Here is a 67,500-nt window from a genome sequence, read left to right as displayed (position 1 = left end):
CTGCCCATCTTTAAAATCCATTCTCTCACCTCTTATTAGCTTTATTAACAGGATCACTGGCCCCTCCCTTTAAAGTAGCGCTGACCATCTTTAAAACCCATTTTCTCACCTCTTATTAGCTTTATTAACAGGATCACTGACCCCTCCCTTTAAAGGAGCGCTGACCATCTTTAAAATCCATTCTCTCACCTCTTATTAGCTTTATTAACAGGTATCTGAATTGTTCACACTTATAAAGAAACGTTGCTGGCAATCTACCTGTGTGTGAAAATTAATCACATCGGGACAAACTGTTTCCAAGATATAGCCTTCAACAGATCCGCCAACGATAGACTCTGTAGACAAGGTACATCCTGTAGAGGGGGGGGAAAGTGTCACACTTATGTAGAAACTGTTGCGAGTGATGCGGGTGCGTGGTATATAATTATATTATTATTATTATTATTATTATTATTATTATTCTTATTATAAGTGAATTGAGTAGACAATTGAAGAATGTCCGCAGTTTTGTAGTATCCGCTGTAGATGTTGGTGGTGTGGTTTTTAGGGGGCATGTTGATTTGTCTGATCGTTTGGTGCAGGTGAGGGTGGGGGGGGGGGGGTGGGGCGTCACTCCCCCCCCCTGTGGCGCGTGGTCAGACTGTCCTAGGGACGGGGGCGTGTTTCGCTCCGGCTCGGGCCAATGAGGCGTTTCCAAGGAGCTTGCGATTGACGGGCACGCCTGCCAGCCTCGCCACGTGGCAGCGGGGGGGTGCTTCAAGAAACAGTCGCGCTGCATTTAGTGCAGAACAATTCAATTATTATTATAATTATTATAAGTATCGTTATTATTATTATTGTTATTCTATCGTTCTCATCGTTATTGCAGAGGGGTGCTCCGCACAGGCAGAGCCCAGCAGCGACCCGCACTCTCAGGTAAGAGCCCGGTTTGTGTTGCTTTGCAATACGAGACAGGGGTGCGTGTGGCAGATTAGGGATTGCAGCTCCTCGGAAACCGGCAGCGCTGTGGTATTCTGCAGTAAAATGACAGCGCGGTGCAGTAAAGCGCAGAGAGGGTGAGAGGGGAAGGGTGAATCGAAACTGCGGTGACTTTGAAAGTAAGCTGTGAGTCGAGTCACGTGTGTGTGAGAGAGAGAGACAGAGTATAAGGGCTCCTAACTGAAGACACAGCGTCACCAGTCGTTAGGTAGGTTTGCTCCTGAGCGCTGTGGTTCCTCTATGCTTTACCAGACCTCTCTGTGCTTTACAATGCTTCCCTGTGCTTTACCAGACCTGCTCTGCTTCCCTGTGCTTGCTTTACAATGCTTCCCTGTGCTTTACCAGACCTCTCTGTGCTTTACAATGCTTCCCTATGCTTTACCAGACCTCTCTGTGCTTTACAATGCTTCCCTGTGCTTTACCAGACCTCTCTGTGCTTTACAATGCTTCCCTATGCTTTACCAGACCTCTCTGTGCTTTACAATGCTTCCCTGTGCTTTACCAGACCTCTCTGTGCTTTACAATGCTTCCCTGTGCTTTACCAGACCTCTCTGTGCTTTACAATGCTTCCCTGTGCTTTACCAGACCTCTCTGTGCTTTACAATGCTTCCCTGTGCTTTACCAGACCTCTCTGTGCTTTACAATGCTTCCCTATGCTTTACCAGACCTCTCTGCTTTACAATGCTTCCCTGTGCTTTATACATGCTTCCCTGTGCTTTACCAGACCTCTCTGTGCTTTACAATGCTTCCCTATGCTTTACCAGACCTCTCTGTGCTTTACAATGCTTCCCTATGCTTTACCAGACCTCTCTGTGCTTTACAATGCTTCCCTGTGCTTTACCAGACCTCTCTGTGCTTTACAATGCTTCCCTATGCTTTACCAGACCTCTCTGTGCTTTACAATGCTTCCCTGTGCTTTACCAGACCTCTCTGTGCTTTACAATGCTTCCCTATGCTTTACCAGACCTCTCTGTGCTTTACAATGCTTCCCTGTGCTTTACCAGACCTCTCTGTGCTTTTACAATGCTTCCCTATGCTTTACCAGACCTCTCTGTGCTTTACAATGCTTCCCTATGCTTTACCAGACCTCTCTGTGCTTTACAATGCTTCCCTATGCTTTACCAGACCTCTCTGTGCTTTACAATGCTTCCCTGTGCTTTAGCGGAGCTCGGACGGGCGCTGCTCTAGATAGGTGTGAGAATGTGACGGACAGACTGACAGACAGACAGACTCTGTAGGGAGATGTTAGTAGAGGTTGAGAGGAGGGGGGTGTGTTCAGATCGCAGCGTTGTGATTGGCTGTTGCTAGGCAGCGGCTGGCAGCCTCTGTGTGTGTGAATCAGATTCTAGCATGGGAACTTCTCCAAGAATCTCCGACTGGACAGGATTGTGTGTGTGAGTGTGTGTGTGTGTGTGTGTGTTAGTGTGTGTGTGTGTGTGTTAGCGTGTGTGTGTGGTTGTGTGTGTGTGTGTGTGGGGTCTGAATTTTTTCGATATTCGCTGTTTTGCCTCAGTAAAGTACCAGTCGTTTCAGTTTGTAAAGTACACAGCGTTTCAGTTTGTAGATTAGATTAACACCAAAGTCAATCTAAAGGACATATTGTTGACATTTTCTTCTCTCTCTCTCTCTTCTCTCTCTCTCTCTCTCTCTCTCTCTCTCTCTCTCTCTCTCTCTCTCTCTCTCTCTCTCCCCTGTCAGCCTCCCCTCTCTCATGGAGAAACCCCCTCTTGATGAATGACGTTTGGAAGACGTGGACGGGCTCCTGTCCCCCCCCCAATACCCCCCCACGTTGCCCCCCCTGCCCGGCAGACTTAACAGAGCCGGTTTTGGGCTCAGAAAAGCCCCCTCAAGAAATATCCTGGCGTCAGTTCGCTTCTCGTGGAACATGAAAAGAATAGCGACAGTCTTAGCTTGACATCAGAACTGCATGTGAGTAGAGAGAGAGAGAGAGAGAGAGAGAGAGAGGAGAGAGAGAAGAGAGATGAGATGAGAGGAGGGAGAGATAATGAGAGAGATGGGAGATAACGGATACAGATAGATAGGATGAGAGGAGAATAGACAAGACCAATAAGCGAGAAGAAGGAGGGGAGAGAGAGAGAGAGAGGAAAGAGAAAGAGAGAGGGGAGAGAGAGGAGAGAGAAAGAGAGAAAAGGAGAAAGAGAGATAAGGAGATAGAGAGAGAGGAAAGAAAATACTAGGAAAGGAATTTTAAACAAGGAGAGAAAAAACAAGAAAAGGACCTGGTACGCTGGGAGATTCTTCTTCCTGAGCTGAACCGAGACCGAGGACAACAACGACAACAACAATAATAAGAGAAATAAAGAGAAGCCAGAGACGAAGCGAGACGAGCGAGACGAACTGTAGCTCTAGGGTATTCTCGACGCTAGAGTGATGAGAGACTCTCGGAGACGAAGTGAGTCTCATGTCGCATCTGTACCCCTTCCACACCGCCTGTCACCCCTTGGTGCTCGCTCTCTCGCTCCTGCTTCCTCTCGATCTCTCCTCTCCTCAAGTGCGTGTCTTCTTCTCTTCTCTTCGCTATTTTCTTTTCTTTTCGCCTGACTCTATGATCCTGATGCATTTCCCGCGTGTTCACACACCGCTTGTTTAGGGGGAGTGAGAGTATCGTCAATATGTTGGCACAAGGGACATTAGTCATCAGCTTTCACTGGAAGCTATCGGAGCTCTGGAAACACATCCACCCCCGACTCACTGGAATCGGATATGCCAGCAAGTGAACATTGGTGAGCAGCTTTCAGAGGACTCTATGAAGCTGTATCAGGAGATTCTAGATAGAGAGGAGAGAGGAGAATATGAGAAAGAGAGAACAGAGAAAGAGCAGAAATCACTAGACTCTAAGAAGCTGAATCAGAGCCTAGATGCGAGATAGAGTGTATGATAGAACGTATAGATGATCGAGAGCGTAGATGGTGTGCACAGTGATTTGCAGAATCAGCAGAGAGAGAGGATTAGAGATTTTGTAGTAGAATAGCTTGGTGTGGGTATGGCGCCGAGAGGTGGAGAGTCGGCATTCCATCGCTACCAACGATCAAGGACTTCGTTAGGCAACTCAGAGCAAAGTAGAAAATACGTCTGACTCGGAGTGGACTGTAGGACAACAAAAGTAGGCGAGATGATATACGAGGTTCCGACTCATCGTGAACTTTCCTTCTCCACACTATTGACGAAAATGGTACTAGATCTCTAATCAATCAAAAAATCGAACAAAGCGCCTCCTTTGCTCTTCTGTTCTGATTCTGTTGAAGTAAGGCTCCCGTCCTTTGGTGGACATTGTCAACCTGTTTCAGAACACGCATCAGTTTTCCCAAGATCAGAGCTCAGACAAGAACTCTCTGGAATCTTGCGTAAACAGTGCATGCTTGCCAAACCTTACACTACAAGCGCTGTTGATTAAAGGATGTGTTATTCATACTTCGCGCAAAACTACTCTAATCCCTCCCTTAACGAGGTTGGCTGCATATAGTACAGCCCTCCATCCGGGGCCTCTCTCGTGTCAGACCCTCGCTGGTGCTTGGTTCCTCCGTCCCTTATTTCATAGTGGCGTTCTGTCTGATCTCTCGTCGGCCGCGCGCCTCCGTCTCGCTTCACATTTCTCTAAAGCGCCTCTCCTTCCTCTCTCTTCCTCATCTCTCTCTCTCTCGTCATGCTCTCAGCTCTCTCTCTCTCTGTGCGCTCCGCGACCGTGCGTGGTCCCGCTACACCTCAGTCTCCTCTCCTCTCTCGTTCTCCGCTGGGTGTCCTCTAGCTGGGCATCCTCTCTCGCCCTTTCTCCTCTCCTCTCTCTCTCTCGCCATCTCCTAGGAACTCTAGGAAGGCTGAGAGGAGGATCAGCCAAATTACAAAATATAATAGGGGGTTTTCTTCGTCGCAATTCATCTACTAACAAGCTGTGTATCAAGCGCCTTGAGGTCTTTCTCTATCTAGGAGCTTTCTTCCAGTACCCCCCTGCAGATGTGGGATGTGTTTTGCCTGGCCCACAACCAGAGCACTGCAGGTGAGCAGGGGGAGAGGGAATCACAATGGGAACTACAGCTCCCAGCATGCCTCTGCGCCGGCAGTGACGGGAGGGATGATAGGCCTGGCCATGCTGTTGATGCTGAATCTCTCTGTCTCTCTCCTCTCTCCTCTCTCTCTCCTCTCTCTTTCTCTTTCTCAGTTCTCGAGTGTTCTCTCTCTTCTCCCACGACGTATTTTTGGTATCGTAAGGCTCTTGACATCACAGACTCCATCGAGGACCCCGTGACCTTTAACCCCATGATGACAGGGTGTCTGCTGGCTGCCTGGACCATAGTGTGCCTGGCCATGATCAAGGGGATCCAGTCTTCAGGGAAGGTGTGTGTGTGTGTCAGTGCGTGCGTGTGTGCGTGTGTATGTGTCTGTCTATCGATGTGTGTGTGTGTGTCATGCTGTGCGTGTTTGCGTGTACTACTCACGCCTCCTCTCTCTCTCTCTCTCTTCTCTCCTTTCTGTCTATCGATGGTGTGTGTGTGGATCTCTCTCCCTGAAGATCTCCTCTCTCCTCTCTCTTTCTCTCTCCCCTCTCTCTCTCTCTCTCTCTCTCTCTGTCCTCTCTCTCTCTCTCCTCTCTCTCCTCTCTCTCTCTCTCTCTCCTCTCCTCTCCTCTCCTCTCCTCTCTCTCTCCTCTCTCCTCTCTCTCTCCTCTCCTCTCTCTCTCTCCTTCCTCTCCTCTCTCTCTCTCTCTCTCTCTCTCTCTCTCTCTCTCCTCTCTCTCTCTCTCTCTCTCTCTCTCTCTCCTCTCTCTCTCCTCTCTCTCTCTCTCTCTCCTCCCTCTCTCTCTCTCTCTCCTCCTCTCTCTCCTCTCTCTCTCTCTCTCTCTCCTCTCTCTCTCTCAGGTGATGTATTTTTCCTCTCTCTTCCCCTACATCGTGCTCCTCTGTTTTCTCATCAGAGGGTTGATGTTGGAAGGAGCCGCTGACGGAATCGAATACATGTTCTACCGGAGCATGTTCTTCCTCGAGTCGACCCTATTATTATTATTATTATTATTATTATTATTATTATTATTATTGATTCTTGATTGTTGATTCTTGATTGTTGATTGTTGATTGTTGATTGTTGATTGTTGATTCTTGATTGTTGATTGTTGATTCTTGATTGTTGATCGTTGATTCTTGATTGTTGATCGTTGATTCTTGATCAGTGATTCTTGATTGTTGATTCTTGATTGTTGATCGTTGATTCTTGATTGTTGATCGTTGATCGTTGATTCTTGATCAGTGATTCTTGATTGTTGATTCTTGATTGTTGATCGTTGATCGTTGATTCTTGATCAGTGATTGTTGATTGTTGATTGTTGATTGCCAGTGGATCCTCTCAGTTACAGATCTGGCTCGACGTGCAGGTGTGGCGCCAGGCTCTCACGCAGGTCTTCTTCGCTCTGGGACTCGGGTTCGGGAGCCTCATCGCGTACTCCAGCTACAACCCGCGCGGGAACAACTGCCACCGCGACGCCATCCTCGTCTCCAGCGTCAACTTCCTCACCTCGCTGCTGGCATCGCTCGTTGTGTTCGCTGTGCTGGGGTTCCGCGCCCACGCCCTCGCCCAGAACTGCGTGCAGCGGTGAGGCACAGAGAGGCACAGCAAGGCACAGAGAGGAACAGAAAGGCACAGAGAGGAACAGAAAGGCACAGAGAGGCACAGAGAGGAACAGAAAGGCACAGAGAGGAACAGAAAGGCACAGAGAGGAACAGAAAGGCACAGAGAGGAACAGAGAGGCACAGAGAGGAACAAAGGCACAGAGAGGAACAGAGAGGCACAGAGAGGAACAGCGAGGCACAGAGAGGAACAGAGAGGCACAGAGAGGAACAGCGAGGCACAGAGAGGAACAGAGAGGCACAGAGAGGCACAGAGAGGCACAGCGAGGAACAGCGAGGCACAGAGAGGAACACAGAGAGGCACAGAGAGGAACAGAGAGGCACAGAGAGGAACAGCGAGGCACAGAGAGGGGCACAGAGAGGCACAGCGAGGCACAGAGAGGAACACAGAGAGGAACAGAGAGGCACAGCGAGGCACAGAGAGGAACAGAGAGGCACAGAGAGGCACAGCGAGGCACAGCGAGGAACACAGCGAGTCAGGGGCGGTCTTGTCGGCTCTAGAGGGCTGTAGGGGCGCACAGGGGGCTGGGGCAGCGATAGAGTCACAGTGGGGTCAGTTTAATCAAAAGATAACTTGTAAATGACCCTCATCCCTCCCTCTCTCCCTTCCTCCCTCTCTCCCTACCCTCCCTACACTCCCTACCCCTCTTCCTCCCTCTCCCTCCCTCTCTTCCTCACTCCCTCTCTCTCCCTTCTTCTCTCTCAGGAACGTGCTACAGTTGTCCCAGTTGCTGTTGAATGGCTCATTGTCCCAGGAGCTGGCTCCCCAGTTCAATGTCACTGGAGGAGAGGTGTCAGTGAGCCAGTACAGGCACTGGTTTGAGCAGCAGGGGGCGCTGCTGCAGGCAGGGTTGCTGGAGCCCTGCGACCTGCAGGAGGAGATGAGCAAGGTGAGTCCCTCTCTCTCTCCTCTCTTCATCCCTGTCTCTCTCTCCTCTCTCCCTCTCTCCTTTCTCCTCTCCTCTCTCCTCTCTCCTCCTCTCTCCCCTCCTCCTCCTCTCTCTCCTTTCTCTCCTCTCTCCTCTCTCTCCCCTCTCCTCTCTCTCCTTTCTCTCGTCTCTCCTCTCCTCTCTTCCTCTCTCTCTCTCCTTCTCTCTCCTCTCTCCCCTCTCTCTCCCCTCTCTCCTCTCTCCTCTCTCTCTTCCCTCTCTCCTCCCTCTCCTCTCTCTCTCCTCTCTCTCTCTCCCCTCTCTCCTCTCTCTCTCTCTCTCTCTCCTCTCCTCTCTCTCTTCTCCTCATCCCTCTCTCCTCTCCTCCCTCTCAGGGTGTGGAAGGCACCGGTCTCGCGTTCATTACCTTCACTGAGGCGATGGCTCTCTTCCCAGCCTCTCCGTTCTGGTCCTTCCTGTTTTTCCTGATGCTGTTGAATCTGGGATTGAGCACGATGTTCGGAACGATGCAGGGAATCCTCACCCCGCTGATCGACCACTTCTCTGCTCTGAGGAAGAGACGCAGCCTCTTCACAGGTGAGGAGGAGGGGGGGTCTCTGTGTGGGGGGGTGTGTGTGGGGTGCTGTGTGCTCTGTGCTCCGGTGGTTATTTTGTCTCTGTGTTTGATGATTCCTGTGTGTGTTGTTGCAGTGTGTTCCTGTGTGCTGGGGGTCCTGTTAGGGATGGCGTTTGTTCTTCGCTCCGGTGGTTATTTTGTCTCTGTGTTTGATGATTCCTGTGTGTGTTGTTGCAGTGTGTTCCTGTGTGCTGGGGGTCCTGTTAGGGGTGGCGTTTGTTCTTCGCTCCGGTGGTTATTTTGTCTCTGTGTTTGATGATTCCTGTGTGTGTTGTTGCAGTGTGTTCCTGTGTGCTGGGGGTCCTGTTAGGGATGGCGTTTGTTCTTCGCTCCGGTGGTTATTTTGTCTCTGTGTTTGATGATTCCTGTGTGTGTTGTTGCAGTGTGTTCCTGTGTGCTGGGGGTCCTGTTAGGGATGGCGTTTGTTCTTCGCTCCGGTGGTTATTTTGTCTCTGTGTTTGATGATTCCTGTGTGTGTTGTTGCAGTGTGTTCCTGTGTGCCGGGGGTCCTGTTAGGGATGGCGTTTGTTCTTCGCTCCGGTAGTTATTTTGTCTCTGTGTTTGATGATTCCTGTGTGTGTTGTTGCAGTGTGTTCCTGTGTGCTGGGGGTCCTGTTAGGGATGGCGTTTGTTCTTCGCTCCGGTGGTTATTTTGTCTCTGTGTTTGATGATTCCTGTGTGTGTTGTTGCAGTGTGTTCCTGTGTGCTGGGGTTCCTGTTAGGGATGACGTTTGTTCTTCGCTCCGGTAGTTATTTTGTCTCGATGTTTGATGATTACTCTGCGACCCTGCCTCTGGTCATCGTCGTTCTGTTTGAGACAGTCGGGGTGTGCTGGGTCTACGGGACAGAGCGGTGAGCAAAACTATCCAGAAATAAAAAATATTTTAGATAGTATTAAATTATATAAATAACAATACTTAATACGATATAATTATAATATAAACATCATCATACCTCTCTCCTCTCCTCTCCCCTCTCTCTCCTCTTTCCTCCTCTCCTCTCTCTCTCTCCTCTCTCCTCTCTCTCTCTCCTCTCTCTCTCTCTCTCTCTCCTCTCTCCTCTCTCTCTCCTCTCTCTCTCTCCTCTCCTCTCTCTCTCTCCTCTCTCCTCTCTCCTCTCTCTCCTCTCTCAGGTTTATGAATGATATTGAAGGCATGCTTGGTTGGAGACCCCCTATTCTCTATAAGTTTCTCTGGCAGTTTGTTTGTGTCGCTTCGCTGGTGGTGCTTCTGCTGGCCAGCCTGATCCAGATGTGTGTGCATTCTCCGACCTACCGGGCCTGGGACCAGGAGAAGGTACCGCTGCACCCCGACACACTGCACCCCGACACACTGCACCCTGACACACTGCACCCCACTGCACCCCAACACACTGCACCCTGAACACACTGCACCCCAACACACTGCACCCTGAACACACTGCACCCCAACACACTGCACCCTGAACACACTGCACCCTGAACACATACCCTGCACCCCTAAAAACACACACACTGCACCCTATCCCTCTAGGAGAAAGTAACCCCAACCCCCTGCAATCTCTCCTCTCTCTCTCTCTCTCCTCTCCTCTCTCCTCTCTCCAGGCTGTGGAGGTGTCCCGGGACTATCCTGGCTGGGGTTTAGGAATGCTGGTTGGCCTCATCCTGCTGGCCAGTCTCCCGATCCCGGTCCTGTTTCTCCAGGAGTTGATCCGCGAGAGAGGGGACCCCGAGCAGCCAGCCTCCCTGAGGTGCCCGCCCCCCGAAACACACAGCAACAGCGGTCCGGAGCCCCACGTAGCCCAGCTATTGGAGCAAAGCCGTCGGGGGGCCGGTGCCCGGCACAATGACTTCCTCTCATTGGAGGAGGAGGAGGAGTACAGGCTCCTCCCACGGGAAGAGGAGGGGCTTGAGGAGTACAGGCTCCTCCCACGGGAAGAGGAGGGGCTTGAGGAGTACAGGCTCCTCCCACGGGAAGAGGAGGGGCTTGTAGAGTACAGGCTCCTCCCACAGGAAGAGGAGGGCCTTGAGGTGGAAGGGAGCTTTCAGAGGACGGCCACTACAGGATTATAGACACACCCAGAGAGGGGGAAAAAAAGGGAAATGTGTTTATTTGCCAATAATATATTTCTATATATATATTTTTGTATTTATAAATCTCCTTGACGCTGAAAGAACTACAAACATGGAGCCTGGCAGCTTGGGTTTTCTGTCCGTGCCACCATATTGATTGTAGTTTTTATTACAGCTGTTGTGCTGTGTTGGGTTTGTAGCCAACTGGACATTCAAACAGTAAGAACTACAAACATGGTGGCCAGATATATAAGGGCTTCTGTTAGTGCCGCCATGTTTGTAGTTTCTAACTGCCTTGGACTGTTGTTTAGCTCAGCAGGACTACAAACTTGGCATCCGTCTGCTGTGTTTTCAGTGGGTGCAGCCATCTTGAGTGTAGTTTATTATTGTATTTACTAAACTCTGCCCTCTAGTAGATTAGAGTCCAGAAGAGACTGAGAGAGAAAGTCAAGTTAGCAGAGAAACATTTCAACGCCTTCGTCATCCAGAACTGCACTGGATCAGAAACTCCAAACCAGAAGAGACTGAGAGAGAAAGTCAAGTTAGCAGAGAAACGTTTTAATGCCTTCGTCACCCAGAACTGCACTGGATCAGAAACTCCAAACCAGAAGAGACTGAGAGAGAAAGTCAAGTTAGCAGAGAAACGTTTTAATGCCTTCGTCACCCAGAACTGCACTGGATCAGAAACTCCAAACCAGAAGAGACTGAGAGAGAAAGTCAAGTTAGCAGAGAAACGTTTTAATGCCTTCGTCACCCAGAACTGCACTGTGTGTCTTTTCTGTGTGATTTTGAATTATTGAATCGTCTCTCTAATTGCACGCCCAGTACATTAGAATAATTATGAATGATAGATTCTTATTTTTAAATCTTCTAATACTTTTTTACAATAATTCTGTTGCTGGGAGCTGTAGCCCTATAGCCAGGGCTGCCCTGATTCACTGTGTCTCAATGCTTTCTTTACAGGATGTAATAGAGGTGATACGAGACGAGCAGCACAAAGAACTACAGCTCCCAGCATCCCTCGCCATGGCCCGCGGGTGCAGAGGCATGCTGGGAGCTGTAGTCCTATAGCCAGGGCTGCCCTGATTCACTGTGTCTCGATGCTTTCTTTACAGGATGTAATAGAGGTGATACGAGACGAGCAGCACAAAGAACTACAGCTCCCAGCATCCCTCGCCATGGCCGCGGGTGCAGAGGCATGCTGGGAGCTGTAGTCCTATAGCCAGGGGCTGCCCTGATTCACTGTGTCTCGATGCTTTCTTTACAGGATGTAATAGAGGTGATACGAGACGAGCAGCACAAAGAACTACAGCTCCCAGCATCCCTCGCCATGGCCCGCGGGTGCAGAGGCATGCTGGGAGCTGTAGTCCTATAGCCAGGGGCTGCCCTGATTCACTGTGTCTCAATGCTTTCTTTACAGGATGTAATAGAGGTGATACGAGACGAGCAGCACAAAGAACTACAGCTCCCAGCATCCCTCGCCATGGCCCGCGGGTGCAGAGGCATGCTGGGAGCTGTAGTCCTATAGCCAGGGGCTGCCCTGATTCACTGTGTCTCGATGCTTTCTTTACAGGATGTAATAGAGGTGATACGAGACGAGCAGCACAAAGAACTACAGCTCCCAGCATCCCTCGCCATGTCCCTCGCCGGGACCGCAGGGTGCAGAGGCACAGCCAGCCCTGACTTCACTGTGTCTCGATGCTTTTCTTTACAGGGATGTAATAGGTGATTAACGAGTACGACAGCATCACAAAGAACCTACAGCTCCCGCATCCCTCGCCATGGCCCCGCGGGTGGCAGAGGCATGCTGGGAGCTGTAGTCCTATAGCCAGGGCTGCCCTGATTCACTGTGTCTCGATGCTTTTCTTTACAGGTGTACTAGAGAGTGATACAGACTAGCAGCCGTAATAGAGGTCTGTATCGAGACCTGCAGTGTAAAGAACTACAGCTCCCAGCATGCCTCGCCATGGCCCGCGGGGGCAGAGGCGTGCTGGGAGCTGTAGTCCTATAGCCAGGTGCTGCCCTGATTCACTGTGTCTCGATGCTTTCTTTACAGGATGTAATAGAGGTGATACGAGACCAGCAGCACAAAGAACTACAGCTCCCAGCATCCCTCGCCATTGCCGCGGGTGCAGAGGCATGCTGGGAGCTGTAGTCCTATAGCCAGGGGCTGCCCTGATTCACTGTGTCTCGATGCTTTCTTTACAGGATGTAATAGAGGTGATACGAGACGAGCAGCACAAAGAACTACAGCTCCCAGCATCCCTCGCCATGGCCCGCGGGAGCAGAGGCATGCTGGGAGCTGTAGTCCTATAGCCAGGTGCTGCCCTGATTCACTGTGTCTCGATGCTTTCTTTACAGGATGTAATAGAGCTGATACGAGACGAGCAGCACAAAGAACTACAGCTCCCAGCATCCCTCGCCATGCTTTCCCGCGGGTGCAGAGGCATGCTGGGAGCTGTAGTCCTATAGCCAGGGCTGCCCTGATTCACTGTGTCTCGAGGAGGTGATACGAGACGAGCAGCACAAAGAACTACAGCTCCCAGCATGCCTCGCCATGGCCGCGGGTGCAGAGGCGTGCTGGGAGCTGTAGTCCTATAGCCAGGTGCTGCCCTGATTCACTGTGTCTCGATGCTTTCTTTACAGGATGTAATAGAGGTGATACGAGACGAGCAGCACAAAGAACTACAGCTCCCAGCACCCTCGCCATTGCCGCGGGTGCCATGCTGGGAGCTGTAGTCCTTATAAATCGGTCCACTGTGTCTCGAGCTACGAATCATAATGTAATACAGTGATAATAGACTAGCAGCACAAAACGAGCTCGTCGTCATCCCTTGACCGCCCGGTAGGTGCGTCCATGCTGCCCCCTGTACCCTCACCCTGACCCTGATTCACGTTTCTCAATGCTTTGTCCCACGAGGTACTAGAGGTTGACCCAGAGTTACACAAGAAATGTCCTAGCACATTATGGGCGCCAGTATGCTCTGCTTCGTCGTGTTTCTTGATGTCGAGGGTCGTAGGGAGCGGTACCCGGCGCCACGGTCTCCGTACTACCCCCTCGACATCAAGTTATCGGTCCCGAAACTAAGTCTGTTTGAGTTACGCTCAGAAATGTCCTACACTGGGTCTATCTCCACTTGCCGCTCTCGTGTGTACTTGATTTCACACAGGGTAAACAGCTCCCAGCAGCCCTCGCCACGTCCACTGGGTGCAGAGGCATGCTGGGAGCTGTAGTCCTATAGCCAGGGGCTGCCCTGATTCACTGTGTCTCGATGCTTTCTTTACAGGATGTAATAGAGGTGATACGAGACGAGCAGCACAAAGAACTACAGCTCCCAGCATCCCCCACCACTGCCGCAGGAGCAGAGGCATGCTGGGAGCCGTAGTCCATTCCAGGTTTTCCCTGGGTGCAGAGGCGTGCTGGGAGCTGTAGTCCTATAGCCAGGGCTGCCCTGAGTGATACGAGACGAGCAGCACAAAGAACTACAGCTCCCAGCATCCCCCACCACTGCCGCAGGAGCAGAGGCATGCTGGGAGCTGTAGTCCTATAGCCAGGGGCTGCCCTGATTCACTGTGACTCGCAGTCAAGAACATAAAGAACTACAGCTCCCAGCATGCTGGGAGCTGTAGTCTATAGCCATGGCCCCGCGGGTGCAGAGGCATGCTGGGAGCTGTAGTCCTATAGCCAGGGGCTGTCCCAATTCACAATACCTACAGCAGAGCAGCTGGAGCTGAACTCAACAGTCAAAGCAACACGGACTCAAACCATTACAAAAAAACTCTGTTTGAGAAGCTGCAATAAATATAGGAGACATTAGTGGCCCTTAAATGAATTACGAGTGGTGCTGTAATACAGCATTTGGCCACTTGGCCACTAGAGGGATCTCAGTGTTTCCACTCCTGGCTCAGTTAGAACATAAGAAAGTTTACAAACGAGAGGAGGCCATTCAGCCTATCTTGCTCGTTTGGTTGTTAGTAGCTTATTGATCCCAGAATCTCATCAAGCAGCTTCTTGAAGGATCCCAGGGTGTCGTTTCAACAGCATTACTGGGGAGCTGATTCCAGACCCTCACGATTCTCTGTGTAAAAAAAGTGCCTCCTATTTTCTGTTCTGAATGCCCCTTTGTCTAAACTCCATTTGTGACCCCTGGTCCTTGTGTCTTTTTTCAGGCTGAGAAAGTCCCTTGGGTCGACACTGTCAATACCTTTTAGAATTTTGAATGCTTGAATTAGGTCGCCACGTAGTCTTCTTTGTTCAAGACTGAACAGATTCAATTCTTTTAGCCTGTCTGCATATGACATGCCTTTTAAACCCGAAATAATTCTGGTCGCTCTTCTTTGCACTCTTTCTAGAGCAGCAATATCTTTTTTATAGCGAGGTGACCAGAACTGCACACAATATTCAAGATGAGGTCTTACTAGTGCATTGTACAGTTTTAACATTACTTCCCTTGATTTAAATTCAACACTTTTCACAATGTATCCGAGCATCTTGTTGGCCTTTTTTATAGCTTCCCCACATTGTCTAGATGAAGACATTTCTGAGCCAACAAAAACTCCTAGGTCTTTTTCATAGATTCCTTCTCCAATTTCAGTATCTCCCATATGATATTTATAATGTACATTTTTATTTCCTGCGTGCAGTACCTTACACTTTTCTCTATTAAATGTCGTTTGCCGTGTGTCTGCCCAGTTCTGAATCTTGTCCAGATCATTTTGAATGACCTTTGCTGCTGCAACAGTGTTTGCCACTCCTCCTACTTTTGTGTCGTCTGCGAATTTAACAAATTTGCTTACTATACCAGAATCTAAATCATTAATGTAGATTAGGAATAGCAGAGGACCTAATACTGATCCCTGTGGTACTCCACTGGTTACCACACTCCATTCTGAGGTTTCTCCTCTAATCAACACTGTGTTTTCTACTTGTTGTCCACTCCCTAATCCACGTGCCTGCGTTTCCTTGAATCCCTCCTGCGCTCAGTAAGTTTTCTTGAGTTACAGTTTCTAACGATGCAGTTTTTTTTTTAAGGAATGCGGACATTCGCTCGACGGTAGTTTAGGGTTTTTTTTTTGTTCTCAGTAAATTAAGTTTGATTTGGGTTCCCTCAGAATAGTAATGATGATGTTGAGTCAATTCAAGGTAGTTTTTTTTTTTTTTTCAAAGGTTTTGTTTTTAGTGATTTCTATTAATAAACTCGTTTTTCATTAACTCTAATCGCTGTGTTTTTGAGTGTTTTTTTTCCTGTTGGTTAAAAATTAAAAAGTACAAACCCTACCGACTGCTGTGAGTTAGTGTGTGCTGTGCAGGATCGGTGTCTTTTATAAGAGATCTCTCTCTCCTCTCCTCTCTCTCTCCTCTTTCTCCCCTCTCTCCTATTCTCCCAGGTACCCTTATAAAGGCACAGCACAGTGTAATAAAGCACAGGGAAGCATTGTAAAGCACAGAGAGGTCTGGTAAAGCACAGGGAAGCATTGTAAAGCACAGAGAGGTCTGGTAAAGCACAGGGAAGCATTGTAAAGCACAGAGAGGTCTGGTAAAGCATAGGGAAGCATTGTAAAGCACAGAGAGGTCTGGTAAAGCATAGGGAAGCATTGTAAAGCACAGAGAGGTCTGGTAAAGCACAGGGAAGCATTGTAAAGCACAGAGAGGTCTGGTAAAGCACAGGGAAGCATTGTAAAGCACAGAGAGGTCTGGTAAAGCATAGGGAAGCATTGTAAAGCACAGAGAGGTCTGGTAAAGCACAGGGAAGCATTGAATACAAAATAAAAGTATAGACAATTAAACAGTACAGGGTTTGCAACCCTGGGGAGATTCACAATAAATATTTAGGTGTGATTTCAATTTAAGAGGTATCGTGCAGAGTCTGTTTTTATGTTTGAGAGCCACGACTTCTGCAGCTAAACCAACCGGACTGCGAACAAAGCGTGCGTCCCCCGATCACGTTTACAACTCCAAACAGAACACTCCGGCTGTCAACAAACAGAACTTTATTTAAACAGGAGCAGAGGACAGGCGTGGTCTTTGTTTGCCGAGGGGGGTTAACTGCTGACGTCACAGAGGCGGAAGGGGGGGCGGTTGGGGGGTCGCTGCGCCGCTACGGCGACTCGCTATGGCTCCAGTCACTAGGCGTTGTCATTCCGTGATCCTGATTGGACGAGCGGATAAATCCCCCCTCCTCTGTCCAAGCACTAGGGGGTGGGGGAGGGGATGGAGGTGGCATCGTGTGCATCCGCTTCCGGGGGTGGGTGGGATGTGGTTTCGGGGTTTAATCGTAATGCATCCGCTTCCAGGTCGTGCGTGGGATGTGGTTTATTTTCATTGCATAGGAAACCAGAATAATATTATTACTAATAATAATCTTAATAATAATAATAATAATCTTAATAATAATTTAGATCGATAGCTGAGCAATCGCAGGGCGCTCAGGAGCAGCGATAAGGAGCAGAGCGGGGTGAGCGAGGGGCGCGGAGGCTGCAGAGCGGGGTGAGCGAGGGGCGCGGAGGCTGCAGAGCGGGGTGAGCGAGGGGCGCGGAGGCTGCAGAGCGGGGAGCGGGGTGAGCGAGGGGCGCGGAGGCTGCAGAGCGGGGTGAGCGAGGGGCGCGGAGGCTGCAGAGCGGGGGTGAGCGAGGGGCGCGGAGGCTGCAGAGCGGGGTGAGCGAGGGGCGCGGAGGCTGCAGAGCGGGGTGAGCGAGGGGCGCGGAGGCTGCAGCGAGCGGGGCTGCAGAGCGGGGTGAGCGAGGGGCGCGGAGGCTGCAGAGCGGGGTGAGGAGGGGCGCGGAGGCTGCAGAGCGGGGAGCGGGGTGAGCGAGGGGCGCGGAGGCTGCGGGGAGCGGGGTGAGCGAGGGGCGCGGAGGCTGCAGAGCGGGGTGAGCGAGGGGCGCGGAGGCTGCAGAGCGGGGTGAGCGAGGGGCGCGGAGGCTGCAGAGCGGGGAGAGCGAGGGGCGCGGAGGCTGCAGAGCGGGGTGAGCGAGGGGCGCGGAGGCTGCAGAGCGGGGAGAGCGAGGGGCGCGGAGGCTGAGCGAGGGGCGCGGAGGCTGCAGAGCGGGGAGCGGGGTGAGCGAGGGGCGCGGAGGCTGCAGAGCGGGGTGAGCGAGGGGCGCGGAGGCTGCAGAGCGGGGTGAGCGAGGGGCGCGGAGGCTGCAGAGCGGGGTGAGCGAGGGGCGCGGAGGCTGCAGAGCGGGGTGAGCGAGGGGCGCGGAGGCTGCAGAGCGGGGTGAGCGAGGGGCGCGGAGGCTGCAGAGCGGGGAGAGCGAGGGGCGCGGAGGCTGCAGAGCGGGGTGAGCGAGGGGCGCGGAGGCTGCAGAGCGGGGTGAGCGAGGGGCGCGGAGGCTGCAGAGCGGGGTGAGCGAGGGGCGCGGAGGCTGCAGAGCGGGGAGAGCGAGGGGCGCGGAGGCTGCAGAGCGGGGTGAGCGAGGGGCGCGGAGGCTGCAGAGCGGGGTGAGCGAGGGGCGCGGAGGCTGCAGAGCGGGGTGAGCGAGGGGCGCGGAGGCTGCAGAGCGGGGTGAGCGAGGGGCGCGGAGGCTGCAGAGCGGGGTGAGCGAGGGGCGCGGAGGCTGCAGGCGCGGAGGCTGCAGAGCGGGGTGAGCGAGGGGCGCGGAGGCTGCAGAGCGGGGAGCGGGGTGAGCGAGGGGCGCGGAGGCTGCAGAGCGGGGTGAGCGAGGGGCGCGGAGGCTGCAGAGCGGGGTGAGCGAGGGGCGCGGAGGCTGGAGCGGGGTGAGCGAGGGGCGCGGAGGCTGCAGAGCGGGGGAGCGAGGGGCGAGGAGGCTGGAGCGGGGAGAGCGAGGGGCGCGGAGGCTGCAGAGCGGGGGGAGCGAGGGGCGCGGAGGCTGCAGAGCGGGGTGAGCGAGGGGCGCGGAGGCTGCAGAGCGGGGTGAGCGAGGGGCGCGGAGGCTGCAGAGCGGGGTGAGCGAGGGGCGCGGAGGCTGCAGAGCGGGGTGAGCGAGGGGCGCGGAGGCTGCAGAGCGGGGAGCGGGGTGAGCGAGGGGCGCGGAGGCTGCAGAGCGGGGTGAGCGAGGGGCGCGGAGGCTGCAGAGCGGGGTGAGCGAGGGGCGCGGAGGCTGCAGAGCGGGGTGAGCGAGGGGCGCGGAGGCTGCAGAGCGGGGTGAGCGAGGGGCGCGGAGGCTGCAGAGCGGGGAGGGGGGCCCGGTCAGCGTAGGCTGTCTCCTAGCACGCCACTCCCCGCGAGTCTGGGCGCGGAGGGCTGCATCGCGGGGCTGGCCCGAGATCCCCGACGGCGCGGAGCGCTGCCGAGCGTGAGCCGCCTCCGCGAGGGGCTGCGAGGCCCTCGCCTCGCCGGGTCGCGGATGCTGCAAGAGCGGGGTGAGTCGAGGGACGCTCCTCGGCCCCCGCGCGGAGGCCCGCGAGTCGACTCGGGTGAGCGAGGGGCGCGGAGGCTGCGAGCGGGTCCGAGGGGCGCGGAGGGGCAGGAGCGGGGTGACACTCGCCCGCGGTGATTGAGGTCGCGGAGGCTGCAGAGTCGCGGTGCACTGACTCCCCCGCGCTGCCGAACTGCTCGCCAGCGGTCATGCGAGGTGCGGCGCGTGAGCTGGGTGAGGCCTGCAGAGCGGGGTGAGCGGCTCTCGCCTCGCACTTCTCGAGGCTGCCGAGCCGGTGAGCGCCCCACTCACTTCGCGCGACGTCTCGCCCGCGCGGAGCGCCTCCGACGATTCCGACGTCCGTGGCGCACTCGCTGGCAGACTGCACTCCGCGCGCCCTCCACGAGGCTCCCCGCGCCTCCGACGTCTGCAGGCTCATAGCGGTGGATCCTCGCGGCGCCTGCGAGTGAGCCCCCTCGGGAGGCCTGCAGAGCGTCCGCCCCACTCAGCGGGGCGAGTGCAGAGCTCCCCCACGAGGGGCTCCCGGAGGCTGCAGACGCTCGCCCCTCCTCGCACCACTGAGGGGCGCGGAGGCTGCAGAGCGGGGTGAGCGAGGGGCGCGGAGGCTGCAGAGCGGGGTGAGTGAGGGGCGCGGAGGCTGCAGAGCGGGGTGAGCGAGCGGAGGCTGCAGAGGGGTGAGCGAGGGGCGCGGAGGCTGCAGAGCGGGGTGAGTGAGGGGCGCGGAGGCTGCAGAGCGGGGAGCTGCAGAGGGGTGAGCGAGGGGCGCGGAGGCTGCAGAGCGGGGTGAGCGAGGGGCGCGGAGGCTGCAGAGCGGGGGAGCGAGGGGCGCGGAGCGAGCGAGGGGCGCGGAGGCTGCAGAGCGGGGTGAGCGAGGGGCGCGGAGGCTGCAGAGCGGGGTGAGCGAGGGGCGCGGAGGCTGCAGAGGGGGGTGAGCGAGGGGCGCGGAGGCTGCAGAGCGGGGTGAGCGAGGGGCGCGGAGGCTGCAGAGCGGGGTGAGCGAGGGGCGCGGAGGCTGCAGAGCGGGGTGAGCGAGGGGCGCGGAGGCTGCAGAGCGGGGAGCGCGAGGGGCGCGGAGGCTGCAGAGCGGGGAGAGCGAGGGGCGCGGAGGCTGCAGAGCGGGGAGAGCGAGGGGCGCGGAGGCTGCAGAGCGGGGTGAGGAGGGGCGCGGAGGCTGCAGAGCGGGGTGAGCGAGGGGCGCGGAGGCTGCAGAGCGGGGTGAGCGAGGGGCGCGGAGGCTGCAGAGCAGAGGGGCGCGGAGGGCAGAGCGGGGTGAGCGAGGGGCGCGGAGGCTGCAGGGAGCGGGGTGAGTGAGGGGCGCGGAGGCTGCAGAGCGGGGTGAGCGAGGGGCGCGGAGGCTGCAGAGCGGGGAGCGGGGTGAGCGAGGGGCGCGGAGGCTGCAGAGCGGGGTGAGCGAGGGGCGCGGAGGCTGCAGAGGGGGGTGAGCGAGGGGCGCGGAGGCTGCAGAGCGGGGTGAGCGAGGGGCGCGGAGGCTGCAGAGCGGGGTGAGCGAGGGGCGCGGAGGCTGCAGAGGCGGGGTGAGCGAGGGGCGCGGAGGCTGCAGAGCGGGGTGAGCGAGGGGCGCGGAGGCTGCAGAGCGGGGGGAGCGAGGGGCGCGGAGGCTGCAGAGCGGGGTGAGCGAGGGGCGCGGAGGCTGCAGAGCGGGGAGCGGGGTGAGCGAGGGGCGCGGAGGGAGAGCGAGGGGCGCGGAGGCTGCAGAGCGGGGTGAGCGAGGGGCGCGGAGGCTGCAGAGAGAGCGGGGTGAGCGAGGGGCGCGGAGGCTGCAGAGCGGGGTGAGCGAGGGGCGCGGAGGCTGCGGAGAGAGCGGGGTGAGCGAGGGGCGCGGAGGCTGCAGAGCGGGGGAGAGAGGGGCGCGGAGCGGAGGCTGCAGAGCGGGGTGAGCGAGGGGCGCGGAGGCTGCAGAGCGGGGTGAGCGAGGGGCGCGGAGGCTGAGAGCTGCAGAGCGGGGTGAGCGAGGGGCGCGGAGGCTGCAGAGCGGGGTGAGCGAGGGGCGCGGAGGCTGCAGAGCGGGGAGCGGGGGGCGGGAGCGAGGGGCGCGGAGGCTGCAGAGCGGGGTGAGCGAGGGGCGCGGAGGCTGCAGAGCGGGGTGAGCGAGGGGCGCGGAGGCTGCAGAGCGGGGTGAGCGAGGGGCGCGGAGGCTGCAGAGCGGGGGGGGGAGCGAGGGGCGCGGAGGCTGCAGAGCGGGGTGAGCGAGGGGCGCGGAGGCTGCAGAGCGGGGAGCGGGGGGAGCGAGGGGCGCGGAGGCTGCAGAGCGGGGTGAGCGAGGGGCGCGGAGGCTGCAGAGCGGGGTGAGCGAGGGGCGCGGAGGCTGCAGAGCGGGGTGAGCGAGGGGCGCGGAGGCTGCAGAGCGGGGTGAGCGAGGGGCGCGGAGGCTGCAGAGCGGGGAGCGGGGTGAGCGAGGGGCGCGGAGGCTGCAGAGCGGGGTGAGCGAGGGGCGCGGAGGCTGCAGAGCGGGGGAGCGAGGGGCGCGGAGGCTGCAGAGCGGGGAGAGCGAGGGGCGCGGAGGCTGCAGAGCGGGGTGAGCGAGGGGCGCGGAGGCTGCAGAGCGGGGAGAGCGAGGGGCGCGGAGGCTGCAGAGCGGGGAGAGCGAGGGGCGCGGAGGCTGCAGAGCGGGGAGAGCGAGGGGCGCGGAGGCTGCAGAGCGGGGAGCGGGGTGAGCGAGGGGCGCGGAGGCTGCAGAGCGGGGTGAGCGAGGGGCGCGGAGGGCAGAGCTGAGCGAGGGGCGCGGAGGCTGAGCGGGGAGGTGAGCGAGGGGCGCGGAGGCTGCAGAGCGGGGTGAGCGAGGGGCGCGGAGGCTGCAGAGCGGGGTGAGCGAGGGGCGCGGAGGCTGCAGAGCGGGGTGAGCGAGGGGCGCGGAGGCTGCAGAGCGGGGTGAGCGAGGGGCGCGGAGGCTGCAGAGCGGGGTGAGCGAGGGGCGCGGAGGCTGCAGAGCGGGGAGCGGGGTGAGCGAGGGGCGCGGAGGCTGCAGAGCGGGGGGAGCGAGGGGCGCGGAGGCTGCAGAGCGGGGTGAGCGAGGGGCGCGGAGGCTGCAGAGAGCGAGGGGCGCGGAGGCTGCAGAGCGGGGTGAGCGAGGGGCGCGGAGGCTGCAGAGCGGGGTGAGCGAGGGGCGCGGAGGCTGCAGAGCGGGGTGAGCGAGGGGCGCGGAGGCTGCAGAGCGGGGTGAGCGAGGGGCGCGGAGGCTGCAGAGCGGGGAGCGGGGTGAGTGAGGGGCGCGGAGGCTGCAGAGCGGGGAGCGGGGTGAGTGAGGGGCGCGGAGGCTGCAGAGCGGGGTGAGTGAGGGGCGCGGAGGCTGCAGAGCGGGGAGCGGGGTGAGTGAGGGGCGCGGAGGCTGCAGAGCGGGGTGAGTGAGGGGCGCGGAGGCTGCAGAGCGGGGGAGCGGGGCTGGGGCGGAGCGGGGTGAGTGAGGGGCGCGGAGGCTGCAGAGCGGGGTGAGTGAGGGGCGCGGAGGCTGCAGAGCAGGGAGCGGGGTGAGTGAGGGGCGCGGAGGCTGCAGAGCGGGGTGAGTGAGGGGCGCAGAGGCTGCGTCTGTTCCTGCTTGCCTGTGCGCATGTGTGCGGTCTCCGAATTCAACTCAGCTCTGATGTCATGCTCACTCTCTCGTGATGTTATGCTCACTCTCTCGTGATATCATGCTTGCTCTCTCGTGATGTCACACTCACTCTCTCGTGATGTCATGTTCACTCCTCTCTGACTCTCTCTTCTCCTGTGTTGTTTCAGAGTCTCGCTGGCTGTGTGTGTGGGGGGGGGGCGTGTCTCGCTCGTGATGTCGTGCTTCGCAGGGGAAAAGGGTTCAAGGCGTCGCGCGGTGACTCGGTGGGTCATCAGTGAGGATGGCTCGGAACTCATGAAGAAGCTGGACGAGGAGGAAGAGGTGGAGGAGGGGAGGAGACGGCTGCAGTGTGGTAAGAACCAGGCCAGCTTTTCCAGTTCAAAACCCCAAACAATACAGCAATTACAATGCTTCCCTGTGCTTTACCAGACCTCTCTGTGCTTTACAATGCTTCCCTGTGCTTTTCCAGACCTCTCTGTGCTTTACAATGCTTCCCTGTGCTTTACCACACCTCTCTGTGCTTTACAATGCTTCCCTGTGCTTTACCAGACCTCTCTGTGCTTTACAATGCTTCCCTGTGCTTTACCAGACCTCTCTGTGCTTTACAATGCTTCCCTGTGCTTTACCAGACCTCTCTGTGTTTACAATGCTTCCCTGTGCTTTACCAGACCTCTCTGTGCTTTACAATGCTTCCCTGTGCTTTACCAGACCTCTCTGTGATTTACAATGCTTCTCTGTGCTTTACCAGACCTCTCTGTGCTGTGCAATGTTTCCCTATGCTTTCCCAGAGCTCTCTGTGATTTGCAATGCTTCCCTGTGCTTTACCAGACCTCTCTGTGCTTTACAATGCTTCCCTGTGCTTTACCAGACCTCTCTGTGCTTTACAATGCTTCCCTGTGCTTTACCAGACCTCTCTGTGCTTTACAATGCTTCCCTGTGCTTTACCAGACCTCTCTGTGATTTACAATGCTTCCCTGTGCTTTACCAGCCCTCTCTGTGCTTTACAATGCTTCCCTGTGCTTTACCAGACCTCTCTGTGTTTACAATGCTTCCATGTGCTTTACCAGACCTCTCTGTGATTTACAATGCTTCCCTGTGCTTTACCAGACCTCTCTGTGCTTTACAATGCTTCCCTGTGCTTTACCAGACCTCTCTGTGCTTTACAATGCTTCCCTGTGCTTTACCAGACCTCTCTGTGCTTTACAATGCTTCCCTATGCTTTACCAGCCCTCTCTGTGCTTTACAATGCTTCCCTGTGCTTTACCAGACCTCTCTTATTTATTTTCTGCTTGTTGTGAAGGACCCGAGAAAGAGGAGGAGGAGGAGGAGGATCTGACCATCACCACGGAGACCGTGAATCAGGATCTCCATGATGACAGAGATGTGAGAGAGAGGGGCGGGGCCAGTCTCAAACCCTCCCCCTCTGGCACAAGCAGTAAGTGAAGCGTGTTTGTGTGTGTGTGTGTGTGTGTGTGTAGAGCAGCGCTCGTCCATTTGTGAGGAAACTTGCTCATGACCTTGTTTACTTTGTGTCAGAATGGTTTATATTGATCTCCCTCTTCCCTCTCTCCTCTTCTCTCTCTCTCTCTCTCTGTTCTCTCGTACCCGTGTCTTCACTATGATATTTGAATGGTTTAATCTCTCTCTCTCTCTCTCTCTCTCTCAGTTCTCTCGTACCCGTGTCTTCACTGTGATATTTGAATGGTTTAATCTCTCTCTCTCTCTCTCTCTCTCAGTTCTCTCGTACCCGTGTCTTCACTGTGATATTTGAATGGTTTAATCTCTCTCTCTCTCTCTCTCTCTCTCGTCACGTCCGAGTCACCAAAGTGTCAGTTGCTTCAAACACGTGTCCTTCTTACCACAGAAGTGACAGAAGTGAACTAATAAACAATCTCTCTCTCTCTCTCTCTCTCTCTCTCTCTGTTCTCTCGTACCCGTGTCTTCACTGTGATATTTGAATGGTTTAATCTCTCTCTCTCTCTCTCTCTCTCTCAGTTCTCTCGTACCCGTGTCTTCACTGTGATATTTGAATGGTTTAATCTCTCTCTCTCTCTCTCTTTCTCTCTCTCGGAGTGTCTCGTACCCGTGTCTTCAATGTTTAATCTCTCTCTCTCTCTCTTGAACCCTCTTCACCAGAGACATTGGACAAATTAGTGACTTACCAAATTAGAGAGAGAGAGAGAGAGAGTAATCAAGAGTCGGCATGGGCACAGAAGTGACACTATAAACTTACCAAATTAGAGAGAGAGAGAGAGAGAGAGGAGTCAAGAGTCAAGAGAGCAATGGTCACAGAGCAGGAAACTTATTGGATGGTTTACTCTCTCTCTCTCCTCTCTCTCTCTCTCTCTCTCTCTCTCTCTCTCTCTCTCTGTTCTCTCAGTTCTCTACCCGTGTCTTCACTGTGATATTTGAATGGTTTAATCTCTCTCTCTCTCTCTCTCTCTCTCTCAGTTCTCTCGTACCCGTGTCTTCACTGTGATATTTGAATGGTTTAATCTCTCTCTCTCTCTGTTTAAGAGCACTCATCTATCTCTCAGAAGTGACACTATAACTTACCCTCTCTCAGAGAGTCATCCTCTCGTACCCGTGTCTTCACTGTGAGATTTCAATGGAGAGAATTGGAATAGAGCTCAGAAGTCTCCGCACTATGAAACTCTCAACTCTCGTTCTCTCGTACCCGTGTCTTCACTGTGATATTTGAATGGTTTAATCTCTCTCTCTCTCTCTCTCTCTCTCTCAGTTCTCTCGTACCCGTGTCTTCACTGTGATATTTGAATGGTTTAATCTCTCTCTCTCTCTCTCTCTCTCTCTCTCTCTCTCTCCAAGAGAGCCATGGCACAGAAGTGACACTATAAACAATGGTTAATCTCTCTCTCTCTCTCTCTCTCTCTCAGTTCTCTCGTACTCTCGTACCCGTGTCTTCACTGTGATATTTGAATGGTTTAATCTCTCTCTCTCTCTCTCTCTCTCTCTCAGTTCTCTCGTACCCGTGTCTTCACTGTGATATTTGAATGGTTTAATCTCTCTCTCTCTCTCTCTCTCTCTCTCTCTCTCTCTCTCAGTTCTCTCGTACCTGTGTCTTCACTGTGATATTTGAATCTCTCTCTCTCTCTCTCTCTCTCAGTTCTCTCGTACCCGTGTCTTCACTGTGATATTTGAATGGTTTAATCTCTCTCTCTCTCTCTCTCTCTCTCTCTCTACCCGTGTCAGAGCATTGTCGGGCTCTAAAGTCTCTCTAAACGCTCCAATATGAGAGATGGGTTTCTCTCGTCCCAAGAGACATTGCTCAGAAGTCACACGTACCCGTGTCTTCACTTGAATTTGAATGGTAGAAATCTCTCCTCTCTCTGACCTCTCCTCCCGAGAGTCTCTCAGCAGTTCTCCTCGAGACCCATGTGCTTCACTGTGATATTTGACATGGTTTAAACTTTACATTAATCTCTCTCTCTCTCTCTCTCTCTCTCAGTTCTCTCGTACCCGTGTCTTCACTGTGATATTTGAATGGTTTAATCTCTCTCTCTCTCTCTCTCTCTCAGTTCTCTCGTACCCGTGTCTTCACTGTGATATTTGAATGGTTTCGCGTTCCAAATTAGAGACTGAGATAGAGAGAAAGTTTAGTCAAGAGCATGGGCACAGAAGTGATTCACTATAAACTTACAAAATTAGAGCTCACTCCTCTCGAGAGATAGAGAGAGCTGGGCCTAGTCAAGAACTACATGGTCCACAGAAGTGACACTATAAACTTACCAAGCGCATTGTCAGTTCTCTCGACACCCGTGTCTTAGAGTGTCAAGAGAGGAGAGAGGCAAATCTCTCTCTCTCTCTCTCTCTCTCAGTTCTCTCTCTACCCGTGTCTTCACTCTGTGATATTTGAATGGTTTAATCTCTCTCTCTCTCTCTCTCTCTCAGTTCTCTCGTACCCGTGTCTTCACTGTGATATTTGAATGGTTTAATCTCTCTCTCTCTCTCTCTCTCTCTCTCAGTTCTCTCGTACCCGTGTCTTCACTGTGATATTTGAATGGTTTAATCTCTCTCTCTCTCTCTCTCTCTCTCAGTTCTCTCGTACCCGTGTCTTCACTGTGATATTTGAATGGTTTAATCTCTCTCTCTCTCTCTCTCTCTCTCGTCTCTCCAATGTTCACAGAAGTGCACTACATCTGACCTATTTACCTTTTAATCTCTCTCTCTCTCTCTCTCTCTCAGTTCTCTCGTACCCGTGTCTTCACTGTGATATTTGAATGGTTTAATCTCTCTCTCTCTCTCTCTCTCTCAGTTCTCTCGTACCCGTGTCTTCACTGTGATATTTGCTTCACCGCCCATCACTATCTTGAGAAGCACGTCAAGCGATCTCACAGGAAGCAGTACTTGGAGACCCTGCGCAGCAGAGCTGTCAATCTCAAGATGCCCTGCTTCAAGCCCCGCCCCCTGCCTGCCGGCCGGGCACCCCCCGCCCGCGCCCGCCCCGCCCGGTCCCGGGTCAGCGCTCAGACTGGTGAGGGAACTCCTTCGCTGTCTGTCAGAGAGCTTTCGTTTATAGACTGCAGTTTTTCAGATGTGAAGGATTTTTGATTGGCTGTGCATTAGGACACGCCCCCCCTCGTGGCTTCTGTAGTTTTGATTGGCTGTGCATTAGGACACGCCCCCCTCGTTGCTTCTGTACTTTTGATTGGCCGTGCATTAGGACACGCCCCCCTCCTGGCTGTGTTGCTTCTGTAGTTTTGATTGACACGCCCCCCTCGTTGCTTCTGTAGTTTTGATTGGCCGTGCATATCGAATCCTCTGACGCGAGCAGGCTAAAGCCCACTCACTTTGAGAACGAGTCCTGGAAGAAAGGAAGAAGCGCTCCAGTGGGGAAGGCTTTTCTTCGCTGGGGGCGAGGGTAGGGGGGGGTCTCCTCGCCCCCGGGGGGGAGCGGGTCCCCCTCCCACCGCACCCCTGCCCTCACTGTGACCTCAGCTTCCAGAGCTCAGTGGAGCTGCAGTCCCATCAGGAGCAGCACAACCTGGCCCAGACCCTGTACCTGTGCAGCGAGTGCGGCCGGAGCTTCAGGGAATACCTCTCCCTGGAGGAGCACCTGCAGGAGCACAGCCCCGCCCCCTGCGAGGAGCCTGGCAGCCCCGCCCCCTGCAAGGAGGAGGAGCCTGGCAGCCCCGCCCCCTGCGAGGAGGAGAAGCCAGACAGCCCCGCCCCCTGTGAGGAGGAGGAGCCTGGCAGCACCGCTCCCTGTGAGGAGGAGGAGCCTGGCAGCACCGCCCCCTGCGAGGAGGAGGAGTCTGGCAGCCCTGGCCTGGGTCATGAGGGGGAGGAGTCTGGCAGCCCCGCCCCCTGTAAGGACGAGGGGGAGGAGCCTGGCAGTGCGCATCCCTGCTCGGACTGTGGAGAGAGTTTCTTAGGGCTGGAGTTACTGGAAAGGCATCGGCAGCGATCGCACTCCCAGTCCTCCCAGTCCCCGTCCCAGTTCCCCTGCCTCCGATGCAGCAAGGTGTTCCGCACGGCCCGCTACCTGAAAACCCATCAGAACATCCACTCGGGCCAGGCTCCCTACCAGTGCTCCCAGTGCCAGAAACCATTCGCTCAGCTGGGAGACCTGAGGACTCACGAGAGGGTTCACACTGGAGAGAGACCATACAGGTGAGAGGAGAGGGGGTACAGAGAGAGAGGAGAGGGGGTACAGGTGAGAGGAGAGGGGGTACAGAGAGAGAGGAGAGGGGGTACAGAGAGAGAGGAGAGGGGGTACAGAGAGAGAGGAGAGGGGGTACAGAGAGAGAGGAGAGGGGGTACAGAGAGAGAGGAGAGGGGGTACAGAGAGAGAGGAGAGGGGGTACAGAGAGAGAGGAGAGGGGGTACAGAGAGAGAGGAGAGGGGGTACAGAGAGAGAGGAGAGGGGGTACAGAGGGAGAGGAGAGGGGGTACAGAGAGAGAGGAGAGGGGGTATAGAGAGAGGAGAGGAGAGGGGGTACAGAGAGAGGGGGGGTATAGAGAGAGAGAGAGAGGGGGGTGTTTGCAGTGTGTAAGAGTTTTGCTGCTCCTGTGTATCAGTGTCTCCCTGTGTGTCTCTGTCTCTCAGGTGTTTGCAGTGTGTTTTGCTGCTCTGTGTCAGTGTCTCCCTGTGTGTCTCTGTCTCTCAGGTGTTTGCAGTGTGTTTTGCTGCTCTGTGTCAGTGTCTCCCTGTGTGTCTCTGTCTCTCAGGTGTTTGCAGTGTGTTTTGCTGCTCTGTGTCAGTGTCTCCCTGTGTGTCTCTGTCTCTCAGGTGTTTGCAGTGTGTTTTGCTGCTCTGTGTCAGTGTCTCCCTGTGTGTCTCTGTCTCTCAGGTGTTTGCAGTGTGTTTTGCTGCTCTGTATCAGTGTCTCCCTGTCTGTCTCTGTCTCTCAGGTGCTTGGAGTGTGGGAAGACATTTGGACGCTCCGGCACCCTGAAGAAACACTGGCGCACTCACACGGGAGAGACGCCCTACAGCTGCGGAGTGTGCGCTAAGAGCTTCAACCAGCGGGGGGCGCTCAAAACACACCAGAGAATCCACACGGGAGAGACACCCTACCACTGCACACACTGTGACCGGCATTTTACTTACTCATACCAGTACAGGAGCCACACCTGCACCAGAAACTAGAGAGGAGAGAGGAGAGGAACAGAGAGGGGAGAGGGAGGAGAGAGGAGAGGGGAGAGAGAGGAGAGAAGAGAGGGAGCTTGTTTGAAGTGTTTCAGATCTCTGAAGGAGCTGACAGACCCTGTAGCCGATACACAGAAAGCAGGAGCAGAGACACAGCGTGGAGATGAAGCGAGGAGACCGAGGGAAGAGACACGTCTTCACACACAGAGACAGGCCCCGTTACTGATGCTGCCTCAAGGGCTACCGGGCTCAGTCACTAGGTGGCGCTGCTGTTCTGTGGCAGGCAGCTGTGTGACTGATTTGAAGAAAAAATGTGCATATAGTGGATCAGCTTTTATCAAGAACAGCAGATCACATGATGTGCAACAGGAGGGTGTGTTTAAACGCGTGCGCGTGTGTGTGTGTGTGTGTGTGTGTGTGTGTGTGTGTGTGTGTGTGTGTGTGACCGAGCGAGTCGCTTCACCTCCTTGTGCTCCGTCCTCCGGGCGAGACGTCAAACACACGCGGTCCTATCGGAAGAGACTCTGCAGAAGCAGGCATTGATGATTCAGAGCTCACCCCCCTGGGCTCTGGAAATCGCTTTGAATAAAAAGCATCTGCTGAATGACCAATTAATAATAATAACAATAATAATAATAATAATAATAATAATAATAATAATAATGAGTTAGCTGTGGCTGAAGGATATTCCGAACAGGGTGCTGTTCTGCACAGACTATGCTGTTAATAATCACACAGAGAGTCAATGGAAAGCAAACAGTGTGTTTTTAATGTGATGTTATAATAAAGAATGAGTAACGATGATGAGAATGAACTAGAAATCGGGGTTCTGTGTCTGTTTCTCCAGCACTGCTGCGATCAATAGTAATAATAATAATAATAATAATAATAAATAAAATGATTGTTTATACGGTAAACCCCCCTCAGAGCTGCTCCTCTATTGGTTAGGAGAGATCCAGCGCGTCCAATCACCGGAGCGCTCCTCGGTTCAGAATGACCCCGCAGCCAATGGCAGGCGAGAGAGGGGGCGGGTTTCTTTTCGCTCACGATATGGGCGCTTTCACGCTGCGCAGGAGCAGAGCCGCCTTCAAAACAATGCAAGAGGGGCGCAGGGAAGCACATGCAGGATTAGAGATCGGGGCAGCGCCACCTGGAGCGGGGGGTGTGTGAATAACACAGAGAAAGAGCTTGCATGAATCACAGCTATTGCACTGTGAATGAGAAATACCGCTGCAATGATGCTTCTGTGATTAAAGAGCTCGCATGAATCACAGCTATTGCACTGTGAATGAGAAATACCGCTGCAATGATGCTTCTGCGATTAAAGAGCTCGCATGAATCACAGCTATTGCACTGTGAATGAGAAATACCGCTGCAATGATGCTTCTGCGATTAAAGAGCTCGCATGAATCACAGCTATTGCACTGTGAATGAGAAATACCGCTGCAATGATGCTTCTGCGATTAAAGAGCTCGCATGAATCACAGCTATTGCACTGTGAATGAGAAATACCGCTGCAATGATGCTTCTGCGATTAAAGAGCTCGCATGAATCACAGCTATTGCATTGTGAATGAGAAATACCGCTGCAATGATGCTTCTGCGATTAAAGAGCTCGCATGAATCACAGCTATTGCACTGTGAATGAGAAATACCGCTGCAATGATGCTTCTGCGATTAAAGAGCTCGCATGAATCACAGCTATTGCATTGTGAATGAGAAATACCGCTGCAATGATGCTTCTGCGATTAAAGAGCTCGCATGAATCACAGCTATTGCACTGTGAATGAGAAATACCGCTGCAATGATGCTTCTGCGATTAAAGAGCTCGCATGAATCACAGCTATTGCACTGTGAATGAGAAATACCGCTGCAATGATGCTTCTGCGATTAAAGAGCTCGCATGAATCACAGCTATTGCACTGTGAATGAGAAATACCGCTGCAATGATGCTTCTGCGATTAAAGAGCTCGCATGAATCACAGCTATTGCACTGTGAATGAGAAATACCGCTGCAATGATGCTTCTGCGATTAAAGAGCTCGCATGAATCACAGCTATTGCATTGTGAATGAGAAATACCGCTGCAATGATGCTTCTGCGATTAAAGAGCTCGCATGAATCACAGCTATTGCACTGTGAATGAGAAATACCGCTGCAATGATGCTTCTGCGATTAAAGAGCTCGCATGAATCACAGCTATTGCACTGTGAATGAGAAATACCGCTGCAATGATGCTTCTGCGATTAAAGAGCTCGCATGAATCACAGCTATTGCACTGTGAATGAGAAATACCGCTGCAATGATGCTTCTGCGATTAAAGAGCTCGCATGAATCACAGCTATTGCACTGTGAATGAGAAATACCTCTGCAATGATGCTTCTGCGATTAAAGAGCTCGCATGAATCACAGCTATTGCACTGTGAATGAGAAATACCGCTGCAATGATGCTTCTGCGATTAAAGAGCTCGCATGAATCACAGCTATTGCACTGTGAATGAGAAATACCGCTGCAATGATGCTTCTGCGATTAAAGAGCTCGCATGAATTATTTATTTGAATGGGTTTATTTCTATATGTATTTATTTATTCTTGCATTTATTCATTTATTTATGGATCCCTGCATGTATTTATTTATTTATTGATCCCTGCATGTATTCATTTATGTATTGATCCCTGCATGTATTCATTTATGTATTGATCCCTGCATGTATTCATTTATGTATTGATCCCTGCATGTATTTATTTATTTATTGATCCCTGCATGTATTTATGTGTTTATGATTTTCTCATGGAATATCCTGTATGTGAAACTGGTGTTCATCACTTCATTGCTGTAACAGATTCACAGTGAAAAGCGCATGGTCTCCGCGAACGCGCCCCATTGGCTGAGCCGGTCAGGATTCTGCGCAGAACGCTCTGCGTTGTTTGCGCAGTCGGTGACGTCATGCGCAGCCCCTCCCGGTCTTGTTCCCCCTGAAGGAGGCTGAGCGGAGCTGGATTAACGGGTAAGCGCTTCTCAATGCAAATTAACGGGGGTTTGTTAACCGTTAAGGACGCTTATTTTCCATCAGTTCTGCTGAAAACAACCTGCTTTGTGTTAAAAAAAGATATATATTTTAGAAAGAGGTTTAGAAAGAGAGAGAGAGAGAGAGAGAGAAGAGGAGAGGAGAGAGAGAAGAGAGAGAGAGAGAGAGAGAGAGAGGCGAGAGAGAGCAACAACAATAATAATAATAATAATAATAATACTTCAAAAGAGAGAGAGAGAGCGCAGCCATAGCAACAAACAAACAAACAAACAAACAAATAACAGCGTTTAATTCTAATAATGACTCCAAAAGTCATTTCTGGTCGCATTAATAGCGAACTGTGATTCCACGGGGGGGCGCTTGCGTAAAATGACTCGCAGGGGCGGCCCACGGCTCGCCTCAGTCCTGCTCTGTGCTGTGCGTGTTTGTGACTCGCAGGGGACACGCACAACACACCTTAGCGTCCCGGCGCCGTGTGCGGAGTCAGGACGACACGTAAAGGTGGGGGGGGCTGTGGGGGGGGGGGGACGTGTTTGTGACTCGCAGGGGCGGCCCACGCCTCGGTCCTGCTCTGTGAACAAACGGGGGGGGCGCTGTGCGTGTTTGTACTCGCAGGGGCGGCCCACGCCTCGGTCCTGCTCTGTGAACGGGGGGGGCGCTGCCTGCGTGTTTGTGACTCGCAGGGGCGGCCCACGCCTCGGTCCTGCTCTGTGATTTCCACGGGGGGGGGGGCTGTGCGTGTTTGTGACTCGCAGGGGCGGCCCACGCCTCAGTCCTGCTCTGTGATGTGACTCCAGTCCTGCTCTGTGATTTCCACGGGGGGGGGCTGTGCGTGTTTGTGACTCGCAGGGGCGGCCCACGCCTCAGTCCTGCTCTGTGATTTCCACGGGGGGGGGGCTGTGCGTGTTTGTGACTCGCAGGGGCGGCCCACGCCTCAGTCCTGCTCTGTGATTTCCACGGGGGGGGGGGCTGTGCGTGTTTGTGACTCGCAGGGGCGGCCCACGCCTCAGTCCTGCTCTGTGATTTCCACGGGGGGGGGGGCTGTGCGTGTTTGTGACTCGCAGGGGCAGCCCACGCCTCGGTCCTGCTCTGTGATTTCCACGGGGGGGGGGGCTGTGCGTGTTTGTGACTCGCAGGGGCGGCCCACGCCTCAGTCCTGCTCTGTGATTTCCACGGGGGGGGGGCTGTGCGTGTTTGTGACTCGCAGGGGCGGCCCACGCCTCAGTCCTGCTCTGTGATTTCCACGGGGGGGGGGGCTGTGCGTGTTTGTGACTCGCAGGGGCAGCCCACGCCTCAGTCCTGCTCTGTGATTTCCACGGGGGGGGGGCTGTGCGTGTTTGTGACTCGCAGGGGCGGCCCACCGTGTTTGTGACTCGCAGGGGCGGCCCACGGTCCTGCTCTGTGATTTCCACGGGGGGGGGCTGTGCGTGTTTGTGACTCGCAGGGGCGGCCCACGCCTCAGTCCTGCTCTGTGATTTCCACGGGGGGGGGGCTGTGCGTGTTTGTGACTCGCAGGGGCAGCCCACGCCTCAGTCCTGCTCTGTGATTTCCACGGGGGGGGGCTGTGCGTGTTTGTGACTCGCAGGGGCAGCCCACGCCTCGGTCCTGCTCTGTGATTTCCACGGGGGGGGGGTCTATTTTGAAGCGTGGAGACAAACGCATGACCAGGTATCTCCTCACCCGGGAGTGAAAGGTAAGGGACGGACCTGGGGAGCCGTTTGGAAGATTGCAGGAGGAAGATTTGACCACGGAGGTGGAGGCGTGGGCATCGAAGGAGAGGTTTGCTGTCAAGAAGCCCACCAAGGGTTGGAGCTGTTGGGGGGGTGGGAAGGCGGGGGCAGACAGTTTCCGAGACTCGGGGGCAGCTACGTTGCAGAGTCTTCAGTTTTACCCCCTGCTAGAAGGAGTTCAGGTTTGCTGGCGTTCAGCTGAAGGAAAGTGGCAGCCCTCGATGCTTTGAATGCAGGCCGAGAGCCGGGCCACGGAGAGGGGCTTCCAGGGTTGGGTTTGAAGTGGAGCCGGGTGTCGTCGGGGTCGGGGTGAAACGTGAGGCTGTGTCAGTCTCTCAGCGAGGAGGTGCAGACAGGTGAGCGACTGATCGGTGTGCGAGTTTACCGAGGTGCGGGGGAGACAAGCGCTTAGGTTTTAACAGAGGGCTTTAGTAACAGATTGTATTGTGGGGTTTTTATTTTTTAGGGGTTTGTTCAGAAGACAAAACTGGATTATCCTTGTGAAAGAGAAGATTCAACGATGGAGCCTGTCCATATTAAACAAGGGAGTCCTGAACTAGAATCAGTCCATATTAAACAGGAGAGTCCTGTACTAGAATCAGTCCATATTAAACAGGAGAGTCCTGAACTAGAATCAGTCCATATTAAACAGGAGAGTCCTGTACTAGAATCAGTCCATATTAAACAGGAGAGTCCTGTACTAGAATCAGTCCATATTAAACAGGAGAGTCCTGTACTAGAATCAGTCCATATTAAACAGGAGAGTCCTGTACTAGAATCAGTCCATATTAAACAGGAGAGTCCTGAACTAGAATCAGTCCATATTAAACAGGAGAGTCCTGTACTAGAATCAGTCCATATTAAACAGGAGAGTCCTGTACTAGAATCAGTCCATATTAAACAGGAGAGTCCTGTACTAGAATCAGTCCATATTAAACAGGAGAGTCCTGTACTAGAATCAGTCCATATTGAAGAGGAGAGTCCTGTACTAGAATCAGTCCATATTAAACAGGAGAATCAGTCCATATTAAACAGGAGAGTCCTGAACTAGAATCAGTCCATATTAAACAGGAGAGTCCTGTACTAGAATCAGTCCATATTAAACAGGAGAGTCCTGAACTAGAATCAGTCCATATTGAAAGGGTTATTGTCAGTTCTAAACACTTAAGCAGCTTGCAAAACGCTTTTACCTGTGCTGAGTGTGGGGAGAGTTTCACACAGTCTGAAAGCCTGGAACGTCACCAGCAAACCCATACTGAAGAGAAACTATATATCTGCGCTGACTGTGGGAAGAGTTTCACACGTTTGCAAAACCTGAAACGTCACCAGAGAACCCACACCGGAGAGAAACCGCATGCCTGCACTGACTGTGGGAAGAGTTTCACACAGTCACAAAGCCTGAAACGTCACCAGCAAGTCCACACTGGAGAGAAACGACATGTCTGTGGTGACTGTGGGAAGAGTTTCACACGTTTGCAAAACCTGAAACTTCACCAGAGAGCTCAAAGTCACCACCGAATCCACGCTGGAGAGAAACCGCACGCCTGCGCTGACTGTGGGAAGAGCTTCAGAGATTTGCAAAGCCTGAAACGCCACCAGCGAACCCACACTGGAGAGAAACCGCACGCCTGCGCTGACTGTGGGAAGAGTTTCAGCTGGTCAAGCACGTTGACACGACACCAGCGAAAGCACGCAAGAGAGAAACAGAAGATCTGCGCTGACTGTGGGAAGAGTTTCACGCGCTTACAAAGCCTGAGACTTCACCAGCAGACCCACACTGGAGAGAAACCGCATGTCTGTGCCGAGTGTGGGATGAGTTTCACGCAGTCACAAAGCCTGAAACGTCACCAGCGAATTCACACTGGAGAGAAACCGCATGCCTGTGCTGAGTGTGGGGAGTCTTTCAGACGTTTACAAAGCCTCAAACTTCACCAGCAGATCCACACTGGAGAGAAACCGTGTGTCTGCCCTGACTGCGGGAAGAGTTTCAGCTGGATATACAGCTTGAAAAGGCACCAGCGATGCCACGCAGGGGTGAATCCTTATCACTGCTCTCGCTGTGGGAAGAGTTTGCCTGCTTGCGGTTCTCTCGAAAGACACACATGCAAGTTGTGAAGGTTTAGTCAGACTGTGAGTGTGTGTTTTCAGCTGCACTCAGAAATCCCAGTCTTTTTAAACAGCTGCTTAATATAAATACTGTCAGAACTGCAGTAATCAAACTACAGCTGATGCAGACTGATCAGTATTAAACACAGCGCTCTGAAGCCCTTAAGCACATTCTTAGTGTGCAATACAATGAATATACAGACGCCTCGGGGCGCTGTGCGAGGCAAAGCCGAGTGCCTCCAGCCCCTGACAACTCTCTACATTCAACGCATACGGTGTGGGGGAAATTCACAGTTGTAGTTCTGTTGTAACGCTATGCTTGAGTTTTTAAATGTCGGATTTCACTTCCAGTGACACACAAACCCAGAATCTGAAAGAGGAGGCGTCTCTGCAGTAAATATCAGTGCATCACATCTGTATCAAAGAACAGGAAAGCATCTAAACACTAGCGTTCAGTGTGGAATGGGATGTGGGTGTTTGGAACTAGTAAATGGTAAACGTTGGTAAGATTTGAAGCATGGTCTGGTCTCATCCTTACAGAGGAACAAAGCAGTTAATTCCATGTTGATCTGAATCCACAAACCTGACAGGCTGGAGTGTTAACCTGCAGTGTAAAGAGACAGGGCAGTACACCTGCCATCCACACAGCATGCAAACACACACAATACAGCACTGTGCAAAAGAGCTGGCCAAAACATTAGGAACACCTGCCATACACACACAGCATGCAAACACACACAATACAGCACTGTGCAAAAGAGCTGGCCAAAACATTAGGAACACCTGCCATACACACAGCATGCAAACACACACAATACAGCACTGTGCAAAAGAGCTGGCCAAAACATTAGGAACACCTGCCATACACACAGCATGCAAACACACACAATACAGCACTGTGCAAAAGAGCTGGCCAAAACATTAGGAACACCTGCCATACACACAGCATGCAAACACACACAATACAGCACTGTGCAAAAGAGCTGGCCAAAACATTAGGAACGCTGTGTCGTTTACCTGCAGCCAGTACTTTCGTGGAGTCCTGGCGCCATCTACTGGGAGACGTGAGAATAGCAGGGAGAGGGTTTGTCATTCATTTCAATGGGAGAGAGATTACATAAGAACATAAGAACATAAGAAAGTTTACAAACGAGAGGAGGCCATTCGGCCCATCTTGCTCGTTTGGTTGTTAGTAGCTTATTGATCCCAGAATCTCATCAAGCAGCTTCTTGAAGGATCCCAGGGTGTCGGCTTCAACAACATTACTGGGGAGCTGATTCCAGACCCTCACAATTCTCTGTTATTATTATTAAATCTGCAAACGGTATCTGGAAAGTTAATACTCGAATTTAAACGAGTGTATTGACTCGTGTGTTTGTATTATACAGGACAGCGATACAAGCTATTATCAGCCATGTGCAACTTTATAAATGAACCGGCTCTTCTATACATGAACCAACATTCCCTCGTCATTGTATTAACTGACTGATCAGCTGGTAACTTTTATCAAATGTTTTTATATAATTAATAAAACTATTATCTGTGCGCTTGTTTTAAACACATGAATCAATCTCCTGTCTTCGTATTTCATTACATGTATTATTATTATTATTATTATTATTATTATTATTATTATTATTATTGTTGTTGTTGTTGTTGTTGTTGTTGTTGTTGTTGTTGTTTGTGGTTGTTGTTTTTTACACACTATACGGTACCCTGGTATTGTGACGCGCCTGTTCTCTTGATTATACGGTAAGCTCCCGCAGCGCTGCGCCCCTGTCGGTTTGACAGAGCCCCAGCGCGTCCAATCCCGGGAGCGCTCCTCGGCCCGGAGTGAGCCCGCAGCCAATGGCAGGCGGGAGAGGGGGCGGGCCTGTGCGCCTCTCTGAAGGGGAGGGAGGAGGCGGCGCGGCGGCGCGCAGGGAGGGTTTGAAATGGGCTTTGTTTTTTATTTCCTTTGTTAAGCGCTGCGGGTACGCGCTTTAGACGAGCTGCTCTGAGAATATGTCGCTTCGTTTGATAATATTTTGTGAAAGAGGGGCGCTGTGCGTGTTTGTGACTCGCAGGGGCGGCCCACGCCTCGGTCCTGCTCTGTGATCTTCCACGGGGGGGCGCTGTGCGTGTTTGTGACTCGCAGGGGCAGCCCACGCCTCGGTCCTGCTCTGTGATCTTCCACGGGGGGGCGCTGTGCGTGTTTGTGACTCGCAGGGGCGGCCCACGCCTCGGTCCTGCTCTGTGATCTTCCACGGGGGGGCGCTGTGCGTGTTTGTGACTCGCAGGGGCGGCCCACGCCTCGGTCCTGCTCTGTGATCTTCCACGGGGGGGGCGCTGTGCGTGTTTGTGACTCGCAGGGGCGGCCCACGCCTCGGTCCTGCTCTGTGATCTTCCACGGGGGGGCGCTGTGCGTGTTTGTGACTCGCAGGGGCGGCCCACGCCTCGGTCCTGCTCTGTGATCTTCCACGGGGGGGCGCTGTGCGTGTTTGTGACTCGCAGGGGCGGCCCACGCCTCGGTCCTGCTCTGTGATCTTCCACGGGGGGGCGCTGTGCGTGTTTGTGACTCGCAGGGGCGGCCCACGCCTCGGTCCTGCTCTGTGATCTTCCACGGGGGGGCGCTGTGCGTGTTTGTGACTCGCAGGGGCGGCCCACGCCTCGGTCCTGCTCTGTGATCTTCCACGGGGGGGCGCTGTGCGTGTTTGTGACTCGCAGGGGCGGCCCACGCCTCGGTCCTGCTCTGTGATCTTCCACGGGGGGGCGCTGTGCGTGTTTGTGACTCGCAGGGGCGGCCCTCGGTCCTGCTCTGTGATCTTCCACGGGGGGGCGCTGTGCGTGTTTGTGACTCGCAGGGGCGGCCCACGCCTCGGTCCTGCTCTGTGATCTTCCACGGGGGGGGCGCTGTGCGTGTTTGTGACTCGCAGGGGCGGCCCACGCCTCGGTCCTGCTCTGTGATCTTCCACGGGGGGGGCGCTGTGCGTGTTTGTGACTCGCAGGGGCGGCCCACGCCTCGGTCCTGCTCTGTGATCTTCCACGGGGGGGCGCTGTGCGTGTTTGTGACTCGCAGGGGCGGCCCACGCCTCGGTCCTGCTCTGTGATCTTCCACGGGGGGGGCGCTGTGCGTGTTTGTGACTCGCAGGGGCGGCCCACGCCTCGGTCCTGCTCTGTGATCTTCCACGGGGGGGCGCTGTGCGTGTTTGTGACTCGCAGGGGCGGCCCACGCCTCGGTCCTGCTCTGTGATCTTCCACGGGGGGGGCGCTGTGCGTGTTTGTGACTCGCAGGGGCGGCCCACGCCTCGGTCCTGCTCTGTGATCTTCCACGGGGGGGCGCTGTGCGTGTTTGTGACTCGCAGGGGTGCCCCACGTCGCGGGCTCTGCCTGAAACTGGGGTTCCCGTATCGTTAATGCAGCCCCAACCCCCCCTCCCCACCCTTCGTTCCTTGTTATAGAAAATCTCCTTCATCTCACTCAGTGCAGCGCGTTTGCGATCATGGTAATGAATGGAGTCTGGAGCTGGGAACGCAAGCTCATAGAATCCAACAAAGAGATTGTAACAGGTTGTGTTCTGTCTTTTTAGGAAATTTGTTCAGAAGACAAAACTGGATTGTCCTTCTGAAAGAGAAGATTCAACGATGGAGCCTGTCCATATTAAACAGGAGAGTCCTGTACTAGAATCAGTCCATATTAAACAGGAGAGTCCTGTACTAGAATCAGTCCATATTAAACAGGAGAGTCCTGTACTAGAATCAGTCCATATTAAACAGGAGAGTCCTGTACTAGAATCAGTCCATATTAAACAGGAGAGTCCTGTACTAGAATCAGTCCATATTAAACAGGAGAATCCTGTACTAGAATCAGTCCATATTAAACAGGAGAGTCCTGTACTGGAATCAGTCCATATTGAACAGGAGAGTCCTGTAATAGAATCAGTTTATATTGAAAGGGTTATTCTCAATTCTAAACCCTTAAGTAGCTCTCTTTGTCATGGATGTGGGGAGAGTTTTAACTCTGAAGGAAACCTTGAAGCATCTCCTGGAAAGACTCTGCATCGCTGTGCTGGATGTGTGAAGACTTTCAGGGAGTCAGGAATCCTGAACGGACAGCAGCAGACAGGCACTGGAAAGACTCCATATAACTGTCATGAATGCGGGGCGGATTTCAGACCCCACAGCAGCGTGAAACACCACCTGCCAGTTCTGAAGGTACAGCTGGGTTATCCTTGTGAAAGGCAGGATTCAGAGATGGAGCCTGTCCTCATTAAACAGGAGAGTCCTGAACTAGACCCTGTCCATGTTGAAGAGGAGGGGAACCATTTTAAAACAAGCAGCTTGCAGGGCGCTCTGTCCTGCGCTGACTGTGGGAAGAGTTTCACACGTTTACAACACCTGAAACTCCATGTGCTAATTCACACAGGAGAGAAACCGCATGTCTGTGCCGACTGCGGGAAGAGTTTCAGTCAGTCACAAAACCTGAAAATGCACCAGCGAATTCACACTGGAGAGAAACCGCATGTCTGCGCTGACTGTGGGAAGAGTTTCAGACATTTACAACACCTGAAACGTCACCAGCGAACCCACGCTGGAGAGAAACCGCATGTCTGTGCTGACTGTGGGATGAGTTGTAGAGATTTACAAAACCTGATGCTTCACCAGAGAACTCACACAGGAGAGAAACCGCATGTCTGCGCTGACTGTGGGAAGAGTTTCAATCAGTTACACAACCTGAAGCGTCACCAGCGAACCCACACTGGAGAGAAACCGCATGCCTGTGCTGACTGTGGGATGAGTTGTAGAGATTTATATAATCTGATACTTCACCAGAGAACTCACACAGGAGAGAAACCGCATGTCTGCGCTGACTGTGGGAAGAGTTTCAATCAGTTACAAAACCTGAAACGTCACCAGCGAACCCACACCGGAGAGAAACCGCATGCCTGTGCCGACTGTGGGAAGAGTTTCAGTCAGTTACAAAGCCTGAAACTTCACCAGCGAATTCACACAGGAGAGAAACCGTATGTCTGTGCTGAGTGTGGGATGAATTTCAAAGATTTGCAAATCCTGAAACTTCACCAGAGAACCCACACAGGAGAGAGACCGCATGTCTGTGCCGACTGCGGGAAGAGTTTCAGTCACTCCCAAAGCCTGAAACTTCACCAGCGAATTCACACAGGAGAGAAACCGCATGTCTGCGCTAAGTGTGGGAAGAGTTTCAGTCAGTTACAAAACCTGAAACTTCACCAGAGAACCCACACAGGAGAGAGACCGCATGTCTGTGCTGACTGCGGGAAGAGTTTCACACATTTGCAAAGCCTGAAACTTCACCAGAGAACTCACACAGGAGAGAAACCGCATGTCTGCGCTGACTGTGGGAAGAGTTTCAGTCAGTTACAAAGCCTGAAACGTCACCAGCGAACCCACGCTGGAGAGAAACTGTCTGCGCTGACTGTGGGAAGAGTTTCAGATGGATATACGGCTTGAAAAAGCACCAGCGATTTTCTACAGATGTTCTGAATTATTTGCATTATAAACCACATTCTTAGTGTGCGATACGATGAATATACAGACTCCTCGGGGCGCTGTGCGAGGCGAAGCCGAGTGCCTCCAGCCCCTGACAACTCTGTATATTCAACGCATACGGTGTGGGGGGAAATTCACAGTTAATTGTTAATTGAGAAGGTCTGTCTCAAAGCCAGTTTACAATTCTCTTCCTATAAAGGGTTGAGAAGTGCGACACCTGGTGGATAGGAGGTGCCATGACCGTCAGCCCATGTTATGAAATGAACTGTTACCCTGAAACACGGAACGTTTAAGAGAATAGAAATCCCTGATTTCCTTATTCTAAAAGTGAATTGTGTGTGTGTGAGTGTCAGTGCGTGGGTGTGTATTATTATTACATTCTTACATGCATTAGTTTCACTGTATTTTATAAGTTAGTTTGTTTATGAAATGTAATGCATGTATTTTTGATGCAGTGTAAATATACACGTGTATGTCTTGTATAATTGCTCTTGCTTTACCTGCCAGTATTGCAAGTCATGTCAATAAAGCGCCATTGAACTGGACTGAGAGAGTTGCCAGGTCCGCGGTTTTCCCGCGGTATTTGGGCTACTTTTACAAACACAGCCGCGGGGAATATGAAGGAGCCGCGGGTTGATAAAGCGATTAGAAATGGTGGCGTTGCTTTATAAAAGACTGAAACTGTTTTCGTGTTTGCGGTTCTGTTTGGGATACAGCTGGTCGGCTGTGAATGTCGTCCCTTCAGGGCGCTCGTACGCGGTTGTAGTTTTTTATCGGTTTAGTGGTGCAGAGCCCCACGTGTTAAGAGCAGGGTTGCTTTCAGCTCGCAATAAGAACCGGGGGGGATTTTGAAGTGACTTTTGGCTCTAAACTCTGCAGAAATCTGGCAATCCTGAGAGCCGGTCTGCACACTGTACCGTGCTGTTATTATTATTATTATTATTATTATTATTATTATTATTATTATTATTAATTAGCCATTGCCATACTTTGAGAAAGGGAGAGAGAGAAGAGAGAGGACGAGGAAGGAAGGATAGAGAGAGAGAGAGGGGGGAAGGAGAGAGGGGAGAGGAAGGAGAGAGAGAGAGAGAGAGGAGGGAAGGAAGGAGAGAGAGAGAGGAGAGAGGAGAGGAAGGATAGAGAGGAGAGGAGAGGAGAGGGAAGGAGAGAGAGGAGGAGAGGAGGAGGAAGGAGAGAGGAGGAGGAGGAGAGGAGAGAGAGAGAGGAGAGGGGGGAAGGAAGGAGAGAGGAGGAGGAGGAGGAGGAGAGAGAGGAGAGGAAGGAGGAGAGAGAGAGGGGGAGGAGGAGAGGAGGAGGAAGGAGAGAGAGAGAGAGGAGAGGGGGGAAGGAAGGAGAGAGAGGAGGAGGAAGGATAGAGAGAGAGAGGAGAGGGGGAGAGGAAGGAGAGAGGAGGAGGAAGGAAGGATAGAGAGAGGAGAGGGGGGAGAGGAGAGGAGAGGAGAGAGAGAGAGAGGAGAGAGGAGAAGGAGAGGAGAGGGGGGAAGGAAGGAGAGAGAGGAGAGGGGGAAGGAAGGAGGAGAGGAGGAGGAAGGAAGGATAGAGAGAGGAGAGGGGGAAGGAAGGACAGAGAGAGAGAGGAGGAGGAAGGAGAGAAAGGCGGTGGGGAGGGAGAAGAGAGGAGGGGAGAAGAGAGAGCAGGAAGGAGAGAGAGAGAAGAGGAAGGAAGGAGAGAGAGAGAAGGAAGTTTGCAGCGGGCGTGCATTGTGGGTTTCTCACACTTCCAAGAAGAAAAGTCAACTTCGGGGAGGAGGAGGAGGAGGAGAGACGCGATAAAACAGCGCCGACCCAAAAAAAGAAGCCATTTATTTATTCAAAACAACAAAAAAAACAAAAACAAAGAAGCAGGAGAAGAAACGGGTGTTGCAAATAAATAAGAAACGGAGTCCGAGGAACAAAAAGGAAACCCAACCCCTGCAGCAGCGCGGAGAGCCGGGAGCACGAACCCAGCCCCGCTGCAAAAACCAGCAAAGCCCGCCCGCCCTCATCAATGCGCAGGCTCCCTGGACACGGCTCGGCTCGGCTCGGCTCGGCTCCGTGTGCATCGCCCTTATTATCGGTGCAATCGCCGTTAGTTGCAGGGAAAGTGTCGTTTCACTTTTTTAAACAAAGCGGAAATGGCCGCCACTTCCACCAGCTCAAGCAAAGCTAGCGGCAGCTCGTCTGGAAGAGCCTCGGCCTGGCGGGATGCCCTGTCCGGAGCCGCAGCCGGGGCGCCCCCGGTCCCCAGCCCGCCCGTGGTGGACGGAGCCGGAGCCGCAGCCGGGGCGCCCCCGGTCCCCAGCCCGCCCGTGGTGGACGGAGCCGGAGCCGCAGCCGGGGCGCCCCCGGTCCCCAGCCCGCCCGTGGTGGACGGAGCCGGAGCCGCAGCCGGGGCGCCCCCGGTCCCCAGCCCGCCCGTGGTGGACGGAGCCGGAGCCGCAGCCGGGGCGCCCCCGGTCCCCAGCCCGCCCGTGGTGGACGCGGGGCGGGAGGCGCTGCTGGAAAGCTGCGGCGCTTGCCGGACGAGGCTCCGGCCCGACAGGGAGCCGCTGCTGCTGCCGTGCCTTCACTCGGTGTGTCGGGCTTGCCTGCCCGGGGGCTCCGCCGGTGAGTACCGGAGCGCAGCACGCTTTGGTTTTATTCGCGTGTAAATGATAATAATAAGAGTTAAACTCGCGTAGATTTTAATTACAAGCGATGGGAATCAGACTCCCGCTGCACAGCAGTGTGATCCAGTCCAGGTTTCTCTGCTCCCAGCTTGATCAGCCCCCAGTGTGTCTAGCTAACAAGCTCAGGTGTGTCTGATTATTAAACTCCTAGTGAAAGCAGGACTGGATCACACCGCTGTGCAGCGGGAGTCTGATTATTAAACTCCTAGTGAAAGCAGGACTGGATCACACTGCTGTGCAGCGGGAGTCTGATTATTAAACTCCTAGTGAAAGCAGGACTGGATCACACTGCTGTGCAGCGGGAGTCTGATTATTAAACTCCTAGTGAAAGCAGGACTGGATCACACTGCTGTGCAGCGGGAGTCTGATTATTAAACTCCTAGTGAAAGCAGGACTGGATCACACTGCTGTGCAGCGGGAGTCTGATTATTAAACTCCTAGTGAAAGCAGGACTGGATCACACCGCTGTGCAGCGGGAGTCTGATTATTAAACTCCTAGTGAAAGCAGGACTGGATCACACCGCTGCGCAGCGGGAGTCTGATTATTAAACTCCTAGTGAAAGCAGGACTGGATCACACCGCTGCGCAGCGGGAGTCTGATTCCCAGCCCTGAGAGAGAGGGGAGGGTCTGGGCCGTTATTTTCTGTAAACACGTTTATTTTAATGCAGTGTTTTTATATATTTTGAATCGGTGCATTTCCACGGCGTGGGTTTGCAGAAGACCTGTGTGGAAGACCTCGTCTCCTCCGCTCTGCAGTGTCTTCAATAGCAGTGCGCTTGTTTGATGTTTCGTGTTGATCTTGTTTGTTCGCTCTGCTTGTGAAATATTAAGGCTTGGTTGGTTTTTATTTTTTTATTTTTTTTAAAACCCATTTAGTTGCTTCACAGAAAACGCTTGTTGATAAATTCAGTGTCGCTGTTAAATGTGTCAGTTAAATTGAGGCTTGGTTTGAGAATGAGGCTTGATATCCCCTCTCCTCCCTCTCTCCCTCCCTCTCTCCTCTCCTCCCTCTCTCTCCTCTCCTCCTCCTCCTCCTCTCTCCCTCCCTCTATCTCTCTCTCCTCTCCTCTCTCTCTCTCCTCTCCTCTCCTTCCTCTCTCCTCTCCTCCCTCTCTCTCCTCCTCTTCCTCCTCTCTCCCTCCCTCTCTCCTCCTCCTCTCTCCCCTCCCTCTCTCTCTCCTCTCTCTCTCCTCTCTCTCTCTCCTCTCTCTCTCTCTCTCTCTCCTCTCTCTCTTCTCTCCTCTCCTCTCTCTTCTCTCTCTCAGATCGTTGTTTGATCTGCAGGGAGCAGTTCTGCTTGAAGGAGGTCGTGGAGAATTACTTCATCCGAGAGAGTCCTTCTGGGTCAAAGGACAGTGGCGGGAGCAAGGTGAGAGATCAATGCAGGGCTGGGAATCAGACTCCTGTTGCACAGCAGTGTGATCCAGTCCAGGATTTACTGCTCCCAGCTTGATCAGCCCCCAGTGTGTCTAGCTAACAAGCTCAGGTGTGTCTTATTATTAAACTCCTAGTGAAAGCAGGACTGGATCACACCGCTGCGCAGCGGGAGTCTGATTATTAAACTCCTAGTGAAAGCAGGACTGGATCACACCGCTGTGCAGCGGGAGTCTGATTATTAAACTCCTAGTGAAAGCAGGACTGGATCACACTGCTGTGCAGCGGGAGTCTGATTATTAAACTCCTAGTGAAAGCAGGACTGGATCACACTGCTGTGCAGCGGGAGTCTGATTATTAAACTCCTAGTGAAAGCAGGACTGGATCACACTGCTGTGCAGCGGGAGTCTGATTATAACTCCTAGTGAAAGCAGGACTGGATCACACTGCTGTGCAGCGGGAGTCTGATTATTAAACTCCTAGTGAAAGCAGGACTGGATCACACCGCTGTGCAGCGGGAGTCTGATTATTAAACTCCTAGTGAAAGCAGGACTGGATCACACTGCTGTGATGTAACAGTAAAACTGTGTATATTTCTCTGTGCGTGTGTCTCTCCCCCTCTCTCGCTCCCTCCCTCCCGAGTGTCTGTCTCTCTGTCTTTCTCACTCTGTGCTGTGAGGACAGCGTCCTCGCCTGCAGTTTCTGTGTGCAGTGCTCAGTGTGTGTGTGTTTCAGGTGTGCCAGTGCTGTGAGGACAGCGTCCTCGCCTGCAGTTTCTGTGTGCAGTGCTCAGTGTGTGTGTGTTTCAGGTGTGCCAGTGCTGTGAGGACAGCGTCCTCGCCTGCAGTTTCTGTGTGCAGTGCTCAGTGTGTGTGTGTTTCAGGTGTGCCAGTGCTGTGAGGACAGCGTCCTCGCCTGCAGTTTCTGTGTGCAGTGCTCAGTGTGTGTGTGTTTCAGGTGTGCCAGTGCTGTGAGGACAGCGTCCTCGCCTGCAGTTTCTGTGTGCAGTGCTCAGTGTGTGTGTGTTTCAGGTGTGCCAGTGCTGTGAGGACAGCGTCCTCGCCTGCAGTTTCTGTGTGCAGTGCTCAGTGTGTGTGTGTTTCAGGTGTGCCAGTGCTGTGAGGACAGCGTCCTCGCCTGCAGTTTCTGTGTGCAGTGCTCAGTGTGTGTGTGTTTCAGGTGTGCCAGTGCTGTGAGGACAGCGTCCTCGCCTGCAGTTTCTGTGTGCAGTGCTCAGTGTGTGTGTGTTTCAGGTGTGCCAGTGCTGTGAGGACAGCGTCCTCGCCTGCAGTTTCTGTGTGCAGTGCTCAGTGTGTGTGTGTTTCAGGTGTGCCAGTGCTGTGAGGACAGCGTCCTCGCCTGCAGTTTCTGTGTGCAGTGCTCAGTGTGTGTGTGTTTCAGGTGTGCCAGTGCTGTGAGGACAGCGTCCTCGCCTGCAGTTTCTGTGTGCAGTGCTCAGTGTGTGTGTGTTTCAGGTGTGCCAGTGCTGTGAGGACAGCGTCCTCGCCTGCGGTTTCTGTGTGCAGTGCTCAGAGTGGCTGTGTGACCCCTGCGTCGGCGCTCATCAGAGAGTGAAGTTAACGAAGGATCACACAGTGAGGACTCGGAGCGAGGGGTCAGGTGAGAGTCAGACAGGATTCCAGCCGCTGAGCGCAGCCAGGGGAGAAAGCGCTGCATCACAGAGAATTGTACGATTGATAATTATAAACACACATATATATACAATTGAGATATTTTATGTAACGCTGTGTATTTAAAGAAGCAACACAATGATGTCACAGAACAGGGCTACCAGAAGCCCTGATAGTACCACGCAGGATTTCATGTTGGATTTTGAAATGTCACATTTTTCAATTTGTTCATAAACTCTCTGTCTCTCCTCTCTCCTCTACCCCCTTTCTCCCTCCTCTCTCTCTCCTCTCTCTCCTCTCTCTCCTCTCTCTCTCTGTCTGTGTCTCTCTCCTCTCTCTCTCAGGGTTCGAGCGTGTGTTCTGTTCTGCTCACAGACAGGAGCCCTTGCAGCTCTACTGCATCACCTGTGATCTGCTGACCTGTAGAGACTGCCAGCTGCATTTCCACAAGAATCACCGGTCAGGACAATGAGACAACCACCTTTACAATGCTTCCCTATGCTTTACCAGACCTATCTGTGCTTTACAATGCTTCCCTGTGCTTTACCAGACCTCTCTGTGCTTTACAATGCTTCCCTGTGCTTTACCAGACCTCTCTGTGCTTTACAATGCTTCCCTGTGCTTTACCAGACCTCTCTGTGCTTTACAATGCTTCCCTGTGCTTTACCAGACCTCTCTGTGCTTTACAATGCTTCCCTGTGCTTTACCAGACCTCTCTGTGCTTTACAATGCTTCCCTGTGCTTTACCAGACCTCTCTGTGCTTTACAATGCTTCCCTGTGCTTTACCAGTCCTCTCTGTGCTCACAGGCACCAGTTCGTGGAGGATGCGATCCCCTCACAGCGCCTCCTCCTGGAGACTCTGATTGCGCAGCTGCAGGAGAGAGCGTCGCGGGTGACCAAGGCGGAGCGCCGCGTCAGAGACAAGTGAGGAGATCCTTCCTTTACACGAGAGAGATTCCACGAGACCACAGCCATGAAGAACTACAGCTCCCAGCGTCCTCCACCGGCGCAGAGGCATGCTGGGAGCTGTAGTTCTTCAATGAAGACTCACGCAGAGGCACACACACACACACACACACACACAGGTGAGAGGCGGGTTCGAGTGGAGATCAAGATGGCAGTTCAGCAGCATCAGGGGCTGAGTCAGTCCTGATTGAAGACTGCACGCAGAGGCATCACACACACACACACACACACAGGTGCAGGGCGAGGGTCTCAGTGGCTGAGCTGGGATTGTACTGGGATGCTGCTGGTTCAGTCGCTGTAGCCTCTCCTCCTCCTCTGTCTGTGTCCCAGGGCCCGGGATCTGATGGAGGTTGAGAGGCGGGTTCGAGTGGAGATCAAGATGGCAGTTCAGCAGCTTATCAGAGACCTGAGCAAGAGGAGCGGAGTCCTGATTCAAGAGCTGCAGGTAACTGAGGGGTCAGGGTCCCAGGGGGCGGGGTCACAGGGGGTGCTGAGCAAGAGGAGCGGAGTCCTGATTCAAGAGCTGCAGGTAACTGAGGGGTCAGGGTCCCAGGGGGCGGGGTCACAGGGGGTGCTGAGCAAGAGGAGCGGAGTCCTGATTCAAGAGCTGCAGGTAACTGAGGGGCGGGGTCAGGGTCCCAGGGGGCGGGGTCACGGGGGGTGCTGAGCAAGAGGAGCGGAGTCCTGATTCAAGAGCTGCAGGTAACTGAGGGGTCAGGGGGGGGCGGGGTCACAGGGGGTGGGCGGGGTGGACTGGTTAGTCCTAATCTGTCCGTCTCTGTTTGTGACACTCAAACTCTTTTCTCTCCCTCTCTCTCCTCTCTCTCTCTCTCTCTCTCTCTCTCTCTCTCTCTCTCTCTCCCTCTCTCTCCTCTCTCTCCTCTCTCCCTCTCTCTCTCTCTCTCCTCTCTCCTCTCCTCTCTCTCTCCTCTCTTCTCTCTCCTCTCCTCTCTCTCTCTCCTCTCTCTTCTCCCCTCTCTCTCTCTCTGTGTTGATAGAAGCGCACTGAGATGCATCAGCAGAGTCTGCAGCAGCAGCACAGTGACTTGGTGAAGCTGCAGAATCGCCAGGAGCAGGTCCTGCGCTTCGGAGCCTGGGCCCTGAGCAAGGAGAACAGCACAGCCCTGCTGCACTGCAGGAGGACTGTGAGTGAAAGAGAGAGGGGGGAGAGGAGAGGGGAGGGAGAACAGCACAGCCCTGCTGCACTGCAGGAGGACTGTGAGTGAGAGAGGGGGGAGAGGAGAGGGGAGGGAGAACAGCACAGCCCTGCTGCACTGCAGGAGGACTGTGAGTGAGAGAGGGGGGAGAGGGGGGGAGAGGAGAGAGGAGTGGGGAGAGTGGGAGGGGAGGAGGGAGAGAGGGGAGATAAGTCACACAGTCAGGGGAGTGCCGGGGGGAGATCACACAGTCAGGGGAGCGCAGGGAGGGTCACACAGAAAGCTGTTGAAAGTTTACTCATTCGGTTTAGTGGGGGTGTTGAAGGCTGAATTCCGTCTGCCCCCCCCCCCCCCCAGATCTTCTCCCAGTTCCAGCGCGCTCTCGAGACGGCGGTGAAGGACGAGGACAGTGCTGCGCTGGACATTCGGTTCCACTGGGACGCCCGCGCGTGGACCGGCAAGATATCTCAGTTTGGTGAGCGGCGTCCTGTCCCCCCCCCCCAGGTTCCCTTTCATCCTACATGGGCTGGTAATCAAACTTTCATCACAGTATCCAGGTGATGCATAAGGAGTCTCAGACCCCCCCCCCCCCCCCCCAACCCCCCCCCCCCCCCCTCCACCCACCCCCCCCCCCCCCCCCCCCCCCCCCCCCCCCCCCCCCCCCCCCCCCCCCCCCCCCCCCCCCCCCCCCCCCACACCCGCCACCCCCCCCCCCCCCTCTCTTCTCCCAGTTCCAGCGCGCTCTCGAGACGGCGGTGAAGGACGAGGACAGTGCTGCGCTGGACATTCGGTTCCACTGGGACGCCCGCGCGTGGACCGGCTTCGTTCAGCAGTTCCCTTCTCGTATCAGTACAGGGCTGGGAATCAGACTCCCGCTGCACAGCAGTGTGATCCAGTCCTGCTTTCACTAGGAGTTTAATAATCAGACTCCCGCTGCACAGCGGTGTGATCCAGTCCTGCTTTCACTAGGAGTTTAATAATCAGACTCCCGCTGCACAGCAGTGTGATCCAGTCCTGCTTTCACTAGGAGTTTAATAATCAGACTCCCGCTGCACAGCAGTGTGATCCAGTCCTGCTTTCACTAGGAGTTTAATAATCAGACTCCCGCTGCACAGCAGTGTGATCCAGTCCTGCTTTCACTAGGAGTTTAATAATCAGACTCCCGCTGCACAGCAGTGTGATCCAGTCCTGCTTTCACTAGGAGTTTAATAATCAGACTCCCGCTGCACAGCAGTGTGATCCAGTCCTGCTTTCACTAGGAGTTTAATAATCAGACTCCCGCTGCACAGCAGTGTGATCCAGTCCTGCTTTCCTAGGAGTTTATAATGACTGCTTTCTCTGCTCCCAGCTTGATCAGCCCCCAGTGTGTCTAGGGAACAAGCTCAGGTGCGGGAGTCTGATTCCTAGCCCTGGTTCCTGAAGCGCATGTAAAAACGTTTGCTTGAAAACTGACCCTTTTAATAAATGTTCTCCCTTGTCTTTCCACAGGGAGGCTGTCTTCTGACTGCTCTCCTCCTCCCCCTCCTCCTTATAGAGCCCCCGCCTCTCCCTCCCGAAACAGACCTCTCAGATTCCACTACCTGCAGCCACACACCCCTCCCCCGAGGGCCCCGCCCCCTGGCAACGAGTCCCCGCCCCCTCGTCCACAGAACTGCAGCGGCCCTGACCAAACAGCTCCCCCTGCTGGGCGAAGCAAGGGCGGCGGGCTCTCCGGACCTGTCAACGGCAAGGCTGTGCGGAGCGGGCCTGTCAGCGCTCCGGGCCCGCCCCTGCCTGTCAGCGCTCCGGGCCCGCCCCTGCCTGTCAGCGCTCCGGGCCCGCCCCTGCCTGTCAGCGCTCCGGGCCCGCCCCTGCCTGTCAGCGCTCCGGGCCCGCCCCTGCCTGTCAGCGCTCCGGGCCCGCCCCTGCCTGTCAGCGCTCCGGGCCCGCCCCTGCCTGTCAACGCTCCGGGCCCGCCCCTGCCTGTCAGCGCTCCGGGCCCGCCCCTGCCTGTCAACGCTCCGGGCCCGCCCCTGCCTGTCAACGCTCCGGGCCCGCCCGTGCCTGTCAACTCTCCGGACCCGCCCCTGCCTGTCAACGCTCCGGGCCCGCCCCTGCCTGTCAACGCTCCGGGCCCGCCCCTGCCTGTCAACGCTCCGGGCCCGCCCCTGCCTGTCAACGCGCCGGGCCCGCCCCTGCCTGTCAGCGCGCCGGGCCCGCCCCTGCCTGTCAGCGCGCCGGGCCCGCCCCTGCCTGTCAGCGCGCCGGGCCCGCCCCTGCCTGTCAACGCTCCGGGCCCGACTCTGCCTGTCAACGCAACGGACCCGCCCCTGCCTGTCAAGTACCTGGTGTTTCAACAGGTGTGTCTGTGTGTCTCTGTCTCTGTGTGTGTGTGTGTGTCTCTCTCTTGCTCTGTCTCTGTCAAACAAAACCATCACATCACTTCTCACTCTCCTCTCTCTGTCCTCCTCATCTCCCTCTCCTCTCTCCTCTCTCCCCTCCTCTCTCCTCTCTCTCTCGTCTCTCTCTCTCTCTCTCCTCTCTCTCTCTCTCTCTCTCTCTCCTCTCCTCTCTCTCCTCTCTCCTCTTTCTGTCTCCTCTCTCCTCTCTCTCTCATCCCCAGCTTCCAGTCCTGCAGGGCTACACCGTGCAGCAGGGGCTCGTGGGTAACGGAACCTTCCAAACCTACTTCCAGCTGCTGCCCCAGACCGCAGCCAATCAGCAACCAGCCCCTCCAAACCCCGCCTCCAGCAGCCCTCTACAGCAAGTCTGCACTTCAGCTTCGCCGAACCAGCCTCCCGGGAGACAGGGGGCGCCGGTGAGCCAGCAGTGGAGCCGCGGCCTCCCCTCCACCTTCAAGGAGATCCTAACAGGGGTGCCACCCGGGGCCAGGGAGCAGAGCTCCTCCGTCATCTCTGAGGCTCCTCGGAACGGGACCCCGAAATCCAATCCAGTCCCGCCGCCCGCGGCTCTGACGAGCCCCGCCCCCAGCAGCAAGGCTGCAGCCAATCTAGCGCCGGCAGCAGCTCGGGGTTCTGTGGAGGTGTGGCTTTGATCGAACAGCTTTGCTGTGGTTTTAGAGCAGCTCAGCTTTGATTGGATAATCGAGGCTCCGCCCTTCGGTGTGTTTTTAAACCTGTTCTCTTCTGTCAGCAGGCCCCGCCCCCTGGCTCGAGGACGGAAGCTGATGCAGGTACAGGCGGTGTCTCTCTCCCTGACCCTAGCCTGACCCCTGGCCTTTACCCCAGCCCTAAAACTGAGAGGGACACTGAGACACTGGGAGCTGGGTTTGAGGAGGGCGGGGTTTGAGGAGTCTGGGTTTGGCTCCGCTGCGCGGCGCACCCAGGCAGGGAGACGGGGGGTGGTGTTGATCCAGTAACCCTGACTCTGGGTCTCCTGGAACCAGGCTTGAAGCCGCTGGTCTTGGAAAGGGGTTTGTTTCCATGATTCGTGGGGTTCGCATCGCTTGCTTCATTAAATCGATTCTCCTTTTTTGTTCCAGCAGGAGTTGGCCACGGACTTGTTAACAGGTGTGTAATCAGACCGTCGCTCCGTTTCCGAGTTCTGATTGATGAGCGTCCGTCAATCAATCAGTCAGTCAGTCAATCTTTATTTCATATAGCGCCTTTCATAGCAGAGCGCCGTCACAAAGAGCTTTACAAGATGCAGCGACGAGAAGAAAATCCATAATACTACAAACATAGAGAAATGCATCAAACATGAGATACAGTAAAAACACACACAATGCATAATGCATTAAATACAGTGGAAAGAGCAGAATACAGGATAGCAGCAGAATCATAGTTTTGTTTGGGTGTTGAGTCTGTTCTCTCCTGTCGGTGTGTCCCAGGATGGTTCCGGTGGTCCAGCTGACCAGGCTGGTTCTGGACTGGGAGCCCGGTTGCAAGCCGCCCCGTTTCAGAGTCCTGTCCGGGGGGAGAGAGCGCAGAGACGCCCTGGTGCAGCTGCAGCCTGGGAGCAGAACAGAGGTACTGAGGGGGAGGGAGGGAGGGAGGAGAGAGAGAGAGGTGAGTGTGAGTGTGTGTGTTACTAAAAGTGTAATCCAATTTAGTTACAAAATAGTAATCCTTATAGTTACAAGCTTCTCATTCCCTCCCCTCTCCTCTCTCCCCTCCTCTCCTCATCCCTCTCTTCCTCTGTCCCTTCTCTCTCTCTCTCAGGACAGCCCCTGTGTGTCCGTCCCAGACTCCACGTCGCCCCCTTCAGACTGCGAGGGGGAGTGCAGCAGCAGCAGCAGCATCAGCAGCGTTCCTCCAGCCAGCTCCCTGCAGCGCCCCAGCCCGGCCTCGCAGCCCCGGGGCGGGAGGGAGGAGCGCCCCCGAGTGGAGGGGAGCATGCGCTGCACCTCGTGTCGAACCTGGGGCCAGCTGGCACTGTGCTGTGAGTGCGGGAGAGGGTTCCACGCGCAGTGCCACGTGCCGCCTCTACTGCGCCTCCTGAGGTGAGCGGGGCTCTCTGTGTGTGAGTGTGTCTCTCTCTCCTCTCTCTCTCCTCTCTGCCTCCTCTCTCCTCTCTGCCTCCCTCTCTTCTCTCCTCTCTCTCTCTCTCCTCTCTCTCTCTCTCTCTCTCTCTCTCCTCTCTCCCTCTCTCTCTCCTCTCTCTCTCTCCTCTCTCTTCTCTCCTCTCTCTCTCCTCTCTCTCTCTCTCTCTCTCTCCTCTCCTCTCTCTCTCCTCTCTGCCTCCTCTCTCTCCTCTCTCCTATCTCTGCTGTCTGCCTCCTCTCTCCTCTCTGCCTCTCCTCCTCCTCTCTCTCTCAGGTCCTATCAGACTCTCAGAAGAGGGAGGGGAGGGTGTGTGTGATTCTCTCTCCTGTCTGCTCTGTGCAGTGCTCAGTGGAAGTGCATGCTGTGTCGGGATTTTTCGGAGGCGGGGGATCAGTACAAGTGTGAGTTCTCTCCCAAATCAGAGACGCCCGGCCTCAGCTTACTGGACCAGAAGGTGTGTGTCTGTGTGTGTGGTATCTTTGTCTCTGTGTGTGTGTGTGTGTGTGCGTGCGTGCGTGCGTGCGTGTGTCTGCTGAGCAGTATATTGAGAACAGAAGGAAGCTCTGTTTTACACACAGTTAGAAATGCATGGAATAGAGGACCAGCGAGACGGAGAGGTCTCTGCCAGGCGTCGGGGAAACGCTCTGTGCTGAGAACTAACACGGCCCTTTTCACTTTCCACAGAAATGCGAGCACCTGCTCCTGACTCTGTACTGTCACAAAGCCAGTGGCGTCTTCTACAAACCGCCCCCTGTCCCGGTGAGTGTGTGCCTTCATCACCCCCCCCCCCCCCCCCCTCACAAAACCGGCTTCTGCCGGAGTTTGGAGAGATCAAGCACATGCAGAAATGTGCAGGGAATGAAATCTGGTGAAACATTACCCCCAGTGTGTGAGAGAGAGAGAGAGAGAGACAGAGAGAGAGAGAGAGAGAGAGAGAGAGAGAGAGAGAGAGAGAGGAGAGAGAGAGGAGAGAGAGCAAGAGGAAAGAGAGACAGAGAGAGCAAGAGAGGAGAGAGACAGAGAGAGAGAGAGAGAGACAGACAGAGAGCAAGAGAGAGAGAGAGAGAGAGAGAGAGAGAGAGAGGAGAGAGAGAGAGAGCAAGAGAGGAGAGAGACAGAGCAAGAGAGAGAGAGAGAGAGAGAGAGAGAGAGAGAGAGAGACAGAGAGAGCAAGAGAGAGAGAGAGAGAGAGAGGAGAGAGAGAGAGAGGAGAGAGAGAGAGAGAGAGAGAGAGAGAGAGAGAGAGAGAGAGACAGAGAGCAAGAGAGGAGAGAGACAGAGAGAGAGAGAGAGAGAGAGAGAGAGAGAGCAGAGAGAGAGAGAGAGAGAGAGAGCAGAGAGAGAGAGAGAGAGAGAGAGAGAGACAGAGAGAGAGAGACAGAGAGGAGAGACAGAGAGAGAGAGCGGGAGGAGAGAGAGAGAGAGCAAGAGAGAGGAGAGAGAGAGAGGAGAGAGACAGAGAGAGAGCAAGAGAGGAGAGAGAGAGAGAGAGAGAGAGAGAGAGAGAGAGAGAGGAGAGAGAGCGAGAGGGAGGAGAGAGAGAGGGAGGAGAGAGTACGAGACAGACACACAGAGCATGAAAGAGAGCAATTACTGTAACATCTCAGAAAGCCCTGCAGGTGTCTGTGATGTTCTTTGAGTGCTGGGTGCAGAAGCAGCTATCTCCTTTGTGTGTGTCCGTGTTATCTCTGTGGGGGGGGGGGGGGGGGGGCTATCAGCAGCACCCTTTTTATCTCGGCTCCTGTCGGTCTCACTCGGCCATTGAAAGGTTCTCTCGGCATTTTCCGGAGGCCTCTGCTTGACGTCTTTCTGATGATGTGGGGCAGGGTCCAGACGCCGGACCGGAAAGGGAGCATTGTAAAGTCGGACCGGGCCCGACACAGGACCGCGAAGGGTTAAAGAATTCTCTCTCTCTCTCTCCAGGACTTGGGCAGCTACGTTGACCTCACTCTGATTCGAGGCCGCTTGCTGAGAAAGCTCTCCCCCTCGTACCGCAGGCCGGAGGAGTTCGTGGGGGATCTCTGGCTGCTACTGTCCAACGTCCTCAAACACGCCAAGGTACTGCGCAATTCAGCGACTCGCGACTAGGGGTCTCTCTCAGTGTCTTCAGTGTGAATTCAGCGACTCGCGACTAGGGGTCTCTCTCAGTGTCTTCAGTGTGAATTCAGCGACTCGCGACTAGAAGTCTCTCTCAGTGTCTTCAGTGTGAATTCAGTGACTCGCGACTAGAAGTCTCTCTCAGTGTCTTCAGTGTGAATTCAGCGACTCGCGACTAGAAGTCTCTCTCAGTGTCTTCAGTGTGAATTCAGTGACTCACGACTAGAAGTCTCTCTCAGTGTCTTCAGTGTGAATTCAGTGCGACTAGAAGTCTCTCTCAGTGTCTTCAGTGTGAATTCAGTGACTCACGACTAGAAGTCTCTCTCAGTGTCTTCAGTGTGAATTCAGTGACTCACGACTGGAAGTCTCTCTCAGTGTCTTCAGTGTGAATTCAGTGACTCACGACTAGAAGTCTCTCTCAGTGTCTTCAGTGTGAATTCAGTGACTCGCGACTAGAAGTCTCTCTCAGTGTCTTCAGTGTGAATTCAGTGACTCTCGACTAGAAGTCTCTCTCAGTGTCTTCAGTGTGAATTCAGTGACTCGCGACTAGAAGTCTCTCTCAGTGTCTTCAGTGTCAATTCAGTGACTCTCGACTAGAAGTCTCTCTCAGTGTCTTCAGTGTGAATTCAGTGACTCTCGACTAGAAGTCTCTCTCTGTGTCTTCAGCGTGAATTCAGTGACTCTCTTTCTTCTTCTCCAGAAATCCAGGATCACTCGCTCGGTGGTGGTACTGCGTGCCTCGTTTTCGGAGAAGCTGAAAGACACTTTCGGAGACTCTCTGGATCCCAGGTATCTGGAGCCGGAGATCTCGTTATCGATTCCGGGGAAAAGAGGGACCGGAGAAAGACCCCAGTCGGAAAATGAGGAATCCCAAAGCAAGAGAACCCGTCTGGAACACGCGGAAGAGACAACTCTGGAATCGTCTTCGCTCCGAGATCAGGAGTGATCGCCTGTGTTTTTTGTGTTGACCGTGTGAGACCCTGTGGTGCGTCTCGCCCCTCTCCTGGGAGCCGTGGAGAGCGGACCAAACCAGCCGGTCCCCTCCGTTGATCTGGAAAACGACTCTGAAGCCGAGTCCGAGATCCTCGTTTTAAAACTGTTCACACGCGCCTTTGTTTTCTGAAAGGTTTTGGTTCTGTTGTTTTTAATTGTATCTTTGAATTGGGCCCGTGTGGAGACGAGCGACTCTCCGGTGTTTCACAGTTAGTTAGTTATTTATTTTTATGTTTTTAATTGCTATAGTTTAATAGAAATATTCGTGATTTGAATGGGGTTTGGGGTTTTGGTCTCTCGGTGACCGTGCGAGTCTTGGTTTGGCGAATTTCGCTGATTTCTGCAGCTCTGTTTTAGTGGATCATTTTTGACAGCAGGAACAGTCTGAAAAAATATACGTTGTGATTAATATTACATCACAGATACACGTCGGTATCTCTTTTTATAAAGAAAACTGATGTACAATTTTCATTGAATTTAAAAAAAAAAATTTGAATAAAGTTTTTTCCAGTATTGAAAAAAGAACTCTTAATATTCCTAATTATATGTTATATTATAAAGACATTTCAGAGGGCTGGATCTCATCAATATCAGGGTCTAGCGCTGTATATTATAAAGACATTTCAGAGGGCTGTGTCTCATCAATATCAGGGTCTAGCGCTGTATATTATAAAGACATTTCAGAGGGCTGGATCTCATCAATATCAGGGTCTAGCGCTGTATATTATAAAGACATTTCAGAGGGCTGGATCTCATCAATATCAGGGTCTAGCGCTGTATATTATAAAGACATTTCAGAGGGCTGGATCTCATCAATATCAGGGTCTAGTGCTGTATATTATAAAGACATTTCAGAGGGCTGGATCTCATCAATATCAGGGTCTAGTGCTGTATATTATAAAGACATTTCAGAGGGCTGGATCTCATCAATATCAGGGTCTAGCGCTGTATATTATAAAGACATTTCAGAGGGCTGGATCTCATCAATATCAGGGTCTAGTGCTGTATATTATAAAGACATTTCAGAGGGCTGGATCTCATCAATATCAGGGTCTAGTGCTGTATATTATAAAGACATTTCAGAGGGCTGGATCTCATCAATATCAGGGTCTAGTGCTGTATATTATAAAGACATTTCAGAGGGCTGGATCTCATCAATATCAGGGTCTAGTGCTGTATATTATAAAGACATTTCAGAGGGCTGTGTCTCATCAATATCAGGGTCTACAAACACCTACAACAAAAAAATAGAAGAAAAACCAAAACACATATATAAAACTAGTCCACAAAAGAAAATCAGATACAAATCAGCATTAGTATAACAAACACAAAAAAATATAAAATAATAAAATGACAAGAAACAAAGTAAGAATACAACAGAAATACAGCAAGAAAGTCTCCCTACACAGATTAGTTAATAGTCCAGATCGCGACTGTAAATATTATAAAGACATTTCAGAGGGCTGGATCTCATCAATATCAGGGTCTAGCGCTGTATATTATAAAGACATTTCAGAGGGCTGTGTCTCATCAATATCAGGGTCTAGTGCTGTATATTATAAAGACATTTCAGAGGGCTGGATCTCATCAATATCAGGGTCTAGTGCTGTATATTATAAAGACATTTCAGAGGGCTGGATCTCATCAATATCAGGGTCTAGCGCTGTATATTATAAAGACATTTCAGAGGGCTGGATCTCATCAATATCAGGGTCTAGCGCTGTATATTATAAAGACATTTCAGAGGGCTGGATCTCATCAATATCAGGGTCTAGTGCTGTATATTATAAAGACATTTCAGAGGGCTGGATCTCATCAATATCAGGGTCTAGTGCTGTATATTATAAAGACATTTCAGAGGGCTGTGTCTCATCAATATCAGGGTCTAGTGCTGTATATTATAAAGACATTTCAGAGGGCTGGATCTCATCAATATCAGGGTCTAGTGCTGTATATTATAAAGACATTTCAGAGGGCTGGATCTCATCAATATCAGGGTCTAGTGCTGTATATTATAAAGACATTTCAGAGGGCTGGATCTCATCAATATCAGGGTCTAGTGCTGTATATTATAAAGACATTTCAGAGGGCTGGATCTCATCAATATCAGGGTCTAGTGCTGTATATTATAAAGACATTTCAGAGGGCTGAATCTCATCAATATCAGGGTCTAGCGCTGTATATTATAAAGACATTTCAGAGGGAAACATCTCATCAATATCAGGGTCTAGCGCTGTATATTATAAAGACATTTCAGAGGGCTGGATCTCATCAATATCTCTTTTCTTGTTTGTAATCTGCTTTGCCAGACATGCCCTTTAGAGGGCTGGATCTCATCAATATCCAGACCTGCTGTGTTTTACAATCCCTGTGCTTTACCACAGACTCTCTGTGCTTTACAATGCTTCCCTGTGCTTTACCAGACCTCTCTGTGCTTTACAATGCTTCCCTATGCTTTACCAGACCTCTCTGTGCTTTACAATGCTTCCCTATGCTTTACCAGACCTCTCTGTGCTTTACAATGCTTCCCTATGCTTTACCACACCTCTCTGTGCTTTACAATGCTTCCCTATGCTTTACCAGACCTCTCTGTGCTTTACAATGCTTCCCTATGCTTTACCAGACCTCTCTGTGCTTTACAATGCTTCCCTATGCTTTACCAGACCTCTCTGTGCTTTACAATGCTTCCCTATGCTTTACCAGACCTCTCTGTGCTTTACAATGCTTCCCTATGCTTTACCAGACCTCTCTGTGCTTTACAATGCTTCCCTATGCTTTACCAGACCTCTCTGTGTTTACAATGCTTTCCTATGCTTTACCAGACCTCTCTGTGCTTTACAATGCTTCCCTGTGCTTTACCAGACCTCTCTGTGCTTTACAATGCTTCCCTATGCTTTACCAGACCTCTCTGTGCTTTACAATGCTTCCCTATGCTTTACCAGACCTCTCTGTGCTTTACAATGCTTCCCTATGCTTTACCAGACCTCTCTGTGCTTTACAATGCTTCCCTATGCTTTACCAGACCTCTCTGTGCTTTACAATGCTTCCCTATGCTTTACCAGACCTCTCTGTGTTTACAATGCTTCCCTGTGCTTTACCAGACCTCTCTGTGCTTTACAATGCTTCCCTGTGCTTTACCAGTCCTCTCTGTGCTTTGCAATGCTTCCCTGTGCTTTATTACTCTGTGCTGTAGTTTCACTGTGGGCTGGTGTGTGCGTGTGTGCCTGGCCCCGCCCCCTCTCTCTAATTGGCTGGCGGCGGTGCAGGGGGGTGTGTCTGGGCGCAGTGTCTCTCCAGCAGGGTGCGATGGCTGAAGTGTCGGTCGCACAGCGTGCACGGGAAGCTCCTCTCCGCTCGGTGCGTGCGCATGTGAACGTTCAGGGAGCTCTTCTGGGTGAAGCGCTTGGAGCAGACGGCGCACTGGAAGGCGCGCACCCCCGTGTGGACCACCATGTGCTTGAGCAGGTAGTCACGTAGGGAGAACGAGCGCCAGCAAATACTGCACTGGTGAGGCTTCTGACCTGAGAGGGGACAGCAGAGGAGAGAGGAGATAGAAAGAGGGAGAGGAGAGAAAAGAGAAGGGAGGAGAGAGGAGAGGGGGAGGGAAAGGGAGGAGAAGAGGGGATAGGAGAGAGCGAGGAGAGAGAGGGGGAGAGAAAGGCAAGAGAAGAGGGGAGAGGAGGGGGGAGGAGATAGAAAGAGGAGAGGAGAGAAAATGATTGAGAGATGGCAATAACACTCCTGCTGTACAGAACAGGAATAGACCATTAGTGGAAGTTAGAGAAATGTGTTGTGACCTAATTCAAGAGAGAGATCGGACACAACACACAATATCAGGGCTGGGAATCAGACTCCCGCTGCACAGCAGTGTGATCCAATCCTGCTTGCACTAGGAGTTTAATAATCAGACTCCCGCTGCACAGCGGTGTGATCCAGTCCTGCTTTCACTAGGAGTTTAATAATCAGACTCCCGCTGCACAGCAGTGTGATCCAGTCCTGCTTTCACTAGGAGTTTAATAATCAGACTCCCGCTGCACAGCAGTGTGATCCAGTCCTGCTTTCACTGTGAGTTTAATAATAAGACACACCTGAGCTTGTTAGCTAGACACACTGGGGGCTGATCAAGCTGGGTGCAGAGAAACCTGGACTGGATCACACTGCTGTGCAATAGGAGTCTGATTCCCCTCCCTGCATTACATTAATCTCCCACAAGCACAGTCCAGGAGAGCACATGGATGCTCTAGGAGTGAGCTGCACTGTACCAGAGTGTATAAACATGTGCTTGCTGTAGTTCTTCCTCGATCTCAAGCTCTTCCCACAGTGCGTGCAGTCGAAGGACGTCTCGGAACCCTGGCAGGAGGAGGAGGAAGAGGCGGGCGCTGCAGAGGCGGCGATGGAGGAAGAGGAGGAGGGGTGGGCGTGGCTAACCGCAGGGGGCGGGATTCCTGGACCTGGCTCCGCCCCCGGGGGCGTGTCCACGAAGTACGAGGGCGTGGCCTGGGCTGGAGAGACGCAGTACTGGAAGAGCACCTGCGAGGGGAGGAAGAGATGAGAAATATTTCAGCGCTGAAGTTACACACGGGACTCAGCGAGGGGCTGAAGGGCTTCCTGACTCTTATGGGTGATTAAACAGCAAGTCAAAGTCTTTAAACGTTTCCCTGTCATCAGAGACAGTGCTTCCCTATGCTTTACCAGACCTCTCTGTGCTTTACAATGCTTCCCTGTGCTTTACCAGACCTCTCTGTGCTTTACAATGCTTCCCTATGCTTTGACTTTACAATGCTTCCCTATGCTTTACCTCTCTGTGCTTTACAATGCTTCCCTATGCTTTACCAGACCTCTCTGTGCTTTACAACAATGCTCTCTGTGCCTTCCCTATGCTTTACCAGACCTCTCTGTGCTTTACAATGCTTCCCTGTGCTTTACCAGACCTCTCTGTGCTTTACAATGCTTCCCTATGCTTTACCAGACCTCTCTGTGCTTTACAATGCTTCCCTATGCTTTACCAGACCTCTCTGTGCTTTACAATGCTCCCCTATGCTTTACCAGACCTCTCTGTGCTTTACAATGCTTCCCTATGCTTTACCAGACCTCTCTGTGCTTTACAATGCTTCCCTATGCTTTACCAGACCTCTCTGTGCTTTACAATGCTTCCCTATGCTTTACCAGACCTCTCTGTGCTTTACAATGCTTCCCTATGCTTTACCAGACCTCTCTGTGCTTTACAATGCTTCCCTATGCTTTACCAGACCTCTCTGTGCTTTACAATGCTTCCCTATGCTTTACCAGACCTCTCTGTGCTTTACAATGCTTCCCTATGCTTTACCAGACCTCTCTGTGCTTTACAATGCTTCCCTATGCTTTACCAGACCTCTCTGTGCTTTACAATGCTTCCCTATGCTTTACCAGACCTCTCTGTGCTTTACAATGCTTCCCTATGCTTTACCAGACCTCTCTGTGCTTTACAATGCTTCCCTGTGCTTTACCAGACCTCTCTGTGCTTTACAATGCTTCCCTATGCTTTACCAGACCTCTCTGTGCTTTACAATGCTTCCCTATGCTTTACCAGACCTCTCTGTGCTTTACAATGCTTCAATGCTTCCCTGTGCTTTACCAGACCTCTCTGTGCTTTACAATGCTTCCCTATGCTTTACCAGACCTCTCTGTGCTTTACAATGCTCCCCTGTGCTGTGTCGCGCGGTGCTGTTTCTCTCTCTCTCGTACCTGACTGGAGGTCCCTGTGGAGTGCGGGGGCGTGTGCTGCTGCGGTTTGATCTGAGCCGGATGGCGCCCCCTGGTGGAGAGGTGCCCCCCTGGCCCCTCGAACCCTCCCCCGGGGCTCTGCTGCTGTTGCTGGAAGTCTGGTTCTGTGTCGGCCTGCGTTTGCCAGTTAGGGATAAAACTCTCCGGAAAGACTTCACCCCCCTCCAGGAAGATGCTGTCGGCCCCACCCCCTTCCTGCATGGGCGGGGGCCCCCCAGGGGGGAGATGGGGGCCCCCTCCTCCAGTGCTAGAGCGTCACGATCTATGGGCTTTCCGATACCCGAGCCCGGACTCGGTGACTTCCACCAGCTCCCTCTCCCGGCCTCCTCCGCCCCTCCCTCATCCTTCACCGGGGGCCCCGCCCCCTTCCCCTGACCGACCTGCAGCCTGACTGGCTGCCTCTGCTTCCGAGGGGGGCGTGCTCCCCCGAGGGGGGGGGAGAGGGGGGGGGAGACCTGGGCGGCCTGGGAGAGCCGGAGAGCAAGTCCCTCAGCTTGTATCGGACGTCCTGCGCGCAGGCCTTGGCGCCCGGCTCCTCTCCTTGGCCCTTGGCCCCGCCCCCCTTGGCCCCGCCCGCCGGGGCGGCGCTCTGAGAGATGATCTGAGTGCACTCGTCAATCACGCTCTTGATCTGCAGGATGCTGGCGGCCGTGAGCAGGCACAGCGCCTCCGACTGCAGCACCACCAGGGAGCCGCTGTACATGAAGTCCACGAGCTGGCTCACGGCGCCCGCCGGCACCAGGGGGGGCACCGAGATGTCCGAGTAGCCCAGCAGCAGCTTGTCGTGGAAGAAGGGGCTGCAGGCGGCCAAGACGCAGCGGTGCGCCCGCAGAGAGGACTCCTGCACCCGGACCGTGACGTCGCACAGGTGCCCCTCCACGCGCTGGGCGCTCAGGGACTCCAGCAGAGACTTGCTGAAGTTCTGCAGGTGGATGTAGTGGACCGGCTCGGACATGGCGGGGCGGAACCGGGGAAGAGTCGGAAGGGGGAGCGGGTCTGTTTAACACGAAAACGAATCTCTCGGTCCGAGAACGCGGATCAGAAATCTACTGATAGATCTATTAGAAATCTACTGAGAGATCTATTAGAAATCTGAGCGATCTAATCAGAAATCTACCGAGAGATCTATCAGAAATCTGATCAGAAATCTACTGAGAGATCTATCAAATCTACTGAGAGATCCTATCAGAAATCTACTGAGAGATCTATCAGAAATCTACTGAGAGATCTATCAGAAATCTACTGAGAGATCTATCAGAAATCTACTGAGAGATCTAATCAGAAATCTACTGAGAGATCTATCAGAAATCTACTGAGAGATCTATCCGAAAATACTCAGAGATCTATCAGAAATCTACTGAGAGATCTATCAGAAATCTACTGAGAGATCTATCAGAAATCTACTGAGAGATCTATCAGAAATCTGAGAGATCTATCAGAAATCTACTGAGAGATCTATCAGAAATCTGAGAGATCTAATCAGAAATCTACTGAGAGATCTATCAGAAATCTGATCAGAAATCTACTGAGAGATCTATCAGAAATCTACTGAGAGATCCTATCAGAAATCTACTGAGAGATCTATCAGAAATCTACTGAGAGATCTATCAGAAATCTACTGAGAGATCTAATCAGAAATCTACTGAGAGATCTATCAGAAATCTACTGAGAGATCTAATCAGAAATCTACTGAGAGATCTATCAGAAATCTACTGAGAGATCTATCAGAAATCTGAGAGATCTATCAGAAATCTACTGAGAGATCTATCAGAAATCTGAGAGATCTATCAGAAATCTACTGAGAGATCTATCAGAAATCTCTGAGAGATCTGAGAGATCAGAAATCTACTGAGAGATCTATCAGAAATCTACTGAGAGATCTATCAGAAATCTACTGAGAGATCTATCAGAAATCTACTGAGAGATCTATCAGAAATCTACTGAGAGATCTATCAGAAATCTACTGAGAGATCTATCAGAAATCTACTGATAGATCTATCAGAAATCTACTGAGAGATCTATCAGAAATCTACTGAGAGATCTATCAGAAATCTACTGAGAGATCTATCAGAAATCTACTGATAGATCTATCAGAAATCTGAGAGATCTATCAGAAATCTACTGAGAGATCTATCAGAAATCTGAGAGATCTATCAGAAATCTACTGAGAGATCTATCAGAAATCTACTGAGAGATCTATCAGAAATCTACTGAGAGATCTATCAGAAATCTGAGAGACTAATCAGAAATCTGATAGATCTATCAGAAATCTACTGAGCGATCTATCAGAAATCTACTGAGCGATCTATCAGAAATCTACTGAGAGATCTATCAGAAATCTACTGAGAGATCTATCAAATCTGAGAGATCTATCAGAAATCTACTGAGAGATCTATCAGAAATCTGAGAGATCTATCAGAAATCTACTGAGAGATCTATCAGAAATCTGAGAGATCTATCAGAAATCTACTGATAGATCTATCAGAAATCTACTGAGAGATCTATCAGAAATCTACTGAGAGATCTATCAGAAATCTACTGAGAGATCTAATCAGAAATCTACTGAGAGATCTATCAGAAATCTACTGAGAGATCTATCAGAAATCTACTGAGAGATCTATCAGAAATCTACTGAGAGATCTATCAGAAATCTACTGAGAGATCTATCAGAAATCTACTGAGAGATCTATCAGAAATCTACTGAGAGATCTATCAGAAATCTACTGAGAGATCTATCAGAAATCTACTGAGAGATCTAATCAGAAATCTACTGAGAGATCTAATCAGAAATCTACTGAGAGATCTAATCAGAAATCTACTGAGAGATCTATCAGAAATCTGAGAGATCTATCAGAAATCTGAGAGATCTATCAGAAATCTAGAGATCTATCAGAAATCTACTGAGAGATCTATCAGAAATCTACTGAGAGATCTATCAGAAATCTGAGAGATCTATCAGAAATCTACTGAGAGATCTATCAGAAATCTACTGAGATCTATCAGAAATCTACTGAGAGATCTATCAGAAATCTACTGAGAGATCTATCAGAAATCTACTGAGAGATCTATCAGAAATCTACTGAGAGATCTAATCAGAAATCTACTGAGAGATCTATCAGAAATCTACTGAGAGATCTATCAGAAATCTACTGAGAGATCTATCAGAAATCTACTGAGAGATCTATCAGAAATCTACTGAGTGATCTATCAGAAATCTACTGAGAGATCTATCAGAAATCTGAGAGATCTATCCGAAATGAGAGATCTAATCAGAAATCTACTGAGAGATCTAATCAGAAATCTACTGAGAGATCTAATCAGAAATCTACTGAGAGATCTAATCAGAAATCTACTGAGAGATCTAATCAGAAATCTGAGAGATCTAATCAGAAATCTACTGAGAGATCCTATCAGAAATCTACTGAGAGATCTATCAGAAATCTACTGAGAGATCTATCAGAAATCTACTGAGATCTAATCAGAAATCTACTGAGAGATCTATCAGAAATCTACTGAGTGATCTATCAGAAATCTACTGAGAGATCTAATCAGAAATCTACTGAGAGATCTATCAGAAATCTACTGAGAGATCTAATCAGAAATCTACTGAGAGATCTATCAGAAATCTACTGAGTGATCTATCAGAAATCTACTGAGAGATCTAATCAGAAATCTGAGAGATCTAATCAGAAATCTACTGAGTGATCTATCAGAAATCTACTGAGAGATATATCAGAAATCAGAGATCTAATCAGATGTCTATCTGTCTATAGAGCTGTCTCTGTGTCTGTATAGCTGTCTCTGTGTCTATATATCTGTCTGTATAGCTGTCTCTGTCTAGCTGTCTCTGTACAGCTGTCTCTCTGTGTCTCTCTGAGAGACGTAGTTTTTCAAGCACTTTTCAATACACCAGGTTCTTTTTCCAGAGCTCTGATACTTGTAGTTTTTGGAAATGCGCTTCCAGGAATAAAAAAAAAAAATCCAATTCAGTCTTAAAAAAATCTAAAGTCTGAGTTTCTCTACTTTTAGAAAATGTGTTTTGTTTTTTAAGAAAAGTCTATGAAAAAAATCCTTTGATACAAAAAATTAGGTTTTCAAAAATCTTAATAATAATAATAATAATAATAATAATAATAATAATCTCAGTTTCTTGTCCACCTCCTGGTTTTACAAACAGCGCAGACGAGGTTTGATTTGAAATCTCCTGATCCTTAGGTCATGTTGTTAAAATCCAAGCTGACTTTGAAATCCTCTGTTGAAACGAATTTCCCGTTTTGAATCCGAGTTCTGAGATTTCTTCGAGAGACGGTTTAGAGAGCTGACCAGCTCTAGCTTGAAGTCCGTTTGGGTCGATTCGTTCCCCCTTGCTTTAGAACCTGGAAAAAAACAGAGGAAAAAAAAGAAGAGACTGAGAGAGAAAGTCAAGTTAGCAGAGAAACGTTTTAATGCCTTCGTCAGAACTGCACCCAGAACTGCACTGCCTTCGTCATCCCAGGATCAGAAACTCCAAACCAGAAGAGACTGAGAGAGAAAGTCAAGTTAGCAGAGAAACGTTTTAATGCCTTCGTCACCCAGAACTGCACTGGATCAGAAACTCCAAACCAGAAGAGACTGAGAGAGAAAGTCAAGTTAGCAGAGAAACGTTTTAATGCCTTCGTCATCCCAGAACTGCACTGGATCAGAAACTCCAAACCAGAAGAGACTGAGAGAGAAAGTCAAGTTAGCAGAGAAACGTTTTAATGCCTTCGTCACCCCAGAACTGCACTGGATCAGAAACTCCAAACCAGAAGAGACTGAGAGAGAAAGTCAAGTTAGCAGAGAAACGTTTTAATGCCTTCGTTTCCCCAGAACTGCACTGGATCAGAAACTCCAAACCAGAAGAGACTGAGAGAGAAAGTCAAGTTAGCAGAGAAACGTTTTAATGCCTTCGTCACCCAGAACTGCACTGGATCAGAAACTCCAAACCAGAAGAGACTGAGAGAGAAAGTCAAGTTAGCAGAGAAACGTTTTAATGCCTTCGTCATCCCAGAACTGCACTGGATCAGAAACTCCAAACCAGAAGAGACTGAGAGAGAAAGTCAAGTTAGCAGAGAAACGTTTTAATGCCTTCGTCACCCAGAACTGCACTGGATCAGAAACTCCAAACCAGAAGAGACTGAGAGAGAAAGTCAAGTTAGCAGAGAAACGTTTTAATGCCTTCGTCACCCAGAACTGCACTGGATCAGAAACTCCAAACCAGAAGAGACTGAGAGAGAAAGTCAAGTTAGCAGAGAAACGTTTTAATGCCTTCGTCACCCAGAACTGCA

The 67,500-nt window shown here is 52.6% G+C and overlaps 6 protein-coding genes across 11 annotated transcripts; 5 read left to right on the top strand and 1 right to left on the bottom strand.

The window, feature by feature from the left end:
* The first annotated feature begins 4,111 nt into the window (after positions 1-4,111).
* LOC121305866 (sodium-dependent neutral amino acid transporter B(0)AT2-like) lies at positions 4,112-10,731 on the top strand. The gene is made up of 9 exons (XM_041237520.1): positions 4,112-4,171; positions 4,924-4,993; positions 5,156-5,331; positions 6,344-6,579; positions 7,321-7,504; positions 7,879-8,080; positions 8,813-8,972; positions 9,253-9,415; positions 9,703-10,731. The coding sequence occupies exons 1-9, from the start codon at positions 4,112-4,114 to the stop codon at positions 10,168-10,170; spliced, it is 1,719 nt and encodes a 572-aa protein (XP_041093454.1). The 3' UTR covers positions 10,171-10,731.
* A 16,235-nt stretch (positions 10,732-26,966) lies between these two features.
* LOC121305865 (zinc finger protein 501-like) lies at positions 26,967-29,519 on the top strand (the record flags this gene model as incomplete). Its single annotated transcript, XM_041237518.1, has 2 exons — positions 26,967-27,709; positions 28,451-29,519. Coding segments are annotated over 2 exons (981 nt in total), but the record flags the coding sequence as incomplete, so codon positions are not given.
* Positions 29,520-34,519: 5,000 nt separating this feature from the next.
* Positions 34,520-36,266, top strand: LOC121305996 (zinc finger protein 239-like; the record flags this gene model as incomplete). Its single annotated transcript, XM_041237728.1, has 1 exon — positions 34,520-36,266. A coding segment is annotated over one exon (1,041 nt), but the record flags the coding sequence as incomplete, so codon positions are not given.
* A 3,123-nt stretch (positions 36,267-39,389) lies between these two features.
* LOC121305954 (zinc finger protein with KRAB and SCAN domains 7-like) lies at positions 39,390-41,865 on the top strand. Its single transcript, XM_041237661.1, has one exon. It carries the CDS (start codon positions 39,784-39,786, stop codon positions 41,017-41,019), a length of 1,236 nt encoding a protein of 411 aa, XP_041093595.1. The 5' UTR covers positions 39,390-39,783; the 3' UTR covers positions 41,020-41,865.
* An 862-nt stretch (positions 41,866-42,727) lies between these two features.
* Positions 42,728-56,938, top strand: LOC121305915 (transcription intermediary factor 1-beta-like). 6 transcript variants are annotated; one of them, XM_041237575.1, is made up of 19 exons: positions 42,729-43,316; positions 43,371-43,665; positions 44,994-45,097; positions 46,578-46,722; positions 47,078-47,192; positions 47,542-47,658; positions 48,031-48,145; positions 48,699-48,845; positions 49,215-49,332; positions 50,346-51,196; positions 51,460-51,879; positions 51,990-52,029; positions 52,339-52,366; positions 52,687-52,825; positions 53,018-53,298; positions 53,684-53,795; positions 54,026-54,100; positions 55,265-55,399; positions 56,139-56,938. In XM_041237575.1, exons 1-19 carry the CDS (start codon positions 43,194-43,196, stop codon positions 56,382-56,384), a joined length of 3,606 nt encoding a protein of 1,201 aa, XP_041093509.1. In that variant the 5' UTR covers positions 42,729-43,193; the 3' UTR covers positions 56,385-56,938. The 6 variants fall into 6 exon arrangements, 5 of the variants coding, with proteins under 5 accessions (XP_041093509.1, XP_041093508.1, XP_041093505.1 ...); XM_041237574.1 differs by having other exon boundaries at positions 42,729-43,665; positions 51,993-52,029; positions 52,342-52,366; XM_041237571.1 differs by having other exon boundaries at positions 42,729-43,665; positions 51,993-52,029.
* Positions 56,939-59,579: 2,641 nt separating this feature from the next.
* On the bottom strand, positions 59,580-63,390 carry zbtb45 (zinc finger and BTB domain containing 45). The gene is made up of 4 exons (XM_041237517.1): positions 62,571-63,390; positions 62,156-62,389; positions 60,694-60,961; positions 59,580-59,952 (listed from the first exon to the last, which is right to left on the bottom strand). The coding sequence occupies exons 1-4, from the start codon at positions 63,147-63,149 to the stop codon at positions 59,675-59,677; spliced, it is 1,359 nt and encodes a 452-aa protein (XP_041093451.1). The 5' UTR covers positions 63,150-63,390; the 3' UTR covers positions 59,580-59,674.
* Between the last annotated feature and the right edge of the window lie 4,110 nt (positions 63,391-67,500).

This window comes from Polyodon spathula, chromosome 45, assembly GCF_017654505.1.
Source record: "Polyodon spathula isolate WHYD16114869_AA chromosome 45, ASM1765450v1, whole genome shotgun sequence".
NCBI lineage: Eukaryota > Metazoa > Chordata > Actinopteri > Acipenseriformes > Polyodontidae > Polyodon > Polyodon spathula.
Note: the sequence above shows the minus strand (reverse complement) of the source record. Positions and strands in the feature narration are given on the sequence as shown.

Bases quoted from the DNA above. Each gene is read 5' to 3' on its own strand.
- zbtb45 (XM_041237517.1), bottom strand. From the start codon at position 63,149: ATGTCCGAGCCGGTCCACTACATCCACCTGCAGAACTTCAGCAAGTCT. The intron at 62,390-62,570 runs GTCAGGGGAAGG...CCGCCCATGCAG, and splicing joins GCCAGTCAGGCTGCAGGTCG to GAAGGGGGTGGGGCCGACAG. The intron at 59,953-60,693 runs GTACAGTGCAGC...GTCCCCTCTCAG, and splicing joins GCACATGTTTATACACTCTG to GTCAGAAGCCTCACCAGTGC.
- LOC121305954 (XM_041237661.1), top strand. From the start codon at position 39,784: ATGGAGCCTGTCCTCATTAAACAGGAGAGTCCTGAACTAGACCCTGTC.
- LOC121305915 (XM_041237570.1), top strand. From the start codon at position 43,194: ATGGCCGCCACTTCCACCAGCTCAAGCAAAGCTAGCGGCAGCTCGTCT. The intron at 47,193-47,541 runs GTCAGGACAATG...CTGTGCTCACAG, and splicing joins CATTTCCACAAGAATCACCG to GCACCAGTTCGTGGAGGATG. The intron at 55,400-56,138 runs GTACTGCGCAAT...CTTCTTCTCCAG, and splicing joins ACGTCCTCAAACACGCCAAG to AAATCCAGGATCACTCGCTC.
- LOC121305866 (XM_041237520.1), top strand. From the start codon at position 4,112: ATGATATACGAGGTTCCGACTCATCGTGAACTTTCCTTCTCCACACTA. The intron at 4,172-4,923 runs GTACTAGATCTC...TTCTCTATCTAG, and splicing joins CCACACTATTGACGAAAATG to GAGCTTTCTTCCAGTACCCC. The intron at 5,332-6,343 runs GTGTGTGTGTGT...TCTCAGTTACAG, and splicing joins GGATCCAGTCTTCAGGGAAG to ATCTGGCTCGACGTGCAGGT.